This window comes from Aptenodytes patagonicus, chromosome 1, assembly GCF_965638725.1.
Source record: "Aptenodytes patagonicus chromosome 1, bAptPat1.pri.cur, whole genome shotgun sequence".
Lineage (NCBI taxonomy): Eukaryota > Metazoa > Chordata > Aves > Sphenisciformes > Spheniscidae > Aptenodytes > Aptenodytes patagonicus.
In genome coordinates, this window is record NC_134949.1 from 84,271,743 (window position 1) to 84,343,831 (window position 72,089).

Consider the following 72,089-nt stretch of genomic DNA (forward strand, 5'->3'; position numbering starts at 1 on the left):
AATAGTATGTAGGAAGAGTCTATACCCTGTGTAGTGACACCGCAAATTTGTTTTTAAGACTCCTGGTGCTAAAGCAAAAACGGCACAACCACACCCCAAAAGCATATAAAGTCACTGTGCCCGTTTGAATGCACCCCAAACTATACGAGATTACTCCATCCCATCAAGCCTTATGTCAGAGCAGGTGCTATCCTTCTTCCTGCAACTACCGTAAGCAACTACCATGTGTGCTATCAATAGTTCAGCAGAAACATGACAAACATTTATATCCTGTTTCAGACCCAGCTGGTCCTGCTGGATGACCCAATACTGTACCGATCCCGTATCAGCGGTCATTAATTGTGCAACCACAGTCTGAGATGAAAAGGACAAACAGAGGTGATATATGAGTCATATCACTTAGCAGATATGGTCTTCAAATGCTGTAGTGGTAAGAACAGATCCACAACAAAGTACACTTCATTATCTAAATCTGCCTCCCATCGGGCAGATGACACTGATATGTCCTACAAGTCTGAGGAAAGGAATTTAACTTGCAGGAAACCCAGTGACTTAAAAACAACCTGGGCCAACATCATTTGGGGCCAATACTGCAAGGTTCCAAGTACTTACTGACAGCATACCACATCTCCCTTTCCCTTATCTAAATAGCCTACTACTACCACTACTTCACTTATCAAGTGCTACTTTATACTTATTGAACTCCAACAGCTTTACTCCTAAATACACCAGCATATAAATATGCTGGCATGACTCAGAGCTGGTACTTTTGGTGGTTTTTCTTCATGTAGCAGGAATGTTTAAAGATAAAAATTAATGCAATTACTCTAGGGGCAGAGAAAGAAGTCAAGGAGCTGGCAGCTCAAATCCCATTACCTGCTGGTATCTTTGCTGAGTTGTCACAGGCTCTGACCAAGGGTCCTTCACATCTGCTTCAGCACATGGTGGAGATGCTTAGCTCTTACAAACACACACTTTAGAGGAAACTTCTTGAGGGTTTACAGCTTTCTCTCTGTTCAGCCATCTTCACTGCAACACCAACGTCTAACGTAGTATTGTTTCCTAGGAAAATAAAGAGCGAATTATTCCTATCCCTCCTGTCCCAACCCTTTGACTCCCATCAGACTTTGAGCCTTCTACAAACCACTACTTCAGAAAAGCAGCACTACAAACTGCTGATACCCAGTTTGCAGTGGAAGTACAACAGCGACCTAGGACTGCTGACTGGGCATGGGTCATGAAGGGTATCTAAAAGGATATGCCCAAGATGGAGGCTCTGCACCATTTCAGCCCTATTTCCCGATGAACAGAGCAGGTTCGTCTATTCATGAAACACCTCTGCTGTTCAGCAGTGCAGACAGAGCCAACAGCCCTGCTGAGCTGGCTCAGACTGTGGGGTAAAGCAGCACAGAAGAGTTGGTGTGTGACAGACAGGCTGTCTCCTCCGCTCCTCGGTCACCACATAGCACTGGGATGTTAGTGCACAGATGTGGGTGGGTATGTGACCGTGCTCTTGATTGCCATTCCCTCTGAGGAAAGACAGCCTGGTTTATGCATAGCTCTGAACAAATTCCCTGCTAACCTCACAGCCATCTGCTATGGCAGTTGTACCTTCAAAACCAGCCAACCAGCTGAGCTGCCAAGAGCATGAACCAGAATCCGTGGCTTCTCAGAGTTCAGGATATGGTGCAGAGGGCTGGTGCCAAAATAACTTGAAGTCAGGCAGTTTTCCTGGGGGCTTCCAAATGATTGTTCTTTGCCCAGTGGGACTAGAAGAAGAGTGTAAGGCATCTGCAATGAAATGCAAACCTAGGCAAAACTCCTCTGGTTTGGTTACAAACGCAAGTCTCGGGTTAAGTTCACAAAGTTCACAGGTCTCCCGCTAAACTTGAGATGGGCCTTTTGTGAACTGAAACTGAATGCTAGGCAATTTAAAGCCTTCAAGCAATCCAGTGAAGTCAAGTTATGAGTGAGGAGGCAACAAATAAAGGGGCAGATTAAAACAAGAGGAGGTGACTCTCCACGTAGGAGAGCTGAGTTGTGGGACTCCTTGCTGCAGGATGTTGTGGAGAAATCCCTTGGAGGTTTATAATTGAAATAAATACCACCAGCTTATGAAGCTCCTGGATGTTTCATGGTTCAGGGAAAGGACTCAGAGCAAGGACTCAGAGCAAGGACTGTGCAAATAACAGAGCCATTCTTGTGTACTATGCATTATTTCCTTGCTCAGCACCCATAGTGCTTACCAGGGTTCAAATGTGCAAAAGTATTTATGATCTCAAATTTTACTGAAACAAGGAAGTTTAGGTTTCTAAATGCCCTTGCGATTCTGGAGAAGGGTGGCTCACCACCTCCCATGGAGACATTCCCTCAGTCCTCCCATGGCATTCACACAAGAAGCTGATCGAGGAGGTGCTCTGCATGTGTCCGTGGCTTTTAAACTTGGTGCTCAAAGGCACAGCTGAGCTATTACAGCTCAAGGAACGACTGCACATGGGTTGAAGAGCAGGAATTGTCCTCTTGGGCAGTGTGGTCTCCAGCAGGCAGTATAGAAGAGACATTGGCTTTAGTATCCATGAAAGAGATTTAATATAGACATTGTTCCTTACATTTGTGAGGGGGATCAGACCATGACATGGGCAGATACTGTGTTAAGCTGATGTGTGGTAGCTTATGAAGCCACCATAGCTCACTGGTAAATCTGAGACTAGCTTCCCTTGCAGACAAATGTTCCCCCACATCAACTAGTTTGACTGACATCGGTGAAGCAGTGCCAACTTACACCAGCAGTATATCTGCTCCCACATCTTTACATAACTGTTCCTGACTTTTTCCTTTTTTTCCCCCCCCCCACAGGTAAAAAGAAGCTGTGATTATCCCAGATTCATTTGAGAAATGCCACTGAAACTAATGATATCGTGATGGTTATTACTAATATTTGCTACTGTTCATATTTTAAGCCCTTCAAACTCTTCCTTACATTGCTTTCAGAGCTGGGCTGTTTAACTCATTCCCAATATAAAAGACAAGAAAAAGAGCTTTATAAAAACATTAAACATGCTGCAAGACTTGGACCAAACCTGATTTACAGTCACTCTAGATGATCTAATAATGTACAGATCAGGTTCATGCAGCAGTGAGCAATTTGACGGTCAGACCAACGGTATTTCAGAAAAGGGGAAAGTCATGAGGCAAGCAAAAGGATGCTCTGTAGAAATAAAGCGCTTCATAGTGGGGCTGTATTTGCAAAAGCATTTTTCACATTCAACAGTAATGTTTTTCTGCTTTAAAACAATACCTATTGCAAATGCTGGACACATTTACTATAGACACAATGTTGACACCACCCTAGAGAAAATAACAATGGTTTGGCAGCCTGCAAGTCTTTTAAAAATAGACTGTGAAGCCCCTGAGAAAATGGCAAGCTCTAAAAATAGAACTAGAGCGGGGGGGGGGGGAGAAAAAAAAAGCTTTCCTGATGCTAAAGCTCAGGGTCAGCTACAAAACGTGGGGTTCCTTCAAGGATACACAATGAATTCATTGCAGTGCTCTGCAATGAATAAAAGCTTCCTCTCTGATTCCCTCCTGTGCTGCACTGGTCCCTCAATGAGGGGAGAAGAGATAAAAAGGCAGAATTTTAACAAATTCAAGCAGGTGCAATCTGGGGATTCCCTCCCTTCCTACCCCTGCCCAGCCCTTGATAAAACATCTCATAGAAGTGGCGTGGATCTATCTTTGCTTCTCCCACAGTCCTCTCCCTCTACACACACCCCTGCCTCTGTTCTCCACTGCCAATTCTCCTTCACACAAAAAGGGATTTTATGAGCGCATCCTTGCTGCACTGGCACAGAGACAGACCTTGGGAGGCTGAGAAAATCATTGTAATAACCCAAATAATTTTAAGCATGTGTCCCAGATTCTTGATTGTTCGTGATGCAGGAAGCTGGACATCCCATTTTCAATTTGCATGCCCAAACATTAGCATAAGGCATGAGGCTTCTGCAGGATTTTAGAGCCCCCTTTTGGCCCACTACAATGGTAATTTTTAGTATCATTCTGTCCTATTTGTGAAATAAAACTGGAGCCCTCCGGTGGCCAAAACCGCACCAGTAACCTTGCTGAAAGCTAACCAGAGAAGGTCTCCAAGTTAGCTGACCTACTTTACCTTGGCACTGGCCAACAAACAGCATGAAAAGGGCTCAACAGCTGAAGTCGGTGGAATGTACCGGGTCAGGGAGCAGTCAGCGCAGACAGACGTGTGGACTGTGGACTCCAACAGGTCAAAATCCTTGCACATCTGTAAAATCTGCGATTTGCCCACAGATTATCCCAGATTTCATCTTCATCACTAGTTGAGAAGACACCAATGGAAAGGGGGAGCCATTTAAAATGGCCATGGTCACTTGTTAGAAATAACCTGATCCACCTCTTACTTAGAGAGTTGCAGAGGAGGAAAAACCTAGCCTGACTTCTTGGCAGGAGTGCAATAGAAAGGCAAGCCACTGGTACAGGAGAGGTTGGACACCCCCAGAAAAGCCACTCTGTCACCTCAGAGAATAGTTATGAACTTTCAGGGAATTATCTTCCTTTAAGGTAGCCACAAAATTCAGCCAAATGAAGTTGTGCCTGTGCTTTTGGCAGCTGCTTTACAAACAGCTGCTCACTGTAGATGTTTTCTTTACTTGAGCAGTTACCTAAATGTACTTGTCCTTTCTCAAATACAGTGTGATATTTACTAGGTGGGGGACTCAGCAGAAGCTGAGCCTCGCGTGTGTGCCACTCCAGGTCGCAGGGTGGAGTGGCTCCTGAAGGTGCGACAGCAGTTCTTTTATGGGATTATTTTATTGCTGTGACCCTCCTTGCCAGATGCCATCCAATGCAAAAGAAAGCAGGTTTGCTTGTCTAGGGTTTCCTTCCTTGAACTTTGATTACCCTAGTTTTGATTTTTTTGCCCAGAACCGCAAGAAAATCGAGTTACCTCTGGAGCCATGGAAGGGCAGTGCCACGCAGTCTCCTGACCTCCCGTGATCATCGGTGCCTTCCTTGCAGGGCGGGCAGACTCTGAGCAGCAGATCCAGGCTGCTTTGGGGTGCTCCAGCTGAAGGATGTCACGGCAGAGTCCTCCCTCACAGGCTGCTCCTCTGCAGGGCTACATAAACCTCGACCCTGACCCAGCTCTTGTTGCTCCTGGGAGAAACACTACAGAGGAACAGGAAGCTTCACCAAGACTGGAGCAAGCGCTCCCAGGAGAAACACCAGTTCTTTTCTTCATCTGTACTACCTAACCCTGCAGGCTGTGGGCAAGAACAGGGTGACTTCACCTCCTGGGCACATTGAGTGCCATTTACCTGCCTCTCCTCTTGAGACTTATTGCCTCCAACATAATTTCATTTCAACAAAAATATCTCAAACTCTTAAAGCTGAAAACCAGTTAAGCATTTCACTGGTCACTTGTTTCACCTTGCAGCAGAGCGATCCTTCTCCAGCAGGTCCACAGGCACCTGCAGTTCCCCACAGAACTCCAGCCCACTGTTTCCCTGCTCACTAATAGGTGCTGATAGCGAAGGAGCGCTCCATTCTGCAGAGCTTCCAGCCACGAGGATGATATTCCGAGCAAGCACAGTGGACTGGTGCTCTTGGACACCAGAGAGAAGATTAACCTTTCAGCCCATGTTAGGCCTTCTCTCAGGGATCTTCAAAATCAGGCTGAATGCATAGATGCAAAAAATGAACATAAAACATGTGAGCTGAATTATTTCCCAGAATCCTCACTAGACTTAAAAATGGCATGTAACCAAGAGGAAAACAATGGAAAATAATGGAAAAGTCTATATAAATGCAGTTTTGCTGAGTTATGAAGCCTGAAGCCTGGTATGGCTTTTTGCAGATGAAATCCCAAACCATGAAAAGGTTGGTAAGAAGAGTCACTTGTCCATTCTTTGCTTCTCCTCCACCACAGGTACCTCAGTCCTCAGACATTTTCCCGATGTTGCAAAAACCAAGTGTTATTGTTAGGTGCTCTGTAAAAGTCCCAGCCTTAAGGACTCTAGAAACATTGAGCAAAAGAAAGGGGTTTTTCCCCCCAACAGCCATAGCCACAAATGGCATTACAGTTATCCCTTCTATTCTGAGAGGGCTAACTTACCACAAAGGCCCTTGGACAAGGAAAAAAAATGATCTTTCGCGCTGCCACAAGCAATCAGCAGAATGAAAGGGGAATCTGCATTTGGAAAAACTCAAGAAAGCATTTGGCACAGTTTTTAAGACAAAAGGAGAAGATCAAACAGGTGGGGAAGAAGAGGAAAAGATGGAAGAAATTTTGAAGATTACAAAGGCACAGCTGGAGAAACTTCCTGTGGGTAAAAAAGCACCACAATTGGCTAGAAAAAAATGTTCAGATGTGTTATATCCTGCTTTGAGATCAAGAAGGCAGTGAGGAGAAATGAACATAATTTAACCAAGAGAGCAATTAAAATGTCTTCAGATACCTTAAAATAAACTCTCTCACTGCAAACTGGATTTAGTCCTGTTCTATAGGGCAGTATTTACTACAATCTAAGACAATAAATCAGTTTTAAAAAGAACAGCTTGTTCACCATGCATGGAGCCAAAGTCAGTCCAGTTTAATGACTTGCAGTACATGAGCTCTAGAGACTTCTGGCTGCATTATACAACACTGATATACAGCCCTTGGAAGAGCAGAAACAAGTCCTCATGCCCGCAGCATACAGATGATATTCAGGTGGGTAGGTATGACAACACTGAGAAACAGATAAGCAATCACTCAGGAAATCCATGTCAGCAGGACCAAGGGAAAAGAAGCATCTGCCTGACCTTGGTTAGAAAGGAAGGTCACGAACTTATTATCCATCCCAGTGCACAGCCTTTCGGCATGGAATCCTCCAGCTGCATCCCTGACCAGCCCCTGTGAAAGAAGTTATCTCCAGTCTCTAGAGGAAATTGTTTGGAAACTTTTTTTCTGGTGCATATCCTGTTCACGCCACTGCAGTCTTTAAAGGGAAGGCATGGACTGAGAAGACAGCCCCAAAATGAATTCTGGGCGTAAGTCCTGCATGTGTTGGATGACTCCACCGGAGAGTAACTTTACCAAGACAAAGCTTTGCCATGGGTGTTAAGAGGAGATGTTTCATGTGCCCCTACAAAATTTCTTTGATTCGTAGCAAAGAACTTTGTATTGCTCTAATTGCCAGATTAACAGCCTTTGTTAGCTTAACCATCCTCAAAAGACGCAGTTCAGACAATAACAGGATAGTCATCCTCATCACAGTCCTCCTGGTAGAACTGAGACACTACCCAGCAGGAAGTATTACTAGAGATCAGAGAGGAATTTGTTTCCTGCATCCACCCCGATACAAGGATTTGTGGTGAGACTGTCAGATTCAGCAGCAGCACTGCAGTGCATTTGGTGTAGCCTAGTTTGGCCAAGGTAAGAAAATGCTTTGATCCCTACTTGGCATGACTTTTGGAGTAAACCGGTAGCAATTTCTTGTTAGTTCCTTGAGAACTTCATCACATCATTAGACTCTTCCCTGTCTGAAATAGTTTGCTTTTTCTGGAGGAGTAAAATAACCCCTGGATCACCACATGAGGCCACCATTGCTATTAGACATCCTCAGCACACGTCAGAAGTGATCTCCTCAGTGAGTTTTTTGGGCTTGTTCTGCTCCCTCTGACTCTACAAGCAATGTTAACTGGAATCAAGTCCACTCACCTGGCTGGCACCAGCTCCCAGCTATCCAGCCAGCAGAAAATCTAGAAATGTCCCACCAGCCCCTTCTATAAGCCTCTAGATACGTCCTTCTCTCTCCCATACCACCTTAGCTTTTCCGTCCTCTCACAATAGGATGTGGCTACTCCATCAGTGAGACATTGGTCCTATCTCACAGGAACCAGACACTTTCTGACACTGAGAAAGCTACAGCTTTTAGATACAGGGAGCTCATAAACTCAGTTTGCTGTCACTCACTGCTTCAATTTGTATGCACGTGATTCTATTCACTGAACTCCTACTGTAACCTGAAGGAAAGATTTTAGATGTGCCTAAATATCTGTTCCCTCTACTCACTCCAAATACATTTCCTTCTCCTAGCAATTGATTTCCGAGGAAGCTGAGGTTAAGGAGCTGTTTCTTACAAGCTGGCAACAGTTTGGGTATCCCCTAGTGGCACTCAGTAAAATTTCAGTCACTAAAACCTGGATCTCTGTAATAGCTCACACCCTTCCCATGTTAGCACACATCCTTCCCTGACTGTTCATTATCTGCTTTGCTGTGGTCCCTAGCATCCCCAGCCATTGGGCCACGGTACTAAATTCTGACTAACTTCATTTGTGGCAGCCACAGGAAAAGAAAAAGAGTCTCTCTTGACACCAGATACATTAAGACACGAAGGGTCTGGTTATTCTGTGCTCTCCTGCTGCATATGAGCCTGGGCCACACTTGTATTTGTGGCTTTTAGCAAGAATGTTTGTCCTCAAACAGCTATGTAACCGTGGGACCAAAGACTTGTCAAATACCATAACAAAGGTATCTACTGCCACTCTGCCCTAGAGTGGCAGCCCACAGTGGCTGATGTCAGAGCAGGGCTTTGGTCCATGGAGCCATCCTCCACAGCTAAGAGGAGTAAAGACTTCAGTGTCAAAGAAGCAGAAGAGCACCTGCTGCAAAATCTCTAGGCTACAGATCTGTCTATAAGATGACATCATATTTAATAATGAAAAACGGTTGACAGTATTACAGTACTGTAGTTATTTCATGTTAATGCATTCCACCATGATTAATAGTAATAATAATTTAAAAATTCTGAAGTGCAATATGATAGAATATTTCTGGTTTAAAAAAAGGATTTTTTTTTTTTTTCAGAGAAACTTTAAATGCCACTGTTCTGCCATGAGAAGGAGCTTGGTGACAAATCTTGGTGGCACAGTTCTCAGCCTTCTGCAGCACGGACCCAGCTCTGTCCACTTCACACATGGGGAACACTCCTGCATTTCCTTGTCCATAGAGAGCTTCCTTTCAGTCATCCAAAAGCACATGCTTTAGTGTTGGCAAGGTCAACTCTATAATTACCCAAGTTCCAGAGGCTGAGTGGAAAAGGATAACCTTTCTTTAGCTTTTTTGCGTCATCCTATAACCTTTAAATTGGAACAGTACTCCTGCTATCAAATTCAACGGGAGATCTCTCATAATTTTTTATGAGACTCATTATCTAGGGAATACGTCTGCCATCAATTTTGAAGCCAGAAAGGACTGCTATGATCATGTAATGTAATGTAATTAGAAAAGGGTGGGGAACAGTGGAAGCTCAACCTACTGGCAAAGCAGCCCTGTAATGCAACTAGCTCTTCTCCCACTGTCACCCTTGCACCTTTCCTGTCCTCTAAATCCACAAGTTACCCTGAAAGGATAACTTCAGCAGGCAGACACCCCACACTTCCATCACCGATGGCTTGACACCCCGCACTAGTGAGGCAAAGGACCTACCTTTTACCACTGAAATGTAGTTAGTAAAGGAGAAGCGAATACAGCGCAAACCTAAAGTCACCAACACTGTCATGTCAACTTACTTGTCCTTCTTGGGGAGTTTTAAAACAGCTGTGCCCCATAAAGACAGATGCATGGACAGCTCTGTAGACACTCCCTAATTCATGAACAGCAGCAAAAAAAGAGAAAAAACTAACAGCTACTTAGACTGTGCTAAAAAAGGGAGAGAAAAATCTAGAGGGTGTCCTAGAAGCAGTCTGTAGCGATAAGTATTTACACACCTGAAATAGCACTGCAGAGGAAAAGAAGAAAAGAAAAAAAGAAGAAAAAAAAAAAAATCAGGCATTCAAACTTCCTCCAGCTCATCTCTGAATGCATCCTGCGCCCTCTCCTGGAGCGCTGTGTTCATCCCAGCCAAGCCAGGGCGGAGAGAAAGGGAAATAGAGGTGTGCAAAGGAAAGATCAGAGCTGGGAAAAGGCAGGGGCCATTTAGAAAGGAGAAAGCTCAAGGGATATAATATAATGTAATATAAGGGTTATACATGAGAGAAAAATGAAGCACTACGCAACAGCTGATGTGGGTGAGCTTGCTCCCTACAGGGTGCCTAGAGGGGAAGGGATGGACAAAGGGATTTGGAGCTATCTTAGCTCACTCCACAGCAGAGTTAAGAGAGTAGGCTCCAAAACTTGGATACTACAGTGGAGCAGGCAAGCAGGAGAGGGGGATCAGAATTGCAGATTTACTAAAAACTTGAGCAGAAGTCTCTGGCATCAGTCAGAATTGTGCCAATCTATTCTCCAAACACAAATCAAATCACTGGTACCGATGAAGGGTGCTGCCAGCACAACCGCTAGCCTCTGGGGAAGGTTCCTCAGTGTTGGGTATGCACCTGTGCTGCTCACCTCACTGTGGTCACTTTTGCCAAGAAGTTTCATGGACTCCTCTGATGTCCCAACAACAGCACGGTACAGCATATGTAAGGCAAGCTATCCACTCCCTTGCAAACTTCTACAGGCCTCTGACTTCAGGGAGACTCAGAGGAAGAACAGATGAGCAACGCAGAATAGCAGCTCCTGAAGTGGTCCTTCCTGCAGCTCACTCAGAAGTATGAAGGACACTCTCTCAGCAGCTGGGACTTGCCTGGGAAGTATCTAATGCTACAGATGTGTGGTGGGTTGACCTTGGCTAGACACCAGGTGCCCACCAAGTTGCTCTATCGCTCCCCCTCCTTAGCTGGTGTCCTGGTTTCGGCAGGGATAGAGTTAATTTCCTTCCTAGTAGCTGGTACAGTGCTGTGTTTTGGATTTAGGGTGAGAACAATGTTGATAACACACCAATGTTTTAGTTGTTGCTAAGTAGTGTTTACACTAGTCAAGGACTTTTCAGCTTCCCATGCTCTACTGACTGAGAAGGCTGGAGGTGTACAAGAAGCTGGGAGGGGGCACAGCCAGGACAGCTGACCCCAACTGGCCAAAGGGATATTCCATACCATGTGATGTCATGCTCAGTATATAAAGCTGGGGGAAGAAGAAGGAAGGGGGGGACATTCGGAGTGATGGCGTTTGTCTTCCCAAGTAACCGTTACGCGTGATGGAGCCCTGCTTTCCTGGAGATGGCTGAACACCTGCCTGCCGATGGGAAGCAGTGAATGAATTCCTTGTTTTGCTTTGCTTGCGTGCGCGGCTTTTGCTTTACCTATTAAACTGTCTTTATCTCAACCCACGAGTTTTTCTCACTTTTACCCTTCCGATTCTCTCCCCCATCCCACCGGGGGGGAGTGAGAGAGCGGCTGCGTGGTGCTCAGTTGCCAACTGAGATTAAACCACGACAGCTGGACAGGGAGGAAGAAAAATATAACAAAAGGCTCATGGGTCAAGATAAGGACAGGGAGAGATCACTCACCAATCACCATCACAGGCAAAGTGGACTCGACTAGGGGAAATTAATTTATTACCAATCAAATCAGAGTAGGATAATGAGAAATAAAACCAAATCTTAAAAAAACCTTCCCCCTCCCTTCTTCCCAGGCTCAACTTCATTCCCGATTTCTCTGCCTCCTCCCTCCCCAGCAGCGCAGGGGGATGGGAAATGGGGGTTGCAGACAGTTCATCACACATTGTCTCTGGTACTCCTTCCTCCTCACACTCTTCCCCTGCTCCAGTGTAGGGTCCCTCCCATGGGAGACAGTCCTCCACGAACTTCTCCAACATGAGTCCTTCCCACAGGCTGCAGTTCTTCACGAACTGCTCCAGCATGGGTCCTTTCCACGGGGTGCAGTCCTTCAGGAACAGGATGTTCCAGCATGGGTCCCCCACGGGGTCACAAGTCCTGCCAGCAAACCTGCTCCAGCGTGGGCTCCTCTGTCCATGGGGCCACGGGGTCCTGTCAGGAGCCTGCTCCAGCACGGGCTTCCCACGGGGTCACAGCCTCGTTCGGGCATCCACTTGCTCCAGCCTCCACGGGCTGCAGGTGGATATCTGCTCCACTGTTAACCTCCATGGGCTGCAGGGGAACAGGCTGCCTCACCATGGTCTTCACCACAGGCTGCCGGGGAATCTCTGCTCTGGCGCCTGGAGCACCTTCTCCCCCTCCTTCTCCACTGACCTTGGTGTCTGCAGAGTTGTTTCTCTCACATATTCTCACTCCTCTCTTCTGGCTGCTGTTGCACAGCAGTTTTTTTTCCTTAAATATGTTACCACAGAGGTACTACCACCATTGCTGATGGGCTCAGCTTTGGCTAGCAGTGGGTCCATCTTGGAGCTGGCTGGCATTGGCTCTATCAGACATGGGGGAAGCTTCTAGCAGCTTCTCACAGAAACCACCCCTGTAGTCCCCCTGCTACCAAAACCTTGCCACGCAAACCCAATACAAGATGTCATACCAGCCATTTCCCTTGCAGGCTTGTTGTACACTTCTAGAGAACCCAGGGAAGAGCAGCTGATCAGATCTTCAGCTTTTCTTTCAAAAGGTGGATTTTCCTTGGAAATCATGCTTCTCTAGAGATTTCTATTAAATGAAATTCAAGCCAGTAAGCCCAAAAGATCTGAATTCACTGCAAGAAGTTCTCACTGAGTTTTATGAAGCTGCAAGAGCCATTATATTTCAGCTGGTTGGCATAAATTTCATCCACGTTTCATCAATAACGTGGTTTATGCTGGGAAGGTATGAGGCCTAAAGTCTGCCAAAACACTCTGGCCTCATGCAAACTGTTTATTTGGGGATGATCTAACTCCCAGACTCCCAGAACAGCTCCTCAAATTGTTAGGGAGAGTGCTAGTTGTCATAGGCAAAATCCACATCAGGGACCGCTGTGGTGAGTTGGTCCCAGTGTCCAGGACTAGTCAATTTAATTTATTAGCGCAGGTGTCACCTAAGCATCTTGTGGAAATAAGCCTCAGAATCCACCTTTAAAGTCACTCCAAGTGCTGTACTTACACTGTTAAAGTGTATCCTCTTCTCTCATTGGGAAGAATGCAGAGCAGATGAACACGGTGCACCCAGCCCTGAAGATGAACCTCTGCTGTGTTGTGCCTTCAAGTGTCATTAATGCTGCTACAGGGAAGTGAAAGGTTTCCTGACACAGTCACATTTTCCAGAGAAAAGGAACTAAACAGGAATCAAACCTGCAAAAAAAATTAAACCAAGACAGGCCACAGCAGATGCAGCCAAGAAAAGATAAGAAGATGTCAGCTTGCCCCCTTCCCTTTCAAATACAGTCACACTGCTCTTGCCAACATTACTGCAGTGCTACCCCAGCCGCACACACCAGTGTAGGCACAAGCAGAATCAGCGTGTGTGTGTATTATCTTTTTCCTTCTCACGTCTGTATTTCTTCCCGCTGCAGCATCCCCTCTCCATCCCATCAGTGTTTAAACTAGACCAGACCGAGTAGTTTAGTATGACTGGAATCCAGTACACCCTTCTCCCTATATACTCCAAGAAAGGAGCTCTGAGACATCTGACTCCACATGTAAGGGCCATAATACATCTCACTCTCATCTCTATGAGCTATGGTTGTGGAAGATACAGTCTGGATCTTTCACAACACTGATATCAAACAGCATCACAGCACCACCAAGTACCATTAGCAGTGATAACTCCTTCTCTCCCTCTCTCCCTCTCTTTCCCCCATCACCAATCCCAGCTCCTCACTAGTCTCACCTCATGGGTGGGGCGGTTCCCCAAAGACAGGGGAAAGTCATCCCTACTTCTGGAGACTCTACCCATAGTGCAAGGTGTCACTGAGACTTAGCCCTTCACCCCACCGATCCCTGCGGCCTATGAGATCTACATTGCTCTCAAGGGACACTGTTTCCCTGGCCAGGGCATGCAGAGATCCAGTGACTCCCGATGCATGTTCTGGCTCTCTGCTGGGAGAAAAGGAATTCTGTAAGCTAGCGGGAAGGGTAAGCCCCACGACCCCTTCTCCTCCCCACTGTTACAGTGGGGAGACCAGGCACCACACCAGAAGCAACTCCAGAGGGAGGTACAGAGGCTGAATCATAGCAGGACTAAGCAGGTCCTCGCAGAGCAGCAGAGAGTTGGGCCCCACGCTAGAGGCACTGCAGTGTATTTGCACCTCTGCCACTTGGTGGCACCTCTAATTTGGAATTGCAGTGCTCCCAGCTTGGTCATCATCAGGAGTGCATGGTATGAATGAAAGTCCTAGATGCTTTCTTCCCTCCTTATATGGTGCCCAGGTTTTATTCCCATATGGACATATAAAACAACAGAAGGGCTATATTGGGTGTACAGAGTAATCAGAAGACAGAAAGTGAGCAGCTGCAGGAGGTAACCAGTAACCGGTTGATTTGGAAGAAGCTACAACTACACATCCTTATATAGTGAAGCAGCTCAGGAAAGGAGGTGACTTCCTGAAACACAGTATCTCCTTAACACCTTCCTCAGATCATCACTAAATGTCTCCCAACCCAGGGATGTCCCTATGCTACCTTCAGCCCCTGCTTGACGAAGATGCGTACACACCAAGCCTCCACAGGCACCTCCAGCTCCCAAACAACATTCAGGTGCAAATGTAAAGGCGTATTTTGCACTACTGAGCACTTAGGCTTGGATTCTCACTATCCCCAAGCTTCTTCCTACAAACCACTGGGGAAGGGGTCCTGCTGTTCTTCACCTTCACAATTGCATGCCAAAAGAGAAAGATCAAGTGATCATAGCAAAATAAGTCTTATATGAGCATTTGCTTCTCCCACAGGAGTGGCTGAACTTGCTGACCCTAAGGACACCAGGCTGGGCTCACAGTCCACTCCAGGCTTATTGACTGCAAGCGTAATAGAGATCGTGGTTACGTGATACATCTTTGACTATTACAAAGTGGCTTGAAATGGTCATTTTCTGGTCAGCATCAAAAAAATACTGTAAAGGGTGAGTTTTTCAATTAATAAACAAGGACATTATTCCCCTATGAATATGCAAATTGCTACTCAGGAAATTGCCTGGGCTACTAGGGGCTATTAATGTGCACAAAATCAATACACAGGCAGATTGTTTGCTCATTCAGAGGCAAACACACCAGTCACACTGGCTCAGATTGGTCTGGGGGATGGAATATGATTTCTTCCCTTTTAAAAGAGCAAGACTGTATTATACAGAATTTGTGTTACCTGATGGTGTCACCAAGAACATCATCACTTCAGCTCAATACTTTGGACATGGTAATTAGTGAAGACAATTTTGGCTAAGTCACAAAGACAAATAGATGAAGAGCTCCCATCTTTCTCTGGTGAGCAGTTATCTCCCTTCTTCGTGAACTTCAGACTCTCACCATTGTGTCTACTGACTTGCTAGTTTCCCAGGAGTGGATGTCTGCTGCCTACAATAAATTTGAAAAGTAAGGATGAACTCTACACAGTGCAGCTAGTGTCCGTCAAGCTACGGTTCAAGACTCTTTAAGGGTCTGTGGACAAGTTTTAAGGAGTCCTTAAAAGTCACTGAGAAAAAATAGCCGGTTGTCAGTGAGCTGGTATTTACTGTGCTGCTATTCTCATCTGCACCAATATTTAGAAGATCTGTAAATCAAAAAGGATTGGAAAACAGTTATCTAACTCCATCAGAGCTTGGGAAAGGTCAGATCTAGATCCTTCAAAGGGTCATACTATTGAAGTTGATCTGATTTTGGGTTAGATACAGGTTTTCTGTTTCTGCCAATCTGCATGAATATTAGCAAGTCTGAAGAATGACCACAAGCAGACAGCTAAAGAAAAATAAGAACAGAACATATATGACACTTCCCCATCTTTTAACCATTTCTAGCTCTCGGGGTCTACTGAACCTGATGTGTTTTGTTTATTTAGTAATCTGCAATCAATCTCTTTTACTAGTGCTTATCAGGTCTCCCCATATTTCCATGTAGATTTCTTGCCTCCTCACCATCCTTTGTCAGTGAGCTCCCCAGTTCCGCTTCTCTTAGCATGAAGGACCACCTCCTTCTTTGTGTTTTGAACCTGAATCCCAACAGCCTAATTTGATTACTCCAAGACTAATTACCCCAGAAGAAACAGTTAACTCTTAATCCCTACTCAAGCTCTCCATGCCATTCATAATTAGACCTCTGTCATATTTTCCCCATCACCCATAGTCCCTTTTCCAGGTGGAAGAGTGCCAGCCCACTCAGTCACTCCTCAAACAGAGCTGTTGCTTACATTGATGATCGTCCTTGCCTTCTCCAAACATTTTCCAGTTATAGTCTGAAGATAGGGTACCGGGACTGCAGATGGTACTCAAGCTCCTAGCAGAGCCTTACATTTGATTTGCTATGTAGACTGCTACTGAGCGCTGAGAAGATTTTTGATGGAGATACCTATCATAACCCCATAGTCTCATTCCTGATCAGCAAGAGCCAACTCAGTGCCTATCACTGTGAAGCTAGGATTATTTTTCCGCATACCCATCACTTTACATTTATCTACACAGAATTTTATGTGCTTTTTCACTGTGCTGTCACCCAGTCTTGTAAGGTCCTTCTGCAACTCTTTACAGTCAGTCCTTTTCCTTACTGCCCTGAAGAGTTTCGTATCATCAGCAAAGATGATCACCTCACTGCTCACCCCCTCTGACAGACCATTTATGAAAGTGTGGAACAGCACAAGTCTCAGGACAGAACCCATCCAACAGTGACTTCTCTCCATTCTGTCAGCTGGCCAGAGACTCTGTTCTCTGTTTCACATTTTTAACCGTGCCAGGATCTTCCCTCTTATCCTATGGCTGTACAGTTCCCTCTAAAGCCTTCTGGAAATCTAACCTAACCAAATAGACTCACCATTATAATTGTGCTTATTTACCCCTTCAAAGAAATTAGTTTTCTAAGGCAAAACCTTTCTTAACTGAAACAGTGCTGACTTTTCCCAAGGAAATTTTTCACATTTATCAGGCATTCATTGATTCAATTCTTTGTTATATTGTCTATTCATTTGCCTAGTACAAATGTCAAATTTACCAGACCACAGTTCCTTAGATATCCTTGTGGAAACTGTTTTAAAGAATGGCACCATGCTTGCTACTCTCCAGACTTCGGGCACCAATGGAAGTTTAAGTGAATTATACAGTGCCATAAGTAATTCCACTATTTCTCTTGAAAGTCATGAGTGAATACCACTCAGTTCTGGTGATTTGTCAGCATTCATTCTGTATGTCTGCAACACAATTTCTGCCACAGTTATTTAATAGGAGAGATGCTAGTCTGTCTTTTATTTAATTTCTTCTAATTCAATGACTCTCCAAATTGTATTCTCCACTGGGATCGCTAATTCACTTCTAGGAAAATCATTATAATTGGCCAATTACGATAGCAAATATAAATGCGGTACTCAAAATTAATAAATTTATACTCCTGATTGCTGCTCCTTCTTCCTGCTGTTTCTTTTATACCTATATCACCCATGAATGCAGTTATGATCACATACTCCATAGGCTCTATGGGCCTTTATGGCAGTTGTAGCTCAACAGATCAGTTAGCCTTGCACAACTTACGCCTTCCTCAATCCTTCCTCCAAAAACAACCTCCCAAACTTACCTTAAACCTGATTGGATAAAAAAACCTCTTTGGCTCATCCATCACACAGCAGTTACACTGCAGTAAGTCAGGCTAAGAGGGTGTCACAGAACTTACCATCAAGTTTGAGGAAACGTAGGAAGACAGATTTCTGGGGCTCACAGACCCAGTCCTGGAGTAGCTGTATCTTTTGCCAGGACTCTCTGAATCCCAGATTTCAGAAGAAAGCCATGTGTTTTCCCCTCAGCATCACTGAAAATGAAAATGTGTCCTTCCCTTCCCTTTTTGTGCAACTAGACCACTAGCCTCGATTTCTGGTTCCTTCCCTTGTCAGAGTAGCAAAGATCAGATTGTGTCCATGAGCCAGGTTGCGTGTCACACTGTTCTGTTAAAAGAAGACAGCTTGTTCTAACAGATAAGGATGTAGAATTAGGGATGGTGCCAGCATGCAGGGATAAAATGGCTAAGGGTCGCATAGGCATGAATGTGAAGCATGGAGGAAATTGTGATCGTTGATAATACAGCATCGCCACACATCAGTGCAGTATGGTTCTGTGCAAAATTATGTTTCTGTGCGGTGACATTTTTATTCTGTAAGTATTTACGAGAGTGGAGGTCAGGACTAAGCTTACAGACTGACTATAAATGCTTTTATCTCCATCATCCATTTACAGTTCTGATGAGTGACCATCTACACGCAGCCTGAGAAAGATGAGACGACCACTCCTCCCTTGGCAGTACTTCAGATATTTGTTGCCTGCTGGATAAAATGGGCATTTTCATAAGAAAACCTTTTTTTTTTCTAGAAGCATTTTGAATTTTACTTAATAAACAGCGAAGAGGGAGAGGTGGTGGTGATGGGGAGGTAAGGGGGTTTGCATCTTTGGCTAGATCTGAATTGTAACCCAAACCTGATTAATTGTACTTGATTTGTTTTGGCTGAACAGATGATTTATCTGATACTATTGCCTATAACATATCTGGACATAGTGCTTCCACCTGTAAAATGCTTTGGCAGTTGTGAGCAATCTCATTTCTACATGTTGCTGCAGGTTTTGACCACTGCTGATGCAGGGCTTGCAGTGATAGTTGTCCGTAATGATGGGAACCGAAACATGTTTGGTTCCTCAGGGGCATTTGTGCTGTTGAATTAAACGTGGAGTTTTTTGGGACAGTAACTTTCCTCTTTCCTCCAAAAGAGGAGTCAAGAATCATCTTGACTGAAAGAAGAAGGGAAAGAGATGAAGCAAGTAGGCAAGTGGGGTCAGGCTGAGTCTGTGGTTTGAAATAAGGCAGCTGAGAGAACAAGGGCTTTGTAAAACAAACAAAAGATGGGTGTGAACTCAAATTTGAAAGTGAGAGAGTCCAGGGCTCAAGCAACTAGAAAGACAGCCAAGGACCTTATATAATGGTGTGCAAGGCTGTGATTAGAGAGTCAGGTCTTTGGCTGAGTGACAGGGAGCAGATGAGAACATACATACACTCACTGCTAACAGCGCTGTCACAGCGTCAAGCCAGAAGAAAACAAATGCTGTGTGTGAACCATTGCCCTTGCTTCCTTCAGCAAGATACAGACCACTGCATCTGGTGAGGGGAACAGGGTCTGATGTTTTCCTTGACTGTTGTCTCATCGCCCTATTTTAGTGGTTGTAAGGCAGACAGAATGCCTCCCCGGTGGATAAATCCTGCATACACAAACTTAGTTTTATGGCTGCCAAGTCAAGGAGCAAGCAAAAGATGTGAGGAGTAATTTGGGGATTACCATTGAGCATTCCCAGATGCGGTGAGCTTGATGGAGCAAGCTAGCTCTCCTGTGAGGTGGCAACACTTAGAGAAATGCTTGAGTAAGCTTGATTTTTCCTAGGTTTCCAGCTAGACCCAGAATCTGGGAGATGCAAAAGCACCTCAGATGAACCTTCAAAAAACATCTTTTCTTGGGCAAGGGCTGGAATGGAGCCGGACATTGTATAGAAAAGGAGAAAGTCCTTTAAAACACATCCATCCTTTGGTATCTGTAGGGCCATGAGGCGAGAAGGGGAGGGACAGAGACGGCAGCAGCAGGTGTGATGAGACACATCCCCCCCTCATCAGCACTATACTGATCTCTAGCCACGAGATCACTTCAATTTGATGTAAGCTTGAGCGGCCTTGGCTGCTGTGTCACAGAACAGAGGGACCACCCTTGCAGGACTAGGAGGAGGATGTCCCAAGTGGCCTTCACATCTTTCCCTGTGGCAGGTGTTCAGTGCAGCACTGCAGTAATCACCTCTGAGGAGGAAAAGATGCACTTCTGCAAGTGGCTATGAACTGTCCTAAGAAAGCTGCACAGCTATACTAATTCCACATCAAATATTTCATATGAACATCATAAAGTCCAAGAGTGCAACCAGTCTTTTTGACATAAAAACCACACCACATTTTAAAAAATATTGATTTTATTCATATGCCCAGCCTATTTAACAATGGATCACACTGGTAGGAACAATCACAAATATCTAGTTACATGGTTTCATCAGGTTCTGGCCTGTGCAACGTTGGGTTTGATTCAAGCACGTATTATGGCATCACCAATAAGGACAATGATTGCTGTTCAAAGCTCAGTTGAGTCCCATCTCCTTGGTCAACTTTCAAGCCCGATACCCTCTTCTCCCACTGCATGTGGGATTCTCTATAAAGAACTTGTATTCTCAAAGTCTAAATCCAGAAAACAGCCTGAAGCACTGCATTTTCAATGCTCCATCTAAAAACTCTACCTCACGTACTTTATTTGAAAGGCTTGAAATTTTCAGTGCAGCAAACAAACAAAAAAACCCTACCATCCACAATTTCTCAAAAATGTTGGACCAGACTTGTATAAATCAGCCTAACTCCAATAAGGGAGCTGGAATTACTTATCTCACCACATGATCTGGCCTGCAAATCCCAACCGTCTTCCTTGAAACAACTCATTGGAGCAAGGTTTCACAGCAAAAGCAAAGCGATCCTGTAACTAACATCCCTGCTGTTTGTGCTGGCACACAGTATGGTCTAAAGTCTCTGACCTGTGTGCCATGTATCTGAAGGGTACCCATAGACTTCTGCAGCATATTCACACCTTTCTAAAGGCAGCCTGCACTTAGGTTGACTCTGAAGACAACTGCCCTTGCAAGAAGGGTCCATGGCAGCTACGGTTACCCATGGTCAGCCACATGGCATTGCCACACAGATCAGGATAGACAGTGGCTCAGAGAAGTCCCACACTGCAAGCTGGCCTGCACTAAGACATAGAGTAGGTCTCTGTATTGTTTGTGCCCAGACAATATGAATGTAGAGTCAATGTTGCCTCCTAAGAACTGGGGGTTCACATCCACGCTCAGGACTACTGAGCAGACCTGCTCCAAAAGCATCTTTGGATCTGGCACCTCAGGGTTTCTTTAAGCCCAGTCCTATAAGCCTGTTTGAGTCACAGGTAGTCAGGAAGTCACAGCTCATCAGAGGATCAGACCCTCAGCCAGCAGCCACGAGGAGGTATTACAGTCCTCGCCTGTTACAGGTGCCGAGAGCTGCCAAATTAGAGTGAGATGCCTTCTACCTCTTTTCCCTCACACATCAACTGTGAGGACTGCCAGACAGGCTAAAAGTCACTCATAAGATGCAAAGGGTGCTACTGATAAAGAGTCGTAGGGAAGTTGGATGCCCAGCATCCATCAGAGTACCCTCTGAAAATCCCAGTTGTCATGCTCAGAGTACCCGTTGCTCCACTCTTCCTCTCAGTCTTTCCCCTCCCAGAATCAATTCTCTCTCCCCACCCTCCCTCTCTCCTATGCAGAGAGCTGGCAACATGCACAGGGTAGGTCCACCTTTGGTTATGGAGTTTTGTCTGCATGGCTGACTTTTGCTGCTGCCAAAGGGAGGGGATTCCAGGCCAGAGAATCCCTCTCTGCCCTTCACTTTTCAGTGCTAACTTCTATCAGTTTCAGCACGGCACAGCACGGACTTGTGGAGCTTGAAAAGCAACAGAGGTTTTTATCACAATGGTGCAATGGGAGGAGACTTCAGAGCATTTTCTGGGAATAGTGCATACAATTATATTACATTTTCAGAACTATCTGGCTATTATGCCTTCTAAATCACATAAAAGACTACGAACAGTGTTATTTCAGTGAAACTCTCTACAGCCACTGAAACTAAGTCACTACCTCCTTTAGAGCAGGCAATGGACTCACATATTCACAACAAGAATTGACTGTGCATACGCTAAAGCAAGACACTTCATACGTAAATGAGAAATACCTCTAGTTTGGGCCCATCCCTTAGATATCAGATATTATGCATGAACAGGATGATTACTACTTGTAGAGCCACGTGAACCATCTACCATTTATCTGAGTTATGAAAACACAGTTTTAAAAAGCACAGTAATCCAGGGCCAAAACACAGGCAGACAAATGGACAGACTTTGGACACTTCTTCAATTCGCTGGAGAAAGCTATTTGCTCTTCTAAGGGCTGACCTTATGCATTTGCCAGGACTGGATCCTCCACTTGAAAAAAGATTTAAAATAAGTTTCAATAACGGAGTCTTTTGGAGGTGCCCTGTGTCCATTTCCAGCTTTCCACAGGACTCAGTGCTTGTCTGGAGCTTTTCATGAACAGCTCATAAATTGCTGCTTTTTAGCCACTGGAAAATGAATCCTGCTTTATTTAGTTTTCCCAGAAATGAGACACATTTGAATCTTGTATGGGATTCTCCCTGCCTCCTCCCTCCAACCCCTGTTCACATCTAATTTCAGTTTCCTGGAACTAAGAGTGTTAACCCCTTTAAAAACTACAGCAACAAGAAAACTGCAAAGCAAGGACACCAGTTTCCTGTCCATAAATGTTGTATTCCCTGCACACAGGGAAACTTCATGAACTCTACAGTAAGAAGATGCAACAACCTCTTGCAGCATCCTGACATGACAGCCTTGCAGCATCCAGAATCCAGCCTAGCAAGAAAAAAAAAGTGTTATATGTTAAAAAAATGCCCAAGACAAATGCGTTATTTTGCATGGGTCACAGTTAAGACATGTCAACCTAAGGGCTCATTTCTTAATGAGAATGTTTGAAAGGACTGAATTTGAGATATCTTGTCAATATGACTGCAGCTGGCTACAATGGAAAGTGCTACTTTGCTTACCTTGACACCTAGTGGGATTTGATTTATGGGGGATTTTTCCTTACAGCTGCTGGGAATTATGCACATCTCTTCTTGCATGAGATGAAATATGCATATTAGAAGGTTGCAAAGTTTGGTAGGATGCATTGCAGCACTGCGCTGCTCCAAGGACAGAGACCCAAGGTCTGACCTTTACTGTAACCAGGACTTTGTTACATTCCCGTAGCCATTTCTTGGTGTCTAATTTTAAGTCCTTTTAAGACAGATCTATAGTAACAATTTGGCAAATAAGCCTCTTCCTCCATGCCAGGGTCAGGAAAGTCTGTAAGAGCAAGAGAGGGATTTTTTTTTTTTTCCCCCATCAGTTCTGAAACGATTTATTAAGGCAGTGAATGGAAAACGTGTTGGGCCTGCAATGACTTTTCTTCATTTAGAGACTTCTCCGCTGTCACACTTCGATGCAGTCCATTCTAGCAACAGAGGTCCGTATGTGCTGGTGACACATGAAACCTAAAGGGCTATTCATAAGTTATTAAAAATATCTGCAGTTGTCCACAACAAAAGAGAGAGAAAGGGAAGACAGAAGTGACTGGAATAAATGCGGCACTTGGGCTTCCTAAATTGGTCAAAGTCTGTTGCAATCTGAAAAGTCACATAACAGTTTCTCATAAAGCAAGCAATACTTACATTTCTTTTCTCTCTGCATGTCAACAGTGTAAAGCCTCGATACTGCCAGTCTAACATGCCCCTAGAAGTTACCTATTACATTTTTCTTTACACAGGATGGTTTATGTGTTCCTATGACACATGGTTAGGATGTGATATTAAATTAATCATTTTAGGACTCCTGAGTCCTAAACAAAACTCTGAGATCCAGACTTAATTTAATTCTGTGAGTAGTTGACAGGGCTAGTCATGAGCTTAAAGAAGTTAAGCATGTGCCTGCCTAAATGCTATGAGAAGCTCAAGCCTCACATTGCAAGGAATTTACACCATTTATATTTTTACATGGTATTTTCCACCAAGGCAATTCCATTTCCCACTCAGTACAGGAGTGTGAAAGCAGCTTTTTCCACCATGAAGACCATACACTTTCTAGTCCTCATGGTCCCGCAACTCCTGCTACTGCTTGACAATGACTCAAGTAGCCAGAAAAAGAAGAGCAAGAACAGGCTATAAAAAGAGTGTACCAGTGAGAAAGCCCTGGGCCAGAAGGTTGGTTGCAACATTACCAAAGACCACAGGAGGAGAAAGAAAGAAGAGGAAGAAACATCAGAGACTGGAGAAGCCTACAAAGTGAACAACATTTGTCAAGTGCTCTATCTAAATTCAGAAAGGAGAAAACAGCAGTGGTACATAAAATATATAAATATGCATGCTTATATAAATATATATAAACACATTCACACTCACACATTCACACTCACACAGAAGCTACATATTTAAGCAACGACTATAGATATATATAGATGCGTAAAATATTGCAAGTAAGAATTTGTAAAATGCATTCGCTCTTCAGAAAGTTTTCTAAGAAAAAGCCAGCTCTACCAACAAAATGTACGGCCCGCTTGCTTCGAGTTCACCAAAATTGTGAGAAATCTCTGATTTGCAGGCTAAATTTGTGCTGATCTTCTCTCACTGAATTCTCTTTCATGTAAGCTTTTTCCTGCAGATTCATATGTTGGAGAAGGGAGTTTTCAATCCAGGGATTACAGAGAGTGAACAAGCTGGTAGAGATACGAAGGCTAGCTCATAGTTTTCCAAAAATTTAGAGCAACAATAACTGGATACTAGTGATTGCTTGGAGTTTCATAAGTCAGAGACACCATCAAACAATTCAAAGGCAGAGACAGATGTCTGCAACAGCTGCATTAATTGAACCTATGACAAATCACTGGATTTTCCTGCACAGTGAACAATCACAGTGGGGTTTGTTGGTCTGACTCTACTTTTAGTTTTATTCTGATGTATCTGATGTGGATCGTCCCCAAAGTCAGTAGAGATGTTCCACTGGAACAGAGTAGAGGATGAGAGTCTACATATTCAATATTTAATATGTAGGTTCTCCTTTTATCCATCGTGTACATTAATAATCCAACAAATGCTTAGAAATTGTAAAATATACTTCCTTATAGCTTGTTTCCTGATCTACAGGGAGAAAATCCCTGCTCCTTTATGGTTTGTAAATTTATTTAGTAAGGCTCCTTACCAGCAAACAAGACTCCTCTTGCACTGGAAGTATGGCATGGTTAAGGTATGTAATGTCATCTGCCTGTCCAAAGTAAGGATTATGCAAAACTTAAAATCAGTAGCAATAGAAATGGTCCCAGTAAATAAGAAGAGACATGACATAAACAGGTTTTTGAGTTTAGCATGAAAAATTTTCCTGAAGTATTTGCAAATCCAAAAGCCCAAAGCTAAATTTTTCTGGACCGCCTTTCATCAAATGTTCTATAAGCAAAGCAACTGCAGGGATCAAGCACTACAGCATTAGGCAGATGTCTGAAAACAGCTCAGAAAGTATAACTGATTACCACATAGTCATTCAACATTGAAAATATTGTGAAAAACCCAAACAGTGGGTTTTTGTGGCCAAACAGTATGGCCAGTAAAACTGTCATTTTAAATCTTTCAAATAAGCAAGGGATTAGATAGTATAATACAGCAGTGAAGGACTGACGTGAAACCAGGGGCCAGATCCAAGTTTGTAATGGTGTTTGAAAGCACCATTTAAATAATGATTCCTATCACTCACGCAGAGAAAGTGATAGGAAAGATTTGACTGGGCCAAAGAATGCAGATGGAGCAAAGAGGATTTTTCTATGCCTATAATTCTACAAATGTAAAAGTAATAAAGTATCTAAAAGGAACTGACATGAAGTAAGGCAACTGTTGAAGCATAAAATAAATGAAATATTAAAGTACTCCTCACCAACCTATGACTTACTCATTACACACTTACTGCTTACTTACTTTTAAATAATATTTTAATATAAAGTACAAAACTAAACCAGGAATTTCCGAAGTGGCCAGTGATGTTGGATGCTCAGCTTGACACTCCAAAGGGACTGAATTTCAGAAAGCAGAATGCAGGTCTTGTACAGGCATCCAGAAACAAAACCTACTACATTGCTGCCATTTTTTAAAAGGTGGGCCTCATATATGTGTAGAGGGATGCAAAGGATTAATTTTGGGGACCCATTTCTTTATCCCTTATTGCCCTTAATTTTGAGAGTCTGATACTGATGCCTAAGTTTATAGTAAATAGCTCCTAACTCCTCAGTGAGGCTTTCTGAAACCAGCAACATGAAAAAATAGACTATGCTCTGGAATGGGATCTAAACTCACCTGTGCAATTTTTCAACCCCATTTCAGACACCTCCCACATTTATGATTTGAAAAGATGCAATAATCCTCATATTTAAAAAAACCTGCTGCCCCCTGCTACCATGCAAGATCCTTGAATCCTTCTCAATGATGACAGATGCAATCCCATTCAAACTATATGTGTAAGAGGGAGATCTACACATAGGAACAACTACTGGCAAGTTAACTGAGAATAATTTAAGGCTTTGAGTGTCTCTGTCGTAGTTGAAAACACTGGGGATAGCAAAAATGTAGGGAAAGTTACTTCAAGTGGATGTAACTCCACTGAAGCAAATTTTACTCGCTTCCGTTATGACAGAGAGACACATGTGGCAGCCAGGCTATTATACTGCGCAAGCATAAGGGAGAGGTGATTAAACAGACCAGATCCAATGTATTTATAGTACCCATCTTAACACAGAGAAGCAAAAAAGAGCAACAGAATTGTGAAGCAAGCAACTCTGTTTCTAATGAGAGGATAAACCTATGAACTCCTTCCAGCGTCCTGCTACAGCAAAGGAAAACTGATGCAGTGGACATATAAAAATCAGCTGATGTTACAGTTCAAGTGGAAAGATGCAGCACTGCCTCACGTGAGGTTGGTAGTTTTAGCTTGACTGACTGAATCAAAATATTCAGGGAAATTCCCAATACTCCATCATCCTTCCTCAAATTAAATCCCCAGCTTAACCCCACACAGTGCTGGCCATGTGCAGCTCACACTTCTCTCCTTAGGAGCCATCTGGAACTCCCTTGAGGAACCTCAACTTTCAAGCGAATGATTTGTTTAATTCTGACATTAACAGTTAAAAGGACGCTGTTGGATTTAATGTCCTTTATGACATTGTGCAAAGACTGTATTGACTTGCTGCAGAAAATGGCTCATGTGGCCAAGTCCCACATCCATTCTCTTCTACGCACCTAAATCCAACGTAGCAAGGTTAAGTGCTTGTCCTCAGCTGCCACCAAACTCTGGAGACACTCAAACCATAGAAAACACTGAATTTCTCCACATGCCTATGGCAAATGACAGTGCCACCGAGGCTGCCTTATGCTTCAGGCCTCCCCAGCACATACCATCAGCCCACACCTCACTACATGTATTGCTTAAAGCCTTAAGCAAGAGGTCCAGCTCTGAGCATGCCAACAGGCATTGCTCCACACCTAGCGTGCTGACCACCGCTGCTTTCTCTCACATCACACAAGAAGGGGAAGAGCCAGAGGGCATAGTTGCTTCCTCTTATAAAACTGCTCAGGGGTGAGGGCGCTCATCCAGGATACCAGACACCTTGTTTCTGTGCTATCCTCTATTGCAGCTGCCTCCAAAGAGAGCGCCAAAGCTCCAGGCCTTAGCAATTTGGCCACCAGGTGCTCCCAGAGATGCCTGTTTACATGGTCTTTGCAAAGTGTTACAATTTCAAGATCCACTGGCAGAATGACAAAATAAGGCAGATCCACCAGGTTGCTGGTGGAAAAACTCTCACCCGGGAAAGAAGGAAGGAGCAAAGAGCAGGAGGTCTCATTCCCTGTTCCAAGGAGTGCTCTGGAGCCATACCTCCTCTCCTGCATCATTAAACCTATGTCCCACGAAGCTTCAGCAGCAAGGAGAACATCCTGCTGCACCCCTAAACCAGCCTCCTCTGTTGCCTGGGGGCCAGGGGGCTCTCCTAGCAGTGTGGGTACTGCTGACTGCACAAAAAGAAGCTGCCCTCTCTTTCATGTCTTGAAAGAGCCAGTCCATGCTCAGCTTAAAAAGAAGGCTGTATCTCTGTTATCAGGGGAGGTTTCTGCCCTGTGAGTCCTGCTTCTGCAGAGCCAGGGTGTAGAGCTTCATGAACGTTGTGGAGGGTTCATGGCACACCCCAGCACTGGGTGTCTAGATAGCTCTCCAGCAGCAAAGGAAACCGCTTAAATACTTTAAATGGTAGGCAACTCTCCTCATGCAAATGGAGCCTTCCTGGCCAGACTCACCTCTGCCACAAGCTGCCAACACTCTTATCGCAACGCAGGTCACACATCCAAGTGTTCCCTCGTCAAATACCTCCGTGGCCCACAGGATGGCACTGTGCCACCCCGCAAACTCGTCACTGGCTTTTGGTGGCGTTTCCTGACAGCAACGGTCAGTATAAGGCAGAATTTTTCACATCACAGATTTTTCCTTTGAATTTTCAGGCTTTCCAGAATTCAGCATAATTCTACAGATACTCTCATGCCGGCACACCAGCTGATCCTCTCTGTCTTTTCTCAGAAAGATCACCATCTGCTTTCTGCGGGCATTTTGCTTGAATAAACAACAGTAAGCTTAACCCCGAAAAGGATTAGGCTAGTACCTACACAGCAATCTCCAGAACAACTGCTTCTTTTTGCTGCTAAGAAGTTGTATTTGGTAAGCCTGAAAATAATTAAGAACAGCTATTGCTTATAACACGATTCATATGTTCAAAGTACCGTACAAAACCAAATTCAGTTAACAGTTGCTAATTACCACATCACTTGCATTCTGTTTAAGATCACTGCAAAAGCTTGGAGTTTGTATAGCCTACAGCTATCCAGCATGGACTGGAGGGGGCTCAAGCCTTTACATGCACATGCACAGACACACTTGGCACATATGCTCCAGCTCAATTGATACAGCATCCACACAGTTTCACGATCCTCTCCCATTTATGGGTCAAAGATGGAGCCAAACCACAGACATTAAAATTTGGACTGTGCATCAGATTTCAAAGCCTTCTCATCAGTGTTTGAGGATCCTATGACACCGGGTTTAGATTTTTCCCTAGACTCACAAGGCATCCCTTCAAGAAAAATATTCTGGGAGAACTGCAGAGTCAATGACTTTAAATTAAAATTCAACACGATATGCTTGTCCTTATTAGAATTTTTGAAAAGGATCACCAAGGTCAGTTATTTCAGCTTGAAGTAGCTGAAAAGATTAAGTAACTTGCGTTTTACTCAACTTGAGTCTAACCTTCCTTATCAGCTTTAACTTCAGTTGCTAGCCCTTGTTAAAGCCTTATCTGTTTTATCTTCATTGCTGTTTTAAATGCTTTTTTGCAGTATGGATATACCCAGTGAACCGGCACACAAAATCACAACAAAACATTAGAGCTGGGTCTACAGCAGAGGCAAAGACAACAGTTGCTAAGAACAACAGGCTGCTGGGGACAGTAAAACAGCCATGGTCCTGCCGTCTGCCTTGCTTATACCCGAGCCCTGGGAAGCCAGGATTGCAGCTGCTGATGGGAAGTGTGGAAAGGGGCTTGGGGATGAGGAAACTGCTGCCATGGTTGTGGCAGTGGTAATAGTCATCTCCACTCCTTACCTCCCCTCCTGCCAAGGGTCTCCAAGGCCCTTTTGGCTCAGCTCTCCCTTCTCTCCCTCTCTCTCTCTCTCTCTCTCTCTGTTCCTCCCCAAGGCTTAACTCTGGCCCCACATATCAGCAATATTTAATTTTGCCTTCGCAGCTGAGACACATCAGGCTGGCACGGTAAAACATTAATAAACTGAAAGCAACCACATTAATTTATAGGAAGGTTGCCATGCTTTGATGAAGTCATGGAGTTAGAAGAAAGCACCATGAGGGAAGGCATTGCTTTCGTGGACTCCACATGTGGAGGTGTGAGTGGCGGTGGCATGGTGCAGGTCATAAAAGCCATACGCTCAAGGGATCACCAGAGCAACAATCACCTGGAACAAGGAGTGTGGTCAAAAAGTGCAATGTAAATACAAGCAGCAAATTCACTTAGAGGTCGCCAGTCCCTAAGAAGTGGGTGATTTGGGTTCAAAGGATCCGTCGCTCCTGTCGCTCTTTCACTGTCAAGTACTAATCCAGGTTAGAGCAAAAGGCAGGATTTTCAAACGTGCTTGCTATTGGTCCAACTCTGTTTCACTATGATCACCAGAAAAAAAATCCCAATGACCACTGTGTCCATGGTGTGGTTAGGCTTTAACAGGCATTTTTTTAAATGCTATCTTCTACCAAACTTCTGGGAGTGAGATTTATAGTATCTTCTGAGTACCTGGCTGATTAGTTAAGTATTTATACTCCCACTATAGTCCCACTATACTCCCACTACTGGAGACCCAGTAGTCAAGTTTATGGTTATCAATGGAAAGTATGAAAAGGGGTGTAGAGGCACAGGGAAATACTAAATAGAGGCAATGTCACTGGAGCAAGTAAAGAGGGTCAACATCCCATTTATCCTGTTTCCAGCTGTGAAAATAATGATGCCCTTTATGGAAGTTACAACCGTGTGAAAACAGAAACAGGCTTACAGAGAAGCTGACTGAAGGTCCCACAGTAAGCAGCTGCCCCAGCTGCAAACCTAAGTCCAGCCTCCCAGCCTTGCCTCACACCATCTGCTTGTGATTCCTATAGGAAAAAGGGTTATTTACATTATCTGGAGAAAAATTAACTTACCAGTGAATACATTGATTGTTCCTCTCTATATATTATTATATCTAAAATATGTATTATTATATATATAATATATATATTTTTACATATATATATATATAGTTCCTATCCATATTACTGATAAACACCCAAGTGCATGCTGAGGAGAGAAAGAACTTATTTCCCTTCTACAGTTGGGAAAATTGAGGCACAGGAAAAATGAAACGTCAGATCCACAGCAGGTCCAGACCCAGAATATGCCTGTGAGCCTCAGTGCATCCACAGACTGTTATGGCCTTGTGGCAGATCTGACAGTAAGTGCATACTCAAAAACGTTCACATGGAAACTTTAGTTACGCTTCAAGACACTGAATTTTCAAGATAACAGGTCTCACTTTCTAACCATATGGAAAATTGACCAGCTGAAAAACTAAAGACTTCTAAAACACCCTGTACTACCCTGCCTAGTTGGCATTAGAAGAAAAATGTGCTGATGTGTGAATACTGAGAATTCACATGAAAAGGGGTGAGCTGAGAATTTGGCTCCACTTGCCTGAAACCAACTCGCTGCGTCAGTTAAAATGTTAAAATGTTAAAATATTTCAGCCATCAAGAAAACTCTTCATGCATCGTGGCGGGCACAAAGACATGACAATGGGCCCTCTCCAAAAATGTAACTGAATCAGGCACCTAAATACGCTATAGGACAGGAAGGAATTTGCAAGAGGATTCATCTGGGCCTTTTCACATATGCTTGCTTCTGAATCACCAATATATGACTAAATATAAACCATGAGGAGCCATAATTGCCATTCCATGTGTCCTTGTATTCCTCTGAAAGACCATAAAGGAACAAAAACTAGCAAAGCATTTGGGAGGATTAGTTCTTAACAACGCCAGTGAAAACCTGTAAAAAAACGATCTTGCCAGATTCAAAGTGCAGATTTGACTGCTCAGTACCAGTGAGCTGCTAGCATCCACATCACCTTCATGCTTGGAGAGCTAATACAAATCTGTGAGAGAGATGGTGAACTCCTCCCATCTCCAGCATATTTTCTGCTGCTGCTTTAATACCTTGGTCCCTGATAGCAATTCAAAGGGCGAAAGAAGAAAAACCTGCATAAATTTACTTCTTTTGGACTAGCTGTGAAAAGTTGATGTCAGCCTCTTATCTCCATGGCACATTCAACGGGCTTTCAATTTACCTTGCAGTAAGTCAGCTCTGGGCTTTGTCAGATAGAAATATTTTGCACGCCTTTAATTATAAGGCAGCCTGCAAGGGAACAGAGAGTCACGAATAAGGGGGGTTGCACTGAATATTTTGTGTCTGAGCCTGAAAAACAGAAATCAGATCAGCATGGCCAAAGCATTGGCCCAGAGCCAACACAGAGCTAGGTTACAGCAGGACTTGTTAGCATTTGGATATTCCACGAGTCTCATGCACAGGGCCAAATGTTTTTCTGTGTTTGCTTGATCCTCACTGTCCATGTCACTTACTACTGTTATGACAGTAATACAACACAGTGTCCTTAGGGAGTAGAGGTCCCCAACTGTGCCTGACATTATACAGGTATTAGCTAAGAGATGGGGCATACTCAAAAAGATGTCCTCTCCCTGTCTAAACGGTTTAGGGGAAAGGAGCAACTAAAGGGTGTAATACTGTCCCATTTTATTGCCGAGGCACTGAGATATGTGGGACATCCACAGGCCATGTGAGAGTACTGGGGACTGTCCCCTTGACTCCAAGTCCAATATTTAATTACAAGACCTTTCTTACTAAGTGGTCTCTTAACTAATGAAAAACCTTACACAACCTTTTGATGCAACTTACTAATAAGCAGAAACGCCGGGGCCAGAAGTGCCAGCGGGTGTTTTTCTGCTACGTAGGTTACATGACTGGGGGATGGAGGATGGAAGGGAAAGCTGCATCAGTCTCCAAAACCCATCACAGCTATATCACAGCTGCAGCTGGCTTGATCAATATGTATTCAGACATCTTCTATGGAAATGTTGATTAATGGTTACTATGCAAAGAAGAGCTCACTACTCATCTTCTCTGAAATCCACTTAGCTAAGTGTTAATGGCAGTTCAAAAATCTGCGTGGTTTTTTTTTTAAAGAGCCAAAGAAAAAGGTAAATAAGGAGGTGAGCTACAGCAGACTGCAGATAGCACCTTCTACTTCCATTCTTCTTCCCAATACACCCAGAAAATTATCAGTAATCATTCTGGGTTTTTTTTTCTTTTTTTTTTCTTTTCTTTTCCTATTACATAATCTATGAGTAAAAGGATCCTAAAAGATTACCCGCTGAGTGGAAACAGGGGGAGCTCAGAATTCATAATGACATGCTCTAGCAAGTCAGACTGCATTGTAAAAGCAGTCCGGACTCATCAAATAACTTTTTTACCTATGCAGGTCTTCCAGCTGCAGAAAAGAACAACTGGCTTGCCTCAGCAATAGCCAAAGCACTGGAACATCCCTTCTGTCACTACTAATACATGCTGTAGTATCCACACCACTTGGTCTGTCATTTCATTTCTTTTGGAGTATCTGAATATCACCTAACTGAATTCAAGGAAGTATTGGAGCTGACACCAGAGCCACACTGCTAGTAATCAGGAACAACCAATGGCTACCACTACACTGCTTGGAAAAAAGTTTTTTAAAAATAAACTCTCCTAAACCAAGGACAATCCCCTCTCTTCAAAAAAACCCAAACCAAATCCACATTATATCTTTCATTACAGATCAAAGTAAAAAAGACATAAATGCAAGATGTTGCATTTTACCTTGTTTACATACATTTCCTTAAAAAAAAAAAAATTAAAAAGCAAAAACATTCAGAACATTAAGAAAACGATCACGCACATTACAAAATTTTCCAAACATGCATTTTCTAAAGAATACCAAAATGAGCTGGAATGAAACTCCTCTCTCAAATATTGCTGATTTTGAGGAAGAGGCATCTTTTGATGGAAATATGTCCTACAGAAGTGTTTGCAATCCACTGCAGAAAACTGTAATAGATCATCAAATAACAGACTAATGGATAAGCAATAGCAAATACCCCTCAAAATGTTTCTGAAAGTCACTGTGCCATCTCCAAGCTCAGACTACAAAGATCAATTGCTTTGCGGCTATTATTTCATAAGCATGGAAGCCCATAGTCTACAGTACTAAAAGGAATGTACCTGACAGTACTATTTCTGACACATTAAAACATAAGCGTAATTCAGAGCTTGAGAAATGTACAACATATTTGTGGTACTTATCTAAAGAAAAATTACAGTGATAAAGTAGATGTTCTAAGTTTAGCCGTCTGGCACCAAACGGGACCAATAGGTAAATATCTACTCTGTACCTTTCCATTTTATGTACTGATGATGAAGTGGGATTCAAACACAAAGCAGGTGTGTTCCTCCATCACTGACAAGGGAGCTTGTGCATAGAGCTCCTTACTGTTTAATGACAGCACTACCCTTAAAAATATAAACCCATTATGAGAATGCAGGTCTTGACTGAGGAAGGTTTAAAACTGAAGCATGGAAAGGGCAAATAGGGTCAGATCTTGGTCACAAGATAAGAGCATGTCAGTGTTTCACACACTAGAGGAATACAAGAGTATTCTTGAGCTGTTTACTTTGCAATGCAAAGCCAAAAAAAATGGGTAAATACTATTTATGTATAAATAAATCAGACTGTCTTGAAGATTTGCGATAAATGCATCTCCCATGCTTCTTACATATCCTCATGAATCAACATAATTTACTTGTAGGATTTGCTCCTGTGCTCTTTAGCTGTACTCCCTTTCATAGTCAACATCTCCTTGGTAAAAGACATGGTTGCCAGGGCCAAGACTACGAAGATTTGTTCTGTAGCACTAAAGGAGTCATGGGTTCTGCTCATTTAGACTCTTGCTTTCCCTCCACTCTGCACAGCTAACTGTGCCTCATTCTGTTCCTACTATAAAATCAAAACATAATAATGCCCTCTCACCATTGAAAGTTCTTCAAGCTCCAAAGAGGTATATACAATTTTAACCACATAAGCTCTTTGACCAGCTTTTTGCCTTGTGTTTGTGTGGTGATTGCTGCAGTAGGATCTTTACCATTAATAAGCTGCAGGCCTCCAGACGCAGGCTCCTATACACAATGGCAGTGCACATGATATAACAACAGTAAATTAAGAAGCACGTAAACATATACCGATGGTGGCCTTTTCCATCAATGTCGAAGTGGACTGAGCTCAGAAACAGATGCAACACTGTTTTCATGGTTCAAATGAAACTCATTGGCTCGCTCTGTAATTGTTATAAAACAATCCCTTTCTAATTTTGCTTACTGCCATAACTCAAGAAATTATGCCGATCACTTGGAACAAGCCCTTAAGACAACTTATGGACAACCGGATTTGTGTGCACCATCCTGCTAATGTCATTGATAAAGCTCAAGTGGTGTCCATATTCACATGCTTCCATAATGTGCATGGTTATTCGTAAAATTTCTTTGCTTTGCTTTTTCTTTTTTTCTACTTAAGGGAGAAAAAGCAGAGTTATTTCAAAGTTAAAGAGCAGAACTTGCTAGCCAAAATATAGATACAAATCACAAGATGATGGCTTCCTCACAGAAGTGAACAAAGTGCAGCAACATGCTAGAAGGCTCAAGGACAAAGTATAAGGACTAGATTCTTCTTGGTGCTTTTGTGACACGGAGCTGGATGGATGGCTGAAACTCCCACCTTGGTCAATGTCTATTCTATCTGCTGAGCTCAAGGGGATATTTTGTCACTTTCCCACAGGATGAAATGAACTGAAAGAGGTAAGAGAGGAAACATGAAGCTTTATTCTGTCTCTGCATGAACAGAGCCTGGAATAGGAAATTATTCTGCTAACCTCTTCAGGCCAGAGTGGCCATTGTTATCAACTGCTCTGACCTTCCGTTCCACAAAAGCTGTTGAAGGTTATGCATCGCTGTTGATCTCTGCATCCAAATCAGATACCCTGGCTGAGCTGCAGCAGAGCTGGCTCAAGGCTTTTCTCAAAACCAGGCACAATGCACTGTTCCAATGACTCCAGGTAGCTCACGGTACTGAGGAATTACCAGAGATGCCAGGAAGAAGGAAGGTCAGCGTAGAGCTGGAGAGCTCTGGGTAGGGAGAAAGGACCAGACAAGGTCAGCAGAGGTTCCAGGTTGAGGGGAAGAGCAGTGAACAGAGACTGGTGGTTTCTAAAGGGCATTGACTTCCTCTGTCTCCAGACTAGCTCCTAGAGGGATCTGGTATCCCCTGCCCCATCCTACCCGACTCCTAGGACTTCTTTCTCTTCTCCCAGTCCTATAGAGAAAAAACATCTCTCAAGACTCACAGCTCCTCCCCTAGTTCTCTCTCCTACCCACACACCCCAAGTACTAAGTAATAAAATCACCAGGATTTGGCATTTTGTATCTAAATGGGTGCAGTATGGCAAATGAGCTGAAGGACACAAGAAACGAGGGAAGATCTTGCAATTTCTCATCTATTCGGCATCTCAAATACGTCCCAGGTGTAGGAGAGGATTCTAGTAGACGAAGTCACTGAACCCAGGCTATTTCCATTGCATGCTACTACTTCCATATTATCCATTTCATAAATTTAACAAAGTCCATCTGAAAAAAAATTTTGATTTTTGCCCTCATCTCTCCTATTCAACCTGGAATGAGCTTTCCTTTCTCCTTCTCTGTCTGTTATATTAGAAAACACTTCCTTTCCATGGTAAATTTATTCATAGCCAGTTTATGCTCTATTGTTCAAACACCAATATTGCCTTTTAGCTTAAATAGCTCTTACCTCTTTTGGATACTCTGTCCTCAGTATTTTTGTAACTATAGGTCTTGTCAATCTTTTGCTGGCCTAGAAAAGTCAGGCTCTTCCAGCTTCCTCTTGCAAAGCAGTTTCCATTCACCTGATCATTCTTGCTGTTCTTCTGTGCATCCTTCCTGACCAAATTTAGGTCACCAAAAATGCACACAGCATTCCAGATGAGGCCTTATAGAATTAACATTTCCCAGGTGGTACTGAACGTGCTCCTTCTGAGACTTCAAAGACTTGAACCTGCAATTTTTATGGCTGCATTACTCTGGTGGCTCAGTAAATGACAGTGGTTCTCTGGCTGATTGTGGCACCCCCAATCTTTCTTTTTGTCTGTCTTCCCGAACTGATAAATCCCAATCATAACTTTAATTTCTGTGCTATTTAATATCTTTCCATTTTTTTAAGTCAATTATTCAGTCATCTAGTTCTGTGTCCTAATCCACAGTCTTGATGATGATGCTTAGGTTGCTTCATTGCTAACTTTCATAGTCTCAGCTCTACTGCTAATATTTTAAACAATCCCAGGACCAATCCTTCAGGAACTCCTTTAAGAACCTCCCTCCTGTCTCACACTGCTCATTTACTCCATTCTTTACTGACTCTATTTCTTCCATTCACCCTCGTTTGCCCCATCGCAAGTGGTATTTTTCCATACAGCATGCTAATGGCTTTTACGTGAAGTTTTTTGTCTGGCTTCAGGGACAGCATCACTGAGATCAGCAGAGTTGGAGCAGGAAAGAAGTAGCCCAATTTATTTAAACTTGGTATTCCCTGAAAATGGAGACTGGAGCCAGCAGATCTATAGCCAACCTGCCAGGACTGCAACTATTTTCACATAGCCGTTACAGCAAAAAACTGTAGGAGGGGTAGAGTTTGTCTCCATGTCTACCTCTGATACTCTTCTGTTATTATATTGCTTAAGACTTGCAATTACATTACTTCAGCTTAAAAAACACTCTCTCCTTGGAAAACATATCCAAGCAAGACGAAGCTGATGGAAATTGGAATAGGAAAGCGGTCAAGAAACTAGGACCAGCATCTGCTCCATTCAACATGGGGAATCTGGTGACCATGCACGCCCCATACCAGCCCGACTTCTGCTCCAGCCAGGCATGTGGGTGTGATGTCAAGGACACAAAAGAGTTGAGCACGGCACAGCAGACAGGCACTCGCCTTCCCCTTATGGTATGGTAATGGTGCACCTTCCCGAGAGCACCGTAGCAGATAAGCAAACAAAAAGACTGTGGTCCAATTCTGCTTTCACCAGGGATAAATTTGGAGTCACTTCACTGACGTCAGTGGAGTTATTCCAGAATTGCACCAGTGTAAAAGAGGGCAGCATCTGCTTCCTGAAAATGGATGCCATCAAGCTAATTGAAAACAACAGATGCATCAACAAGCAGCAAGAGGAGACAGTAATGTTCCAGTTTTCTTGTAAAACACCATTTAATTTCTCTCCAGAGAATGTAAGAGAAGAAACCAATATGTACTCTAAAAGCTGAATCTTCTGTTGGTGTAAAATTGTATACAACCTTTTAGGTGAATGGACCAATGTGTACCTACACCACCTAAAGAGATCTGTTCTAGACATCTGCCTTTACAGCCCTCTTCTTTGGGCCTGATTCTTCTCTCACAGTTACTTAAATTAGGAGTCATGCCATTCATATCCTTAAGGATACATTTCTCTAACCTCAGGTAGGGAGCAGAATCGAGACCCCAATTTTCTTTAAACAAACAATGGCTACAATACCAATTAAATTTGGTAATTTAATTGGTAAATTTGGTAATTAAATTGGTAAATTTGTGATTTATAGCACTTTTTGACTAAGGGTCTTCCAAAACTTTACACTACTGAGTAAATATCTTTATATATTACATGTAGATGTGGCACTTAGTGGGACTTAGGGACATGGTTTAGTGGTGGACTTGGCAGTGTTAGGTTTACGGTTGGACTCAATGATCTTAAAGGTCTTTTCCAACCTAAATGGTTCTATGATTCTGTGATTCTATATCCATTTAGTGAAAGTGAAGCCAAAGAAGGACTTACTGAACTTTCAATGATATTTTGTATGAAGACAAAGGTTTCCCATGAGTCTTGTCTCTAATGAATAGGCTACGTGGCTTCAGTATTTTAGGGTGACCATGGAAGTTGATGAGCACTTTCCCTCCTGTAAATCCTTTCCTTTCACTAAGAAAAAGTCGTACACAGAAAAGTTCAATCTATTGCTTCAGCCCCTTTTAATCTGCACTACACACGACATGGATATTTCTTGTGGTGAATGTTTATCAATGAATGTTTATGCTTTAGGAACGTAAAACCCACACTGATCACAGTTATGTGTTTCCCAAAGTGTGAAACTATACTATAATATTCAAGCTCTTGTGCTAACCAACATGGCCCAGGCAGACTTCCCTGGAGCAAGTGAAAACCCAGCCAGTTAGGCAAGGCATATAGAATTGACATGTACTAACAACATAAGCTACACTGGAAATCAATGTTAGTGCAGCCCCTGTATGCTTTCCCAAAAAAAACATTCTTCTGGGTTTATCTCCCTGACTAGCTAGGGTCTTGCCTTATTTAGGACCTGATCCTGCACAAGAAGAGCTCCTTCTTGTAATTAACGGGCAATTTCATCATCAACTGTCTTTGGTGGCAGCTAAGGACATTCAGCATTCACTGGCAATTGTTCATTTTATCAGAGGATTAAGTCTTTTCATCCTGCAAGCACCTGCTCCCCTCCTTAACTTTATGTGTAAAGCAGATGACTGCAAGTCAGGGATTTGCCTGTGAGCCTGCTGATAACATGGCTACAAATGTCTTCAGAATGGGATTTGTCTAGAGTGTGAGCTCCAAACTGCAAAGATGAAGAGCTCAGACTGTGCTTTCAGTTACAGCAATGTAAATAGAGCTATCTTGTGCTTATAGGGCTGCAGCTGAGGGCAGAATCTCATTTAGACTTAAACTTCTCTATGAATTTATCTGCACACTTCCATCATCGAGAAAAAAAAAAATAAATAAAATGCTGCTGCTCTTATTTTTGTCAATATAAACTTAAAGAGAAGCTTAACTTTGCTGAGTTTGGTAGACTTACTTGGACTCAAGTCAGATGAGAGCTTTTGGGAAAGCTGTGGTTAACTCCTGCTGTAATCTGCAGATCTTTCCCTGATGTGAACAGGACCTCAAGAAAAGAACAAACAAAAATAAGCATTTTAACAAATAGTACATATGTTTTGACTTGATGCAGAAGATTGAAGTTGGAGCCTAATATAAATGAAGGTAGTTGTACTAAATGGAGTTTTGCCAACTTGAATCAGCAGATGGTGATGATCTGGCTCATGCTATATTTTTGTAGTTTATAATTATCTTTCTTTCTTCACCTAGAACCAGATTCTCCCTTTAGGCTGCAAATCTTAATTAGGAAATCCTTCCTCATTAATTGCAAGAAACTCTTAGTTGTTAATTTCACAGAAGAAAAAGAAAGCTTACCTACTTCTGCTATAGCAGCAGGCACTGGAGCTGTTTGTTCCTTTGCTTTTAGGGATGATGCTGTTCTTTCCATCACAGTATGGAAGACGCTTCAGTCCTTACCCTGTCTCTTGCTGCCCTGAATTTCCTTTGTACTCATTCTTCTTTATCTCCATAGGGATCTCTGTACACGAAACGAGAGGGCCTAGGAGACAACACCAAGTCCAGTCACCTTCACCCCCACAGCTGCTGTAGCAGTGAACTTTTATCCATGAAAGCTTGATCAAAAGGAACAAGGCCAAACCAGAAAATTGCTCAAAAATCCCAAATTGCAACATTTTCCAAACAGGAGCAGAATAGGAATGTTATCTTGGAGGTAAGTGCAGAAATCCACCAGTAATGTAGACTTTGAAATATCGCAAAACAGCTCTTCATGCCTTTCGTGCTTACAGTCTTTCATGTGGTTGACGAGTTGCGGATAAAAAAAAGGCGTTCTCAGTAAAATTCTTCCTTTCCTTCCTTCCCCACCTCCACCAAGATGATTTCTGCCCTGTCCTGACGGCGCAAAACATCCTGTGGGAAAATTAGTTGGGGAACTGATTGTCACAGAACAGCCAAGGGTTCAGGAAGGAGTAATAGTCTCCTCCGCAGAAAACCTATTTCCTAGTGAGATTGCTGAAAGAAGAGTTTCTGTTTTTTTTAATGTGATGCTTTAGCTCGTATTCCTCATCACTGCACACCCAGTTGATGGATTCACAGGCCAGTTGCCCCTCAGCTCCTTGACTGTGAATGCTCAGACTGTGAGTGCTCAGATTGTCCTTCACACACTCCCCACCTCTCTGTGTGCAAGGATATACAGATAAAATCCCTTCCCATCTTCTGGTTTGCACTCTCTGCTTTCAAATGCTGATAACTGTCTGTCTGGAGATGGACAGGACAGTTGCACGATATAAGATGATGGGATCATCTTCAGTAAGCAAAGAAAACAGCTGTAAAGATAAGGTACTAATATCTGAGAACTGAAAATATTCAATGAGTGCTTTTGCTTGTAGCCAAAGTCACAGGGTAGAGAGAAACAGTCTGGGAGGTTGTTATGGAAACAAGTCCCTGGAGGTGCCTACTTTGCTTCACGAGGATGCGCTCTGCCTTCAGAAGGAAATAGCTAGACAGACAGACAGACAGATTTGTATTTCGAACATCCAGGAGTGAGTGCTAAGAGCTGAGAACTTGAGGTAAGATTTTTGAAAGCATCTCTGTGATTTGGCAACACGAGTCCTCTGTAAAGTCAATGGCACAGGTACCACTATGTCCTTTCAGTCACTTGAAAAAAATCCGAAGGCTCCTTAATAAAAATGTCAAATTCCAGAAGCTCTATAATATGTATTATTATTGATGACTTTGGGACTTCACTGCCTTGCTTTTCAGGAGATGCTTAGAGAAGGATTTACACGCCCAAATGAAAGTCCCTAGGTCACAGTTTCCAAGCTTCTGTTGGCTTTTTGGACTCCTCTTAGCTCTAACACAGAAAACCCAGGGAGCAAACACCACTCCCGTTTTACACATTTTCATTTGCACTTTCTTTTCAGAACTGAAAAACGTGGATCGCAAAAAACTGCAAAAAGCTGTCTGTTTGCAACAAAGTTCCTTCACACCAGTGTTTTGTGTGCATGTGCATGCATGCACATGTCTGTGTGCAGACAACATTCCAGCTAGAAACTCACTGCTGAATTTCACTTGAGAGCAGGAAATCTCTTTACAAGACTATCTCTGTAAGACACATTGGGATTATGCTACCAGTAATTTGCCTCACGTCTTTTTTTTGCCTGTCTCCATGCCCAGCCGTCTGTCATGCTGGTCGGGAGAACAACCTATTCTGAGCAGGGAGGGCTCCTGCCTGGCAGGGGCAATGGGGTCAGGCCCAAGGGAAGAAACAAGCACAGGAATTTTCTGACGTAGGCTCAGTGTGTCTCATGGCTCCTCCTGTGCTTAACCTGAGTTTTTTATATCTTACTTTGGGGAAACTTTTATCAGCTGATACACTCAGGCATAAAATAACCCCAAACATGGGCATTCTGCTAGGAGACAGAAACAGCCTTGAAACATCCCTCTTAAATAGCAGGTTCTTTTGGTAGTTTCTAGTGCATCTGCTAGAGCAACGTAAAATTTGAAGAAAAGTCACTCTCTTGCACTCACAGAAATTATTTCATTATAGTGACCCTGAAGCACAACTAAGAACAACAACAGCTTTTTATTGAATTAACTCAATGACAAAGACAACTTTTTACACAAAATCAACAGAGATGCCACTGTGTTGATCCTTCCTCAGTCCCATTTATTCACCAGGATTACTTACCCACATGCTCCAAGGGATGCAGAATGGCTCCCAAGGCCCAGACCATTACAGAAATTTGCCTCAGTCCCGATGAACCAAAGAGGAATTAGGCACCTATGTATTCAAGCAAACTCCTCTCACCTATAGAGCCCTCACCACATCACACTTGTGTCTCCCAGACTGACCTGCAGTAACCGAGACAAGTGGCATTTTGCTACTGACTTCAGCAAGACAGAGAACAGAGGTTTTAATATAATGGTTGTGCGCTGACCCCGAGGGAGATCCCTGTACATTAAAAACCTTTGAGAAGACAACGGGACTCTAGAGAAATGCAGCAGTTAGGATTTACACAAACAACTTCTACCATATGATCAGGGCCCAGATGAGGAGAGGCCACAATAAAAGCACTCTAGGCATGGAGCCAGATCTCAAGACAATGAAAAACAAGCAGGGTAACGAAGATGCAAACAGATCCCATCTCACAACCAGTTCTATAGTCAATTCTGACTATATTAAAGTATATGCCTTTAGCATTCTTAGCCTTATGGTTGAAAAGCATAATATATACATATACATAAAATGTATTCTATATATTTTGCATCTTGATATTATGTCTGGTTTATGTATTACATGTGTCACATGCAATGTGTAGTACATTCTAATATGCATATCATACAGTATGATGCAAAGCATTAATGGCTGCCTTTGCTTTCATACACATGCACACATGTGAATGCAGAATATACACTTAGATTTAAAACAAGACAGACTTTTCCTTGCAGGAAAATTTGCCAATAGAATCTGAAAGCATCCATTTTTCCCTTCTCACCCACTGGCAGCATTTGAAACATTTTAAAGTTAGGGGTAAGGCAGAGCTGATCAAAAGAATGAAATTATCTGAGAAGCAAAATGTGCATCTTAAGATGCAAAACCCTGGTCCCTTGGCAAACCCAGCACTGCAGGCCAAGCTATGCATTTTGCATTGCTAGCATAAGTTGCTCTCACAAAACCTAGTGCATGCAAAAGACATTGCTGTGCCTCCTATCCATGAAATACCAAGAACTGGCTAGATCAGTAATACAGCAAAAGGATCTCTTCAAGGCTAGCTGTTTCTCCCCTCATTTGAAAGGTCTGGGGTATGCTGTTGGGTTTGTGCAGATGGCTTAGGGAAGTTGGTATCCGTGCCAATCTCAATCTCAAATGTTGACACACTTACCCTGGGGCAATTTATGCCTGTGACCCGCTAAATCAGTGCAATCTTCAGACAGCACAGGTGCAGCTGTCTGTGGTTGGGGTTTTTCAGCAGTGTCAACAAAATACCAAGATGCAAACTTCCCTCAGCTATACAAACACTTCAATAAAAACGCAGTGGAGTCAATTGCTCTCACATGCCTGAATACAGAACTGGATATCTGAAGCATAAAGTACATCTCATTAAACGCTATTGTGTGGAGACAAACTGCGGAGATAACAAATGAATTTACTCAAATGTGCCTTGCATCAGAAGGCACTTACCACTATGAAGATTAAGTTGGTACTATAAAAGCCAATTAACATCAGGGCACTGGCATAAATAAGGCTGAAATAAGCTCAAAACACAGAGAATCTTCACCAAGCCTGGTGACTTCTTTAAGCCTATTTTTGATAACTGGTGTGTGGTCACAAGTAGCAAAGAGCTTTTAGATCTATGCACCTTTTTTGAAACATAAACCAAGAGGATCTTTAGCATGCCAAGGGTTGCAAAGAAGGCAGGCGTCTGCTTGCTGACTTTCCCCTACAGCTGCGTAACTCACTGTGATGCTGGCTACAGCATTTCCATTATTCAAAGGCAATGGCATGGCAGGCGTGACTGATCCCACAGCTAAGGGCACTGCGCTGGCACAGGAACTAAGGGCACAGCTTGAGCCACATATTTGTAGCCCCTTTAACTCTTTACTCCCTGACGAATCCTTCAGCTGAAGTAGTAGCAAGGGCTTCTCTGCTAGTGGAGTAGAAAGGCTAGGTTTCAGAGCAAATATTGGACTAAAGCAGTCTTCAAAAACAGAGAAAGAAATTCACGAGGGAGTGGGGGATGACAGCTAGCACTCCACGGAATAAAGCAAGAACATTTCTGGCTGCACACGGTAATGAGAAACAGCAAATCAGGACAGAAGAGCCCATTGTCACAATCATTCTGTTTACGGTATCACAATTCACAGTCTGGCATGTAAATGCTGAATAGATCCAGCTGCTAGTAGGAAGACAGCTGTGCAGCAGCTTGCAGCTCCATGTCTGGACCCAGGATAACAAAACTGATCACACCTCTGTCAGCATTTTCTTCTCTTTATAACCCTGGTTGTTGGGAGGAATGAAGTTGGAATATTTCATGGACTCCAGGTCTTCTGCTTCCAGGAATTCAGATTTGCTGAGAGACTGATTGCTGTCCCCCTTCTTGGGCTCAGAGAAAGGTGACTGCTGCTGGCCGCAGGTGACGTGGGTGTACTGGCACTGCTCTTCATGATCAGTCTCTCGGTGGTAGAAGTAGTTGAAGTTGGACACAATGACAGGGACAGGAAGGGCAATGGTGAGCACACCCGCGATGGCACACAAGGAGCCCACAATCTTGCCACCAATTGTCATGGGATACATGTCCCCATAGCCCACAGTGGTCATGGACACCACCGCCCACCAAAAAGCATCAGGGATGCTGGTGAACAGGGAGTCAGGGTCATCAGTCTCTGCAAAGTAGACAGCACTGGAGAAGAGGATCACTCCGATGAAGAGGAAGAAGATGAGGAGACCCAGCTCCCTCATGCTGGCCTGGAGAGTCTTCCCCAAGATCTGCAGCCCTTTGGAGTGCCTGGACAGCTTGAAGATCCTGAAGACTCTGACCAGGCGGATAACTCTGAGGATGGCCAGGGACATGGCTTGCTGCTGGCCTCCGTTGTTGCTGCTGCTGCCGCCAGGCTGCTGCTTCTGCTGCTGCTGCTGGGCCAGCTCGGTGCCCAGAGTGATGAAGTAGGGGATGATGGCCACGATGTCGATGATGTTCATGATGTTGCGGGAGAACTCAGGCTTGCTGGGACAGGCAAAGAAGCGGACGAGGAGCTCAAAGGAGAACCAGATAATGCACAGGGTCTCGATGAGGAAGAAGGGGTCGGTGAAGAAGGGGCCGGCGCCGGCGGCGGGGCGCAGGGGCGGTGGAGTCCCGCTCGGTGGTGGTGGCGGTGGCAGCAGCGCCTCGTCACCGGGCGGCACCACCTCCCCAAAGCCGGGCTGGGTGCCCTTGGGCTCCTGGCGAAACTCAGGCAGAGTCTCCAGACAGAAGATGACGATGGAGATGAGGATGACCAGCACGGAAACGATGGCGATGGCCCGGGCCGGCCCAGAGCTCTCGGGGTACTCAAAGAGCAGCCAGACCTGGCGCTGGAAGTGGTGCTGGGGCAGGGGCTTCTCCTCCTCTTGAATGAAGCCCTCGTCTTCCCGGAAGGTCTCGATGGCCTCCTGGCCCAGCTGGTAGAAGCGGATCTCCTCCAGGAAGATGTCGAGGGGCACATGGACCGGCCGGCGGAGCCGCCCCCCGGACTGGTAGTAGTAGAGGATGGCGTCGAAGCTGGGCCGGTTGCGGTCGAAGAAGTACTCGTTGCGGAGCGGGTCGAAGTAGCGCACCCGGCGGCTGGGGTCGCCCAGCAGCGTGTCGGGGAAGATGGAGAGGGTCCGCAGCTGCGTCTCGAACCGCAGCCCCGAGATGTTGATCACCAGCCGCTCGCTGCTGCAGCAGCTGCCGCCGTTCCGCTCCTCGCCCGGCGCCTCCGCCTCCGCCTCGCCGCCGCCCGCCCGCGGGGCCGCCAGCGCCAGCGGCTCCTCCGCCCGCATCCCGCCCGCTCTGCCCCGCCACCCGCCGCCGCCACCGCCTCGCCCCCTGGCCTTCAGCGGGCGGCGCCGCCGCCGCCTGCCGCCATCCGCCCGCCGCCCCGCCGCCGCCCCCCCCCGCCCCGCGCCCCGCCTGTTGCGCCTCGGTGCGGCCGCGCTCGCCCGGCGGCTCGGCGGGGCTCCCGGCGCGGCGCAGCTCCTCCTCCGCCCCCGGCCCCGGCTTCGGCGTGCTCTGCCCCGCGCCGGGGCACCGCGCTGCTGCACGGCGCGCCCGGCTCTGCCCTCCCCGCCGCGCACACACACACACACGGGGGGGGGGGGAGAGAGAGGAGGAGAGGGAGGTGTACGAGCACGCAGACACACGGTTGCACAGAGCGAGAGGGAGAGAGGTACACGCAGACACACACAGACGCGCGCAGGGACACGCACCCGTGAGCAGGGGCACGCACGGACACACGCAGATACAGCCAGCGCCGGCACGGACACGCTCAGATACAGACGGATGCACGCACCCACACAGCGAGACACACACGCACCCGCGGACCTGCGCGGAGGCTGGTGCTCGGCCGCCCCCCCCCCCCCCCCCCGTGCCCACCGCCGCGGCGGCCGCAGCAGCCCCAGCCCAGGGGCGTCCGGCTTTTGGGGGGGTACCCCCGAGGCGATCCCGCTGCGGGCTGCAGCTCTCCGGCCAGGCGCTTCGCAACAGCTTGCCCAAGGGGTGGCACCGCCCCCGCCCTTCTTTTCCCCCACCCCTCCACCATGAAAACCTGCCCCCGCCGCTGCCCCTTCAGCCAAAACCCTGGCGGGGACTGCCAAACACCGCCGGCTCCGGTCCGTGCTCAGAGCTCAGCCGTGGGACCCGGGAGACCTCGGTGGTGTTCCGGTCCCTGCCGCAGGCTGTAGTTGACCTTGAGCCAGTCGCTCCATGCCTGTGGCTCGCGGACCTCCGTTTATAAATGTCATTGCCATGATGCAAGCACGACAGTGGCGTCGGACCATCCACAGATGGAGACAACCTGTCACACGGTGAACAGTGCAACTGGGGAAAGACACAGGTAAATACAGTTTCTCTCCTCTCATTTGGGGTGGATAGAGTTTGCCCCCTTCTCCCAGGTACCAAACGGGTGAGCTTGCTCATTTTTTTGTTTACCACCACACAGTCAGCACTTAGTCTCCCTGGGAGCCAAAACTGCATTTCGCAGGCAATCAAGACTTCCAGCTCTTTTGCCTTTAGAAACCTGTGGCTTGCTCCATCCATGTCACGCTTGGCATCTGAAAGCGTAGAGAAACTCATGACAGTGTACTTTCTCCCTCCGAAAATGGGGCTAACAGGTGAGGCTGCTTCCATCCTTCCCGGGACAAAAGTCTGTCTTTCCCTTGAAAGCCCTTTGTTGGTGCTAAATATTATTAAGACGACTTTTATCATCATAGTATCTGATGCCTTTGCTGGCTGCGAGCCATATGCTTAGCCTACACGATCTCCTGGCAGCACAGATCTAGAAGAAAACATTCCCCTCTTTACCCCTCCTCTCAGCTCCTCGCTAACCAGCTGGCAATATTCAGTTACTTCAAGCTCTGGACATTTTGACCGGCTGACTATGGCTGCCTTGTTTGGCTCTGTCCTCAGAAAGGAGGTGAATATGAGTTGAATGTCGCTTAATCCTTTTTCCTTTCTCACGCGTTAGCATTGAAGATGGCTGTTGCAAATGGAAGCATATTTTTTCATTTATATGAAGATGGCTGTCGCACAAGGAAGCATATTTTTCTTTCATATTATACATAATTAGGGTATGGCAGCCAGATGAAAAATACTTTGCTGGAGAATATACCTTTTCTTTTAAAAAAATGAATAAATGTTTACCTTTGTAATAGTAAAATGCTTCTTGCTGACATTCCTTTTTCAATTATGACAATGAATTATTCATTCACAGGATTATTTGAATCATAATTATGATTTATTCATTCACGTGGTTAACTATTGAGAAATCCTTTAAAAACAGCTTTTGGGAGGGATGGAAAAGCTCCTGAGGTTTATAAGAGGATATAGGGCATGTCTACATTGCAATCACTGCTGTGATTGAGCTCATCCTGTACAGGGTTTAAACGAGCAAGCTTCAAGCAGCATAGCAGAGGCAGCGTGGAGCTCCACAGCAATTTGCAGGACGATTTTCCAGCCCATGCAGACATTTCATCCTGCCACAGCTCTGGTCTTCACGTTACCTGAGCTAGCAGTGTTACAGATAGCTGAGGTGCCTCCACGTGAGCTGCAGTCCCATCCAGCCATGTCTACCCGCTCTGCTCACCTCCTACCACAGTCCATCTCTGAGTAGGCACCCAGGCTGCTATATACCGCCTGTGCTTGCTCCTGAAAGCCCTTAAGAAGCCACTGCATTTCCCTCTGTGTACTTACGCTGCACCTCAGACTCGGTATCAACCCCATAAGCCTTTGCAACGTGCAACTAAACTCTTTTTAGCACACAGCCTGTTCCCAAACTGATCCGCACCACGCTGCCTTGTGCAGCCACACCCCTCACTTCTATATTAAGAGGCGATACCAGCTGCCACTGTTCAGCCTCCGTGTGGACCTTGCTGGGCCAGCTTCTTGCGATGGTACACAATTTGCAAAACTGGAGAGGAACGGCAAGGGAGATCCAGAGATGTCAGGGAGGGGCAAGAGGCGAACCCCGAAGCAGCACTCCAGAAAGCCACACAGCAGTACCATAACACTCCCTGCAGAGTGATTTGGCTGATAGGTCTGAAGCCAACACCACAAGACCAGTGCCACCTAAAGGTGTCACTAAGCTTCTCTTTGAGGTGGTGGCTGTGTTCACATCTCCAAGCTCAGATATGGCATGTTGCTATGGTTCAAGAGTTTATGATGACCTCCCCTAGGCTATATCAGTCACTAATTCCACAGTACACAAAAAACCCTTCATAGATCCCTGGGAAAAATTGTTGTTGACTGTAGCACAGCAGGACACCTGATTCTGGGCTCTCATCCTACTCCAGAAGCTGGAGCAACATCATGCCCTAGAGCCTGGCCCTGACAGACACCTGTCAATCTGCGGCACAGCAGTGCAGCTTCAACAAGCCAAACAGTTCCGTGGATGTCTTACGCACCCCTGAAGGTGGGTCAGCATTTTGGGTAACACTGCCATCCTTTGGATTCCCTTTAGCTCCCTTTCGCCGGACTTGATGTGCTCAGCTCCGCAGCTGCCACAAAATTACGGATATGTAGCATTTTCTCAGGAAAGCCAAACTCAAGGTAAGCGCTCCAAAACTGATACCCCAAGTGGGTATCTAGATTTGCGTCTAGCACATGCAGAACTTCTTATCCACTTCCTGCCTTTCTGTGTTTCCCGGTCGCTCCATCTTCTGAACTTTCCAATTCTCTCCTCCATGGCTCCTGTGCTACCCCTATCTCCTGCTTCCCACATTCAGGTACTTTTCCCAGTTATTGAGCATCTCCTTCCTCTGACCCGACTAGTTTCGTCACCTACTTGCAGGTCAGTGGCCCCCTGTATCAAAGTCAGTATACTTTTCATACCCCTTTTGCAAAAATCCTGTTGGGACTGGACCCTGCCCAGTAAGCACTGAAGATGGTGGCTGACTTGTGACTCACTAGGAGACACTGGGCAACCAGGAGAACAGCTAGAGATGCTTTGCTGATGTGACCTCTTGTAATACTCATTCATATCAAATTAAGAGACCAGAAGGAAAACAAACAATCCTTCATACCTGCAGTAACTTTAGTGAACTATGGACTTCTGAAATCATGCATCAACACCTTAACATGCAGCCTAGGGAGTACAACATAACCTCCCACAGGCTTGAGGCCCTGAGGTAGAATTCATCTCCCAGGAGCCAAAACATTCCACACGTAAAACAAATCCCAGTGATCTAAAAAGAGCAATAGCCAGGGAAATTAAAAAAAAAAGTAATAGCCGGCAGGGCATCCACATTTGAAATGGTCATTTACATTTATGCACAGTACCAATTACAACCAACTTCATACCTCCCTACTTACTCAGAGTCATAAATCTATAAGTGAAAGTGCTAAACAGGAGAGGGAAGCAGAGTTAGCTTACGCCCTGAAGCTGTTAGCCATACCACTCAGAAACAGAAGTTGTCCTGTTTTGTTCTCTTACCAGAAACTAGGAACCTATCTGTTTATTAACAGCCTTCCAGGCATCAGAGGAGCCAACTGATATGGTATGAAATGGTCAAATTCTTCAGTGCCTTCAGCCTCTTTATCCTAGTCCAAGTGAACGCGTAGGTCTGAAACGTTATTCTCTTCATCTGGTAGAATGCTAGACACACTTATGCTATGAAAGATGAGTGACTTCACTGAATATGGGAAATGAAACATCGGCTTTTGTATTCATGTTAAACTGTAAGAGGGAAGAAAATATACAAGGAATTCTCAATTTGTGTAACTTCAGATCTCAAGGCATCAGATGGCAACAGGGTGAGGATGGTTCGGGCATCTAACAATACCTTCTTCATGTATCCAGCACGCTGCAGTTTCCACCATTGCCACAATCGGCAGTGATAAGACTTCCCAATTTCCGCAAGACAGAAGCAACCCTGACTATTCGCTGATAGGAAAGCATCCATCCCAGTTCTCTGAGCTTCTGTCACCTTTCATTCTTCTATACAAAGTTTCCTCCTCCATTAGTTACACATTTGAAGAAAAGCCAGCAAACTCAGTGGAGATGTTATTATAGAGATATAACATCAGCCATAGCTCAGTGAATTCACACGCGTGCACAAATACGTGTGTTCACACTTGCACACTTGAATGAACTGTCTCCCTGTACCATTAATATTACAGTTGTAATTTCATAACAAAACAGTGTATAGTTTCCAATGCTCTCATATTTACAAAATACTACACAGGCTTTCTCTACACTACGCTTTGAATAGGGTGCTTGTGCCACTGTTAACTGATGGAGGAAGAATTACACTTCCATGATGAAGATGACAGTCTCATTCACTATATCACCCAGGACTATTCCTGGAGCACTATCTTTTCTGTGCATTGAATGAGGACAGGTTCTTGTACTGGCAAAAATATACCACCATGTAACTAAAAATTGTGTCACAATACTGGAATAAAGGGAGAAGGGGAAGGGAAATCAGGTTATACCAGAAACTTTCATGCAAGCATTTCCTAGCTTTCAAATACTTGCCTCTGTAAACCTAAAGTGCCTTTAATGCTGTGTTTGTCTTGGGCTTTCACAAAACTAAAGCTGAAAATAAAATCCCCCAACTTTTATCCTACAGATGACTAACTTTTAAACCTGTTTTAAACATCTTTTAAACCTCTATTTCCAAATCCCTTAAGTATTTTCCATGTAAACCTGTTTTTTCTCAGATGCCTTCCGGAGAAGCCCGAAGTATTCCAGGGACTCCAGGGCTCTATTTATCACAGGATGAAAAACATGCTGGCCTGCCAGACGGACACAATTTTTAAGCTCACAACACAACCCTATGCTGTGTGAGCAAATGAATGAGTGTGACAGAAGATAACAGCAGTATGCAGACCCATGACCAGAAAAAAGATGGAGGGTTTCGCAACTATTTGCTAGGCAGCTTAGGATTACTGAGACGTACGAACACTATGTCCAAATTGAGGTTCTGCTGTATCAGACACAACTCCTCTGAGATGTCTGTCCACCCTTCAGCTGGACTTTGTGCTCTTTTGGTTCCGTTCAACCCCTTTTGCTCCTGCACTCCATCATTCAGTTTCCATCCCTTAATTTATTTCTGTCCTACAGTCCCTGAGCTGGTCCCATATGTTTATCTTGCCATCATGTGCCTTGGTTCCTGTCCATGTCCGCTCCTCCTGTTCCCATGTTCTATCCTCTCCCAGCCCTTTCAGTTTACTGTTCTTATCCTACCTCATTTCCCAGTCCCTTCTGTTCCTAATCCTTCTATCTAAGTTTGGCTCAGTTACCCAAATCCCAAATATTTCAACAGAGCCCCACTTCCATGCAAGTGAAGGGCATTATTTCCAAAATGACAAGCAATTCTTTAAAATCCTGCTGTGGCATTTGGTACATCTACTGCATTTGTGTGCAAGTGATATTTACAGCTCGCCTAGTTCTTCCAACTGCATAATGAGGAAAGTGATTTTAGCCTGGGTAGAGAAGCCCTTGCTAGGAGTCCCAGCTAAAATCAGATTGCACGTGCTGCCAGTGGCACCTCTAATGCTTTTTAACTGGTGGTGTTTGCAACAGAAAATTGTACATTAGACTTGTGTTTCATGCATAGAATGCAATGGAGGTTTGAGAGAGCAGTATCGTAGAAAACACCACCACTATCACTGTTGTGGTTTAACCCGGCAGGCAGCTGAACACCACACAGCCGTTCGCTCATTCCCCCCTGCCCCACAGTGGGAGGAGGGAGAGAATCAGGAAAAAAAAAGTAAAATTCATGGGTTAAGATAAAGACAGTTTAATAGGACACAAAAGGAAGGGAAAATAATAATAATAATAATAATAATAATAATAATAATAATAATAATAATAAAAGAATATACAAAATAAGTGATGCACAATGCAATTGTTCACCACCCACCGACCGATGCCCAGCCAGTTCCCAAGTAGCGATCACTACTCCCCAGCCAACTCCCCCCAGTTTATATACTGAGCATGACATCACATGGTATGGAACATCCCTTTGGCCAGTTTGGGTCAGCTGTCCTGGCTGTGCCCCCTCCCAGCTTCTCACTGGCAGGGCACGGGAAGCTGAAAAGTCCTTGACTAGTGTAAGCACTACACAGCAACAACTAAAACATCAGTGTGTTATCAACATTATTCTCATCCTAAATCCAAAACACAGCACTGTACCAGCTACTAGGAAGGAAATTAACTCTATCCCAGCCAAAAACAGGACAGTATCCATCCCTTATTCTATACCATCTATGTCATGCCCAGGTCCCACACTTTCCAATACTTCCCAATTAATCACCACCACTTTTCCTGTATTTTTATATACACACACAGATATCATCCCCTTAGTCTATGGACCATCCCTATAAAATGTTCATTGAGTTCATTTAGTCCATGAGTTTGGGCTCCATCTGTCATAACAGTCCTTCAGGGCAGGAGAGACTGTGTGGTGTTGGATTGTTGCACGCTGAAGCCAGTTTTGGTTCCATCACCACTGCGCTTGTCTGGTTCTATCATCACTGCACTTTGCTCGGTTTCATCAAAGTTCATTCTTCATTAATCTGGGTGATTCTTACTGTGATACTGTTGATATGGCATATAGCCACCACAGAAGTGATGAAATACAGTATTACATAGTAATTAACATCATACAATTTAATTCATTGGCTATTCTCACCCAAAATCAAATCCCCTTGAAGTACACATCGGACTTCTCCATCCTCCCACATCACCCACCAAGTGCACCCAGGTCCTTGAGCAAAAGCAATCCCACGGGTGGGTTTGCCTTTGCCCGAGGCAGGAATAACCCAGACTGTCTTCCCCAGCATATTTTTTACGTGCACTACAGGGACTTTGTCCCCTTCTACAGTACATAAAAGTTTTGACTGGGCAGGGCCAGCTTGATTGGCAGATCCCCTCGTGTTGACCAACCAGGTGGCCTTTGCTAAATGTGTATCCCAATGTTTGAACGTCCCGCCACCCATTGCTCTCAGTGTAGTCTTTAGCAGTCCATTGTATCGTTCAATTTTCCCAGAGGCTGGTGCATGATAGGGGATGTGATACACCCACTCAATGCCGTGCTCTTTGGCCCAGGTGTCTATGAGCTTGTTTCGGAAATGAGTCCCGTTGTCTGACTCCATTCTTTCTGGGGTCCCATGTCGCCACAGGACTTGCTTTTCAAGGCCCAGGATAGTGTTCCGGGCGGTGGCATGGGGCACGGGATGTGTTTCCAGCCATCCGGTGGTTGCCTCCACCATTGTAAGCACGTGGCGCTTGCCTTGGCGGGTGTGTGGGTGTGTGATATAATCGATCTGCCAGGCCTCCCCATATTTATATTTCAGGCATCGTCCTCCATACCAGAGAGGCTTTAACCGCTCGGCCTGTTTAATTGCCGGTGTTCCGGAGCCTCACCCTGTGCCAGTGCAGTCTGCATCAGTCCATGGCAAATGGTGGGGCTGTGTTTCCACCCCTGGGGCAGTCGGTTCCAGGTGTACTGGACGCCCCTCCGAGTGAAAGCAAACTGTGGCCTGCACTCTGCTGCCAAATGGATTGAGAAAAATGCATTAGCGATATCAACTGTGGCATACCACTTGGCTGCCTTTGACTCCAGTTCGTATTGAAGTTCTAGCATGTCCGGCACAGCAGCGCTCAGCGGCGGCATGACTTTGTTCAGGCCACAAAAGTCTACTGTCAGTCTCCACTCTCCATTAGACTTTCACACTGGCCATATGGGACTGTTAAAGGGTGAGTGAGTCTTGCTGATCACTCCTTGGCTCTCCAGTTGACGAATCAGCTTATGGATGGGAATCAGGGAGTCTCGGTTGGTGCGATATTGCTACCGATGCACTGTTGTGGTAGCGATTGGCACCGGTTGTTCTTTGACCCTCAGCAACCCCACAACAGAAGAGAGACTCCTCTGAGAGACCGGGCAAGGTGGACAGCTGTTTAATTTCCTCCATCTCCAAGGCAGCTATACCAAAAGCCCACCAGTACCCTTTTGGGTCCTTGAAATACCCTCTCCTGAGGTAGGCTAATTCCCTCAGGATACCTCTGTCCATGGTGATCCACTTGCCTGGGTGACATATAACATTTTCCTTGAAGGGATAGCTTTCCTTCACACCTGACAAGGAGTCGCCTCCAAAGGCTGAGGGCTTGTGCCCCTTTTCCAATCACTTTGTCAATGTCCCCTTCCCTGGAAAGGGATCCCAGCTGCTTGGCTTCTTTACCCTCTAATTCCAGGCTACGGGCCCCGTTATCCCAGCATCAAAGCAGCCAGGTGACAACGTGCTCGCCTGGACGACAACTGAAATCTTTTCGCATATCTTGCAGCTCTCTCAGGGATAGGGATCGGGTGGTCACCGCCTCATTTATGGGTTCTGCCTCTTCCTGCTCCTGTTCTTGTGATGGCCCTGGTTCATCTTCATCCCTTACTAAACAAGTTGATTTTCTTGTGTATTTCTTCTTGTGTATAGGGCCGACTGATACTGATTGGTTCTCTGGTTCAGCCGCAGTGCCTGTCGCCGGGATTTGAGTAACTGCAATGCCTGTCATGGGGGCTGCAATAGTTGCGGTGCCTGTTGCTGGGGTTTGAGTAGCTGTGGTGCCTGTCACGGGGGTTGGAGTAGCCGCAGTGCCTGTTGCCAGGGTTTGATCTCTGGATGGTATTCTTAAATAATTGTTTAACCTTAAGGAAGACCTGAACCACATTCAGGAGACATAGCAATAGGAACATGCTGGTTTGAACATCCCAAGGATATTCAAAATTCTCAAGAGCTGTTGTAACTCGCCTGAAGGAGGAAGGGAAGGTGAAGGAGCGGGGGAAGGTGTCCCCCACTGTCTCCCCCATGGATTGGTTCCCCGAGGAAAAAAGGTAAAAGGTGTAATTATTAACAGTTTCCGAAAGGTGGGTCCCAAGATATGGAGATGACAGCAATGCCGAGTACTAATACAGAAGTACAAATACAAAAATCAGTCTCACGACCAAAAATTTTATCACATCATAAACCAGTAGTGTTACACAGTGCAGCAAAATGATGTCCTTGATCCAGCTCCCAGAGGTGACAGACAGCACAACAGGGAACGTATACAGCAAGTAAGGTTTTACATAACACAACTTTGAGAGCAAGCACGACCACTTTGAGAGTAAATTAATCAACATTGTGACCAGTGACTGTTAAACCAATATGATGAATGCTTATAACAAATTTGCCTTAACACGCTCTGGTCAGATCTGTCGTTATCTCAACCCTTTGAGCCCCATGTTGGGCACCAAAAGGACTCTTGTGGTTTAACCTGGCAGACAGCTGAACATCACACAGCCATTTACTCACTCCATGCACTGCCCGCCCCGCCCCCCCCCCCCCCCCCCCCAGTGGGATGGGGGAGAGAATCAGAGGAGGGGGAGTAAAAATCGTGGGTTGAGATAAAGACAGTTTAATAGGACACAAAAGGAAGGGAAAATAATAATAATAATAATAATAATAATAATAATAATAATGATAATGATAAAAGAATATACAAAATAAGTGATGCACAATGCAATTGTTCACCACCCACTGACCGATGCCCAGCCAGTCCCCGAGCAGCGGTCACCACCCCCCAGCCAACTCCCCCCAGTTTATGTACTGAGCATGACGTCACATGGTATGGAACATCCCTTTGGCCAGTTTGGGTCAGCTGTCCTGGCTGTGCCCCCTCCCAGCTTCTCGCTGGCAGGGCACAGGAAGCTGAAAAGTCCTTGACTAGTGTAAGCACTACTTAGCAACAACTAAAACATCGGTGTGTTACCAACATTGTTCTCACCCTAAATCCAAAACACAGCACTGTACCAGCTACTAGGAAGAAAATTAACTCTATCCCAGCCGAAAACAGGACAATCAGTTATTCATTATTGAGCTAATATTAACGAAGTGAGACTATGTAGCTGTATGTTGGAAAAGAGAAATAAGTGACATTACCTTGTAAGGGATCCTGTAACTTTCTCCTAAGTGGTCCTGTTCATGATCCACCTCAGTGCCATGTACCCAGTATAAGGGTATGTGGAAGGAAAAAGCACCTGCTTCATTAAGGTAATCAATCAAGGCCCCTTTCAATGCAAAGGTGATAAAGGGGAAGAGAGAAAGACACACAGAGACACAAATCTGATAGATAAGGGGTAATGGAGGCAATGACAAAGACCAAAAGTCTTCAGCCACTAATTGATGGGCCATCAAGAAACTCCAGGCACAGCTTTGGAGAGGGCCAGCCTGGGCTTTGTAACTGATAAGAAGGGGGCAACAAGAGAAACAGGAGGATTTGGGATATTTGAGGGGGGCCTGTGGGACTCTGCAAAACTTGTTGATGAAAATTTAAGGGAAAGGGAGTGAACAGAGAGGAGGGGTTATAAAAAGGTGTGGGTCGTGTGTGAGCAGTTGCTGATCCCGTGTCGGCACTCGTCTGACCCAGCCCAGCACCTGATCACCACAGTCTGTCCTGGGTCCTCATTAAACCCTTCCTTCACTGTCCCTCCCTGTAATCTCACTCCCTGCCCCATGTGTGCCAGTGCTGTAAAGGACAAGGTGCCAGCAACTGGGGGCACCCTGTGAGTGGACGTGGTGCCGGCTCTGGTGTCAGAGGGGGGTGCAGGACCCCGGGCGGTGGTGCCAGACCCTGGGGTGGGTGAGGGGCTCAGCCCAGCCTCTGGGTCGGGGCCGGTGTGTGTGTTCTGGATGTAGCTGCTGGGGAAACTGGGGTGAGTGAGGGGCTTAGCGCCGGCGGCTGGAGCGGGACTGCAGGTCACAGCCTGTGTGCCGGGTGCTGGGGGGAGAGTGCTTGTGTCTTCCACAAAGGTGGACTAGCTGGTGAGTAGGGAACCCATAGGGCTGGTACTCAGGGGATCCGTGAGTGTGAATTGTGTGTGTTTGTGAACCTAGAGAGTGCCATGTGTGCCTTCGCCAGTGAACTTCAGTCCTGATCAGCCAGAGAAGAAGAGGAAGGGGACTTACTTGCCGATAGTTATGTTGTCTGTGAGTCCTGCTAGAGTTACATGTGGGTGTTGTTGAAGGCAGCACCTTGCCTGTGGCAGTCTGCATAGCCAGCTATGTCAGTGTATGTGTCTCTGGAATACACACTCAGCCTTGCTCCTGGTTCAGCCTGCAAATGGAAAAGCAGCAGCCATGTCCACTGGCCCGGGATGGAGACATCTGGGTCTCTGGGCACATGGGGCTGGGCTCCAGCATGCGGGCAGGATGAATTGCTGGGTCCTGGAGCTGCTGGAGATGGCGGCCACTTACAGCATCCCTTAACTCCCATCCCTGAGAGCTTGGGGTCAGCCAATGGAACTTCCACTGAGGGCATCTCTACAGACACATGCACATGCAGCCTGTTTGAATATTATTAAAAAAAACCCCAAACCAGAAACACTCCCTGCCCCCCAAACCTGTGGAAATTTGTTACATTTAAATTTGTTACTTGTTACAAGTCATAACAGGTTGTTAAATGTTGCCTGTATTGTAACATGTCACCTCCTTTATTTTATGCCACCACTGCATGTCACTATTGAGAGAGAATGATAAAGATTTTAGTGAGATTTGTATAGTTCTGATGTGAAGGGAACTCACTATCCCCAAGGTAAGCTCCCGTCCCGTGTCCCCCCGCCACACACACACACAGTGCTGTGAGGAATATCCTATCTGCACAAAGATCTTCCCCCCGACCATGGTTCCATACAAGTCATTTGTCCCCCAAATAGCATGTCTGTCTGTCCTCATCCTATTCACTGATAATCCCTCTGTACATGTAAATACCGTGTCTCTCAGCCCCACATCTGCCCTGACCTGTAAGGCATCTTCACCATCCTCTCTTTGAGAGGAGGGTATCTATAAAGGTCGTCTTTCCATTTTTCTCACTAGGCATTGTTAGGGTGAGTGTAGGCAGTAGACTGACCAGTTGCACACAAGAGGGAAAGCAGAAGGTAATACTGCTCCCTGGAGCCACACAACTCCTTCTGCTTGCTCTCCCTGTTCATCCCAATCCCACCTGCGAAGAGGAGGGAAAGAATTTGGCCCTTCTGTAACTTCTAACTGCCCTTCACAGTGATTTCTGTTCACCCCTGGAATGGAAATGATGAGACTTCTAGAGCTCATCTGGCCAAAAAAGGGTCATGTCGCTACCTGTGAAGCCAAAGCTGGCAGCACTGCGTTCCTTCTCTCATCTCTGCTTGTCCCTTCGTCCCACTCTGTGCTCTTCTACACCTGACACACGCACCTTCCCACTTCCCCAGTGTCCTGCCTGCGGGCACAGAGAGCACTGGAGAAACAGCTGTCAGGTCTGCTGCATCCTGTCCATCCTGCATGGACGGGAGCAGCAAGGTCTTGGTTAGCCAGTACAGCCCCTCCCACTGATGTGGAAACATCTGGTCTTCTCGGTGCAAAGAAGTCCTCAGGGATTTTGGTAGTAAATCTCCAACAAGTCTCTAAGGAAATACATGTTAAAGGAACGTATTGAGCAAATTTCTTCAAGAATGGCAAAAAGCACATTATGACATCAGAACAGCCTCCCTGCCAAATTTTCCGTCTCTGCTCAAAGAGTAGTAAAGCTTTGCAGCAAAATGAATGTAATAATTTTTGACACGCAAAGCAAAACACTTTCCACCAACTTTGTTTCAGAGGCAGCCAAATCATTTTTTTTTCCTTTGTTTGCTTTAGCAGAAGCTTTCCAAATAAAAACAAACAAGCAAATTAGCCCTGAGGTAGACAACCAACATGAAAAAATGTTATTTGAACAGTCTTAAGATCAACAAGAAACCCTCTAGCTGGAGTGGAGAGGGCTTTACCAGACTCTTCTAAGATAACAGTAGTATGATCGTTGTGCTTAGTGACAGTATTTTGGGACTGTTTTCACTGAATATAGACGAAATAGACACTAAACTCAATTAAAACCCAACAGAGGAACCTGATGTACAAAACCCAGTACACAGACTAATTCCATTCACACAGTCCTCCCATCTTAGTTGCTCTAAAGAACAGAAATAACTTCCCCTCTTCTTGACCACTGGAACAATAAGATGATCTTTGACTATGAAACAATAAGAAACAGATGTAAGCATCAGCCTTGTAACATAAGCTGTCTCCTCCCCTGGATGAAAACTGCTGAAAATCAGTGGGGCATGGCAGAGAAGCCAAATAAAAACCATAAGGGCCACTGATAAGGTGAGGATGAAATGTCTGGTAGGAATTACCCACACAAAAAATCTCCGTTCACTCCCGGGCTTTCTGGAAACCACTGGAGAACCACAAGCTTTCAGTCTAAATCAGATTTCAGTGCAATGGGAATGGGCTTTGTAGATAAACAGGCAGAAAAAGGAAGGTTAATAGATAAATTATCCCATTGCTCAGTGAGGCAGGGGAGGTAGGGACAACAGGCAAGAAAAAGACTGAGGTATTAATTGCTTTTTTTTTGCATTAGTTGTTACCAGCAAAGTTGGACCTCAGGCCTCTGAGGACACTGAACCTAATAGCAGAGTCTGTGGGAGTGAAGCATTATCCACAACAGAGGAAGATGGAGTTAGGGAGCACTTAAGCCAACTGGACATACACAAATCTATGGGATCAGTCAGGATGCTTTTTATGGTGCTGATGGAGCCTGCCAATGTCATTCAAAGGCCAGTTTCTATCATCTTCAAAGGTCATGGTGACCAGGGAGAGGTTCCTGTTGTCTGAAAGGCAAATACAAACGCCATTTTCAAGAAGGGGGATTCAGGTGGCTGCAGGCCAGTCAGTCTCACTGCCGTCCTTGCAAAGGTTACAGTGCAAATCCTGCTTGAAGCCATTTCCAGCCACATGAAGGATGAGAAGGTGATTGGGAGAAGCCAGCATGCATTTATCAAAGGCAAATCATGTCTGACCAACTTTATTCCCTTTTACGATTAAAAGACTGGTTCACTGGAGGAGGAGAAAGCAGTGGATGTTTCCTACCTTGTTTTATCAGCAATACAGTTTACCCTCGTGCTTAAATGTACATTATATAGGAAACAACAGCCATTACCCTTTCCTCGCTATATATACCACCACTGTGCTACAACGTAATGGATCCTGAAAAATGTGTTAAACAGCAATGGAAATAGAGAGCTATACTGCAGGTCTGTCTGATACGAGTCCTCCAATTTTAGGATTTTTCAAGATTTGGAGCTTGGCAGAATCACAACTTTAAGCATTAGATGCAGTTTAAAGCCTTTTGTGTTAATCTGGGAAGCAGATCTGGGATAATTTTGTTATAAAACTTCCTAGAGAGTAAGGAGTTCCAAGGAAAGGGTATATTCTCCAAGCTCCAGCTGCTCCCTGCAGAGCATGCCTACAGCACTGATATCTGATTATCTAACTGGAATGTGATCAACCTGAGACATTCAGGAAAGGCTCCTCAAAAGGGGAGGAAGAGTTTCAGGATCAGCAAGAGCAAAGGAAAAAAGCGCTCGCTCCTAGTCCTGGTGTCAAACTATAGATATGTAGTTTGGCACCTAACACCAAATTAAACCAAGTATTTGAGCTCTGTGCACAGCTCGAAGCAATGAATCACACTCTTTCCATGACATGTCTCCTATTAGAGCTGTCTTATCCACTTATATCCAACAGTTTCCTAACGACTGCCAAACCAAGCCTCAGCTCTTGTGAGGAGGAATAATAGCAGCAACACTCTTTTTTAAAAAAACCCTGAACAGGCAAAAGCTGCTTGCAAAATAAAACAGGGACCTTCCTGAATCACCCTTCTGAGTTTAATGAGATATACGTACACTTAACCTTGTATATCCTTGCCGGGTCAAGGCTTGCCGTGAAGATGTCAACACCCAGTGGATTATGATTGTAACGAACAAATATTACACAGTCTTGTACTCATGAGAAGCCTTATATAGTAACTTAGGTACTGTTGTAGGCACAGGCACGGGAGCAACTTTCCTTGGCTGGTGGAATGCCACTAACCTCTTCGGGATCGCTCAGAGGGAGCCCAGCATGTCAGTGTTTGTGGAGCTAGGCTCTACAAACCCTTTGCTGAGGGTTTTTCTGATGAGCAGTCTTGTAAAATGCTATTCCAGCACGGGGGATGTGACCGTAAAGGTGTCAAACAAAATTCCTTAATTATAATGCTGATGCTTGCTTCTTTAGAAGACAGGGGAAAGAAAGGAGGGGGAACATCTTCTTACAGCCTCTGTTCTCTCTCCTGAGACTGAATAGATTTTGAATTTTTACTCTAATAACCAAAACTATAAAAGTCTTTTTCCTCTCAAAATATCAAACATCTTTTTAATAACATGTAATGAAGAGGCTGTGGTTAAATAATGCAGTTCCTTTGCCCCAGTTCTGATACTTCTTTTATAGTGCTCATCTAAGTCACTAAAAGGAATTAATATTTTATTGCTTTCTATGAAAAATGCATAATGCCTTTCCCATAGCTTTTCAGCATGGTTTCAAACTCTCGCTGCAGTTCAGAACGGAATTTCTTTCTGATTTTGCTCTCACTGGAGACAATTAGCCCCTCTGGGAAAATCCCTAAATTATTTGTTAAAAACTTAAGAGGAGCCTTAAATTTGTCATGGAAACTGGTTTTGAACTTGCACGATTAAGCTACTGTCATGTTTCAGTTTCACAGCCCTGAAAAAACAGAAATTTCAGTTTCTGCTTCTACGCATCATCATATACTGACACTTTCTAGAACTCTGGATTGAGTAGCCCCTGATTTTTAAGAAGGAGGCTTTCTTTACAAAAATATAATCTCCTAACCCTTTTCTGTTATATCCTGTCTGTGCAATAGGCCAGCCAAACCCTGAGAACTAAGTAGTTGCAAACAAGAATTCATCAGACTAACACTGTCAATTAAGCAAACGTAACTGAACTGACAGGTCTATGTAATCAAAACTATTGTTGACAACTTGATGTTGAATGAAAAATAAGCAACCTCACTTGATTATATGAAGAGCTTAAGCATCCCTAAAGCAGCCAGATTAATTGCCAGACATCTAAAAATAAATGAACTATTCCAGGCTTTTAAAAACAAACAAAACCCCTCTCATTTCCAGAAGGTTCTCAGGAGCAGATTCTCTAGGATTTTTCCCAAGGGAACCATTTCACATAATGATAGTGATCCTAATCCTGCAGTTTTTTACCCAGTTGAGAAGTGCTCCTTTAGCCTTTTTAGCATAAATAGCACCTAATGTGAGGAACGGTTTGACTAAATGATTGGTAAATGTAGAGTTCTGGACTTTAAATCTTTTATAGAGATGTTGCTATTAATATTTAAGTATAATAAAAAAACCCGCCATAGATTAGCTCAGGACAGAAATAGCATTAACTGTATTTTATTTTGTAAGGCATTTTGAGCTGTCATCAGAGCCAGCTATTGGAATGGAACCTTAAGGGTCCAATCTACTTTTGTGAGCCCAAAGTGACCAATAATTCTGCAATTGCTGAGGTATTTGCAACACCTGATGCCCAAGCTGTAGGGACCATTGTAGCCCAGTAAAAATGCTCGGTGTATGCTCCCCGAACAATGTATGAGGAAGGTTAAACAAGAAAAAGATTTCCCAGGCCTTCTGAGGAGGGCTCTTGCACAGATTTGTTTTTCTGCAGCCAACCAGTGCTCTCCACCAAGCAGGAGTACCCACATCCCATGTGAACGCTGTAAGGGTCAGACTGCTTTCCACTCCAGAGAGCCTCCTTGGCAGATGTTTCTGCAAGGTAATGCAAGTACATGTTCTGAAACAAGACCGCTCCTCCTCCAGCCTCCTTGACATCTTCTATGGGCAACACTGACCTGAGATTCATTCCTCTGCCTGTATTATTAGAAGGACATCAGTGCTGCTGAAAACTCATTAAATGGATTTGCTTCCAGCGCTCCTTCAATTACATGTAAGCCTATCCAGCTTATACTGATAGATTCAGAGATATCCGTGGCCATGTTATGTACTGCTATGAGGAGGTGTCTCATCTGCTGTTTATTTCTGAGTTATGTGGAAAATTGCGGATGGATCTAGCTGAGGCAGAACACTGTAGCAACAAAGCAGTATCAAGCTGCACAGATACTCCTGCTTCATGTCAGATGATTTCACCTGACCTCTTACACCTAAACAAATGATAACCCGAAGGAACCCATGTGCCTGTCTTCCACTTTTTCTTAGTTCTCTGCATCAGAAATACACTAGTGGAAATTCTGACTTACTAGACGCATGACATTAAGGACATATGTATGCATTTATTTCTTCCCCATTTTGCCTGGCTGCTTCTAAGGTGAAAGAGAATTTGACAGCAGCTCTTTATAGGAACCATAAGGCTGAGCAACAAAGTCCCGTGTCTTTCTGCTTCTCCCCTTTCCCAGTGCCTGGCTGCCGGAGATGCTGCTGAGTGGGGCAGACAGGGAGGTGGTTGCTGTGCATCCCCACTTGAGAATTGCTCCTGAGTTTCACTGTTCTTCTGAAGCTGGAACCTTGTGAGCAGACAACCAAGGATCCCTCCCTCCAGTCATCCTGGGGGAGAGAGGGGAAAATAAAAAGCTTTCTCCCCATAAAATTTCGGTGTCTGACAACACGTATTTTCCATTGGAAAACTGCTCTCACAGAAGGTTCCCAGTCAGCCCTGGTTAAAATGTAATTCCCAAATCCTCGTAAATAAAGAAGGGCTACCGTCTTCATTGTTTGAAAGAAGGGATGTCTGATCCCCATTTTCTAATTCACAGGAAGAAAAGTGAAGGGGGCTCCAGTAAAGAATCACTCAGTTTCTGAACCCAGAGTGTTATTGATTATCCCTGGGTAAACATGCAGAAATTTGACTGCAGCCATCAGGATTACTGCAACATTAGAGTAACTGAGGTCCAAGAGACCCACAGAGCACTGGGGAAGACTGCTCAGTCCACGGATGATACCCGTGTGCAGAATTTGCTCCTAGATCAGAAGTGAAAATGAATGGACTAGGACCTCCTAGCAGACACAGATTTAAATTAAAAATATAAACTAGATGCCTGGCAGGGGGCTTTCTCCAGAGCCCAGCCGCAGCAGCTGTTCTTTTCAAGGGTATTATAGCAGGTAGAATTTGTGGTAAGGTTACTGAAAACCTAAACACTTCTGAGGGTCAGCATTGTGTGCTCCAAAATCATAGCGGTGGGTGTACTGCACATAAAATCAGAGGCACAGACCAGTATTGCAATTCAGATAAATGGGTGAGGAAGAAAAAGTGGGGATTGTCATGAAATGCATTTCTTTCTCTGCTGTTCCCAAGTGATCGCCATTAACTGCAAAAGCAGAACCACACCAGGAAATTCCATAAGGACTTCCAAGCACTACACGTTGCCAAAACATCTCATTGATTTCTTAGGAAGCATACCGATGTCTCCACAGGAGGAAAAAAAGAAAGGGAAAAAAAAAAAAGTAGAGACTTACTTTTTTTCCTTCTATACTTATTATGGAGGCACTACACTCAGTCTCAAGTTCAAATTCTTACTCCAGACACAAAGAATGTTGCTTCCAGAGAAGATTGAACTTACACATGAGCTCATTAGTACATTTCCACAAGGAACTGCTGCATTTATGTATTCTTGGTACATGTTGAAAAAAGGAAGTCTGATTTTCAAAACAGGTTCTTACCACTTGTCAGGATCGCGCTCTTCAAGGTGCCTGACTTTAGACATTCAGAATGAATGCACCTCTGAATCATTAGTCCTTTTTTAAAAAAACGAGATGCACAAATCATCCCAACCTGACTGGCATTAAAAGGAACATTCTGCCGAGTACAAAGATCTTCTGATCAAGTTAAAGGAGGTAAAACACTTTACCAGTAAAGTGACAGGAGGTGAATACCTCAGGCTTCATGTAAAACAAAAGATGTATTGAGCCTGAATGCTTCAGATGAAAGAATCCTTTCATTCTGGGGTAGTTCAGGTACAAATTAAGTGAGTAGGCTCTTTCTCAGAACATAACCATCTTTTCTCCGCTGTTATATTCAGTCAGGTCAGATTCAGTACTGAAAGTTTGCTGGAACTGTCTGCAAGTCCCTATTTTTTAAGGGTCTTTTTAGAAATAATTATTCCATGTTTCGGTAATGTCTTCCACCCAAACTTCTTGACTCAGGTTTAGAATTGCTGTCAGATTCATCTTTACTCTGTCCAGATACGTGGGTAGTTATTAAAGCCAAATAACTGTAGGATTTATACAAATCTTTAGGTGTATGTGGGCATGTTTATATGCACATGTTTGATTGCAGGGCTGTGCTTCTTTACAGAATTATTCACTCGTTGTAGAAATATGTATCCTTGTAAATTTATGCATGAAAATGTTTTTGAATCATTTAGGGAGTTTTTGCACAATGTATCTGAAAATACATGTTAAAAAGTGTTGCATTCACTGTTCTCTCTTCATGGATTACTTTTCTGCTTTAGTGGTTTCAGACATTGGAGAGCAAACGACCAATGCACAGCAAGAACAGTGAACAGCAAGCAGTTCAGAGACAGTCTGTAGAATAACATTAATTCACATCTGCTTTTCACTGTGAAGTTTCATATATTTATTTCAAGATAAATCAGGAGTGGATGGCTCCAGAGTCGGAGGTAGATTTGTTCTATAATTTACTCACAGCAAACAGCTCAGTGAGCTTTAAATCAAGGCTTTAGAAGAGGAGCAGTTGTATTTTTGGGGCAGGGATACTCAGCACTCTCTGTAAGTTAGCCCCATTGGAATCTTCTCCAGACAAACTACCAAACCCCAGATGTTTCCCTAAAAAGCATACTGCTTTGGAACAGGCCAACCTTAGTGATGGGCCCCTTTTTGTAGATGGGGAAAAGACTCAGCAAGCTGAGGGCCCAAGGACACAAAGCATGTCAGTGGCAGAGCGAGCCCCCGAGCTGAGGTTTTGCCTCAGTGCAGTGCTCTAATAAACCCATATCCATGTGTGGCAATGTGCCATCACTCTCTTGTCACACAGAGCACATCTCAGCTGGCCATTCTTGGATGCAGCATTCAGCTAAGGGACCTCTAGCTAGAGGCGTGGAGGCAGATAGAGATTTGTGTCTTCAAAGTGGATTTGTTTCAGAGAAGCGCTTATCCCAAAAAGCCTATCCCTGATCCTTGCCCCCTGCCCCAGATGCCCTATTCTCCTCCTGGAGATCCCCAACTTGCATGTGTCTTTCAGGCAGGGATAATGGTTAAACATTACAAAACTACAGAAATCTTTCCCATCCATTAATGCAGTCAGAGGCAAAGTCAAGAAATTAGATATTAGAAGCAAGGACCTGCCTTCAGAGAAAGATGCAATGTTTTTCCCATATGACAGAGGACACCGACTCACACTTATACCAGCATCACTCAGAAGTAATTCACCTGAAATGAACAGAGCAGCATAAGTGCTGAACCCGCTGAAAACAGGATCAGGCCCACAGGCTCTTTAAAGGACAAAGGCAACAATATATTCTGAGACTCAGCTCCCATTTCACAACAGCCGGATGGAAAGAAAGCGAAGCCTCCAAGTCTGACACACTTCTCAGAGCTTGAGAGACACAAAAGAGAGTGTGCGAGTACCAAGTATAGGTTTGTAATTTAATTTATGTTTATTTTGGTCCAAGGTTGAGGTCAATGCACAATGAGGAGGTTATCAGATGACTCACATTAGCCCTAGTGCTGTGCTGGGATAAAGTCAGTACTGTGCCTACTGGGAAGATGTAAGATTGTCAGATGGCCAGGGTACAGCCTTATATAATTCAATTCTATTCCTGAAGTAATTTTCTTGACCAAGTCTGAGAAGGGAAAGAACATTCTTTTGTAGTGGTGTGGGGGGGGGAAATCTGGGCTTCACACATAATGTGCTCAGCTGAATTGATGGGAAAGCTCATTCAGTTACTTTATTAATGTAAATTACTTGCACTGTTTAACACTTACCATGATGATAAGACATATACAGCAATATCCAGATTTTTTTCTACTTGACAAAACACAGATGTAGATTTCTAAGCAGCAGTTCCTTGCTGTTTTGCCTAATTAATAAAAAAGCAGTAGGAGTAGGACAAAAACTAAAAGAACCCAATTTTTGGCTTCATTTAAGTCCAAAGCAAAACCTCTGTGTTTTCTCCATGGAAACAGAATAGGACTCCTGGGGTGTCATGGGGCAGACACAAAAATAAAAAGATGACCCAGACAGGATGTCAAGGAAATGTGAACCAGACGCTGTGCTCATATATTTGAACATAGGCCTAAAGGAAATCCAGTCAAAATGGTTTAGCCATGATTATCCATCCTTTTAGATGAAACATAAAAACCACCTAAATCTTAAATAGCTATTTCAGGGAATCTTTTTAAAATAGATTAATGTTCATCAGGAAGCAATACCTCCAAATATTATTGTTTTTATCAATTGGCCAGAAAGTACATTGCTTTGCTGCACTGTAGACAGGGTCATCCTACTACACAGACTGTATTTTTGCTAACAGGTATTATGCCAGACTCACAGGAGCAAGAGATGGAAGTCCGCAACATGGATTTCTCTTGTGTAATGAATCTGAAACTCCCCAGGTGGGGCTGCTCTTCAGAACCAGAAATGGGACAGGTCTGACCTCTCTGTGAGAAGCCACCCTCTCCGAAATTCCCTGACTAGACCCATAGAGAGCTTTCGAGTATTTGGAGATACTTCCTACTTCAATGCCATGCCCAAGTCTACCACATAAGTGGCCTTTGTGCGTAGTGTGTCACCTTACGGGCTTGCACAGGTGAGTGCACTTAACTGTATCAGCATAGGCTGGTGTTACACCCAGTCAATTCTCATGAGACTGACTTTGCTCGTGGGGAATGCACTAGAATGCACAGTGCATGGGAGCACTTTCTTTCATTGCTTTCCATATCTGTTTCTGACCAGAAGCTTCACAACTCTTCACTTACATACCAACAGGAGCCTTCTGAGACCTCCGCTATACTGGATGTTGTCCCGATGGTTTGATTTTCCCTAGCTGCACCTTCTGACTGTGTCCAGTGGAAATGGTATATCAGAGACTCACACAGGGATGATGGGCAAGGTGTGGAAGGAAACTTAATCCATGCTGAGCTGAGGGCTCCTTGGCAGAAGCGTTAAATATGAACGAATGATCAAGTTTGCTCTGTTTTTAAAAAAAAAAAAAACAAACCACACAGTGAATCTGTTTCTGCTGTTTGTCTATACTACAACACCATATTAACTTTTTCTTAGGTTGTGTGATTGAAGGATAATCTCCACAGACACAAAGGAGCACAGAGGAACAACAGCAGGTGGGAAAACCCCAATAACGTGAGCACAACCACTGGGGCACCCTGACCCAGCTCCCTCCAGGGCTGCCACTGGGCAGTGACCAGCCCCATTTTTGGGAAGTGAGACCCACCAGGTGAGTCAACTGGAGACAATCTCTGGGTCACCTCATAGATGAAGGGGAGTTATTGCCTATGGGGGTATGGGACTCTTTACGGGATGCTGTGAAGAGTATTTTGGGATTGTACAGGACTGGAGTGGGGCTGCAAGCGTCAGGGGTTCATATGCCCAGGTGCCAGCAACTGGGAAGGCTTGGTGGTCCAGGGTCCAACTCCTGGATAGACTGGGTGTCTATCCTGCTACTGGAGTGATCCATATTGTATATATATATATTTATATGCATAGATATTATCCATTGATGGGCTTTCATCATGAACAGGGAACGAGGGGAGCAGGACAAAGCTGTGGGTGCTGTTCATGCTTGCATGAATGCTGAGTTTTCTGCATGTGTTGATTTGTGTGGCCAGACATGTATATGTATATATGTATTGTGTGTATGTGCATGTATATGCGCGTGTGTGCGTCACACATGCTCAGCCTTGCTACTGGCTGGACCTGGGGTTGTGGAGCTGCTGTTGATGTGAGAGGATGTTACTTTCTGGCTCTTTTTTGATGAGTAAGGATCACTGCCTACGTCCAGAGCTGGAATATGATTAGCTTCAGTCCAGCTGCAAGGAATGAAATGAAGTCCCAGTCCAGAAAATTGCTCTTCTTTGCTCTGCCTATCCTCATCGTCACAATGCCTGGTCCCTCCACCCCAAGCTTCACAGCTGCTGACATACAGTATGCCTTCTTTGTCTTGGTCTTCATCAACAAGGTCTTTCAGGCCCCTGTGCCTGGAGAGACAGGTCAGGGAGACACGAGTCATGGATCTCTTGAGGAATCTCAACCCATTCAAATCCATGGGACCAGACTGGGTGGACCTGAAGGTGCTGAGAAAGCTGGATAATGTCACAGTGGGGCCAGTCTCATCATGTCTGAAAGGCAGATTGGGGGTTTTCGTGGTGACTGGAGAAAGGCAAATACTGCACTTACTTACCTTCAAGAAGGATGAGAAGGACTATACAGCACACTACTGGTCAGTCAGTCTCATTCCAGTCCCTGGGAAAATCAAGGAGCAGGAATCAATTTCTGGGCTTATGAAGGAGAAGAAGGTGACTGGGAACAGTCAGCATGGATTTACCAAGGATAAATCAAACCTGAACAATCTGATTATGTTCTGTTATGAAAAGACTAGATATACAGTGAGGGGAAGGCCATGGATGTTGTTTATCTTGACTTTAGCAAAGCATTCAACGTGTTCTTCCACAACATCCTTGTATCCAAGTTGGGAAGTTACAGTCTACATGGGTGGACAATTAGCTAGGTGAAAAACTGGCTGTATTGTTGGGTGTTGGGATCAAAAGGGCTCTACCTGGAGGCTGGTTACAAGTGGAGTGTTGCAGGAATCTATCCTCGTCAATAGCCCTGTCCTGTCATGTTCAATGTCATCTTCATCAAATATGCACAAGAGGAGACAGAGTGCACCCTCATATAGTTCGCAAATTATACCAAAGTGGGGATACACTTGTTACACTCAAGGGCACAGCCACTATTCAAAGAGACCTAGACAGGCTGGAGGAAGGGCCTACAGGAATCTCAAGAAATTTAACTTAACAAATGAAAAAAGGCTTGCACCTGAGCTGAACTAACTACATGCTAAGATTTGACTGGCTTAGGTTGGGGTTGTTCAGCCTAGAGAAGAGAAGGCTTCGGGGAGACCTTATTGCAGCCTACCAGTACTTAAAGGGGGCTTATAAAAAAGATGGCAGCAAACTTTTTAGCAGGGCCTGTTGCGACAGGACAAGGGGGAATGACTTTAAACTAAAGGGGGGTAGATTTAGACTAGATAGAAGGAAGAAATTTTGTACGCTGAGGGTGGTGAAACACTGGAAGAGGTTGCCCAGAGAGGTGTTGGATGCCCCATCCCTGGAAACATTCAAGGTGAGGTTGGACGGGGCTCTGAGCAACCTGATCTAGTTGAAGATGTCCCTGCCCACAGCAGGGGGGTTGGACTAGATGACCTTTAGAGGTCCCTTCCAACCCAAACTATTCTATGATTCAATGATTCTACAGAACAATAGGTAATGGTCATAAATTGAAACAAGAGAGGTTCTTACTAGATGTAAGGGTGGGAAAAAATGCACAGCAATATAACAAAGCACAGGAGATGCCCAGAGATGTTGTGCAGTCTATGTCCTTAAAGGTTTTCAAGATCCAGCTTGACAGCGTTCTGTGCAACCTGGTCTGCCTTCAGAGTCAATCCTGCTTTGAGCAGCAGGTTGGACTACTGACATCCAGAAATCCCTCCCAACCCCAATGATTCTGTGATTCTAAGCTATGGCCCTGAATCGTGCCATAAAATGGTAGCTGCTTAGAGGCCTGTGCAGCACTGAATTGTTTTGTGTTTTGTGCAAACATACGGAAACTAATAAAGAACAGTATATGGCTCCCTGGCTTCCGAGGCTCCCCAAAACCACCACCTGGAAACACAGAGGACACAATGGGAGACCAAGGCCACGACGCTTTTTCTTGAAACAATGCATCCATAGTGGAATATTCACATTTTCAGGCAAAACAGTTAGGTTTTAGGGCTTTGAAAAGACAGGAAAAAATCTGAGCCACTCAGTTTCTAAACAATAATTAACTCCCCTAACCCATTCTGCATGTCCTGATCTCCAATTTGAGGTGTGATTATCCTAAGGATCAGTGGAACAAAGCCTTTTAATCTTTTCTAGAAGTATAGGTGCCAAATATAGATCTGACTTAAACTATTAAAGTATAATACGCTAATTCATTTTAAAAGCAAACCGATTAATCTTCTTTTCTGCAGTTGTAGGGACATTCTTTTTTTTAGTCATGGATTCCTGCAAAGCTACTTCATGCTACCAATTGTGGGATGACGAGTTAACACAGATGATGGTATAATTTTCAAGGGCTCCTGTGTCACAGAAACTCCATCTTTGGAGGTCTTCAAGGTTCAGACGGGCAAAACCATGACTGGTGTGACCTAGTGTTGGCTGGCAGTTTGCCCTTGCAGGAGGACGGAATAGAGATTTCCAGAGGCACCTTCCAGCCAACGCTTCTATGGTTTTTCAAAAGCCCCTCAACATAACTTTTGTAACTCACTGGTCATATAGAGATGCATATTCAGAAAATGGACCTTTGAAAAGTCTGCAACC

General features: G+C 44.5%; 1 protein-coding gene across 5 annotated transcripts; it reads right to left on the minus strand.

Annotated features, from left to right (window-relative positions):
* Positions 1-19,934: 19,934 nt before the first annotated feature.
* On the minus strand, positions 19,935-45,917 carry LOC143163598 (potassium voltage-gated channel subfamily A member 6-like). 5 transcript variants are annotated; one of them, XM_076345224.1, is made up of 4 exons: positions 39,752-45,917; positions 39,357-39,443; positions 24,863-24,925; positions 19,935-22,483 (listed from the first exon to the last, which is right to left on the minus strand). In XM_076345224.1, the coding sequence occupies exon 1, from the start codon at positions 45,915-45,917 to the stop codon at positions 44,358-44,360; it is 1,560 nt and encodes a 519-aa protein (XP_076201339.1). In that variant the 3' UTR covers positions 19,935-22,483; positions 24,863-24,925; positions 39,357-39,443; positions 39,752-44,357. The 5 variants fall into 5 exon arrangements, with proteins under 5 accessions (XP_076201339.1, XP_076201309.1, XP_076201330.1 ...); XM_076345194.1 differs by lacking the exon at positions 24,863-24,925 and adding an exon at positions 36,241-36,504; XM_076345205.1 differs by lacking the exons at positions 19,935-22,483; positions 24,863-24,925 and adding exons at positions 34,899-35,561; positions 36,241-36,504.
* Positions 45,918-72,089: the final 26,172 nt, after the last annotated feature.

Coding starts and splice junctions, on each gene's coding strand:
- LOC143163598 (XM_076345215.1), bottom strand. CDS start 45,917: ATGCGGGCGGAGGAGCCGCTGGCGCTGGCGGCCCCGCGGGCGGGCGGC.